This window comes from Somniosus microcephalus, chromosome 6 (assembly GCF_052327205.1).
Source record: "Somniosus microcephalus isolate GS21.2 chromosome 6, FLI_Smic_1.0, whole genome shotgun sequence".
In the NCBI taxonomy this organism is placed as follows: Eukaryota; Metazoa; Chordata; class Chondrichthyes; order Squaliformes; family Somniosidae; genus Somniosus; species Somniosus microcephalus.
In genome coordinates this window covers 185,012,109-185,083,305 of record NC_140992.1, presented here as the reverse complement: position 1 = coordinate 185,083,305, position 71,197 = coordinate 185,012,109, and positions in this window count along the sequence as shown.

The following is a 71,197-nucleotide window of genomic DNA, read 5'->3' as shown; positions in this document are numbered from 1 at the left end:
AGGGGTCCTATCTGTAATTTATCCAGTTTCGGGAGAGAGGTTCTATCTGTAATTTATCCAGTGTTGGGGGAGGGTTTCTATCTGTAATTTGTCCAGTATCGGGGGAGTGGTTCTATCTGTAACTTAGCCAGTGTTGCGGAGGGGTTCTATCTGTAATTTATGCAGTGTTGGGGATGGGTTCTAGCTGTAATTTATCCAGTGTTGCGGAGGGGTTCCATCTGTAATTTACCCAGTGTCGGGGGAGGTGTTCTATCTGTAATTTATCCAGTGTTGGGGGAAGGGTTCTATCTGTAATTTATCCAGTGTCGGGGGAGGTGTTCTATCTGTAATTTATCCAGTGTTGCGGAGGGGTTCTATGTGTAATTTATTCAGTGTAGGGGACAGGTTCTAGCTGTAATTTATCCTGGTGTTGGGCGAGTGGTTCTATCTGTAATTTATCCAGTGTTGGGGATGGGTTCTATCTGTAATTTATCCAGTGTTGTGGAGGGGTTCTATCTGTAATTTATCCTGGTGTTGGGGGAGGGGTTCTATCTGTAATTTATCCGGTGTTGGGGAGGGGTTCGATCTGTAATTTATCCAGTGTTGGGGAGGGGTTCTACCTGTAATGCATCCAGTGCTTGGGAGGTGTCTATCTGTATTTTATCCAGTTTTGGGGAGGGGTTCGATCTGTAATATATCCAGTGTTGGGAAGGCGTTCTATCTGTAATTTATCCAGTGTTGGGGGAGGGGATGTATTTGTAATTGATCCAGTGTTGGGGAGGGGTTCTATCTGTAATTTATCCCGTGCTGGGGAGCGGTTCTATCTGTAGTTTATCCAGTGTTGGGGGAGGGGTTCTATCTGTAATTTATCCACTGTTGGGGAGCAGTTCTATCTGTAATTTATCCTGGTGTTGACAAGGGGTTCTATCTGTAATTTATCCAGTGTTGGGGAGGGGTTCTATCTGTAATTTATCCAGTGTCGGGGGAGGTGTTCTATCTGTAATTTATCCAGTGTTGCGGAGGGGTTCTATCTGTAATTTATCCAGTGTTGCGTACGGGTTCTATTTGTAATTTATCCAGTGTTGGGAAGGGGTTCGATCTGTAATTTATTCAGTGTTGGGGAGGGTTTCTATCTGTAATTTATCCAGTGTTGGGAAGGAGTTCTATGTGTAACGTATCCAGTGTTGGGGAGGGATTCTATCTGTAATTTATCCAGTGTTGGGGAGGGGTTTTTTCTGTAATTTATTCAGTGTTGGGAAGGGGTTCTATCTGTCATTTACCCAGTGTTGGGGAGGGGTTCTATTTGTAATTTATCCAGTGTTGGGGGAGGGGTTCTAGCTGTAATTTATCCAGTGTTGGGGGAGTGGTTCTAACTGTAATTTATCCAGTGTCGGGGGTGGGGTTCTATCTGTAATTTATCCAGTGTTGGGGAGGGGTTCTATCTGTAATTAATCCAGTGTTGGGGAGGGGTTCTATCTGTAATTTATCCAGTGTTGGGGAGGGTTCTATCTGTAATTTATCCAGTGTTGGGGGAGGGGTTCTATCTGTAATTTATCCAGTGTCGGGGGAAGGGGTTCTATCTGTAATTTATCCAGTGTTGGAGGAGGGGTTCTATCAGAAATTGATCCTGTGTTGGGGAGGGGTTCTATCTGTAATTAATCCTGGTGTTGGGGGAGGGGATCTACCAGAAATTGATCCAGTGTTGGGGAGAGGTTCTATCTAGAATTTATCCAGTGTTGGGGAGGGGTTCTTTCTGTAATTTATCCTGTGTTGGGGAGGGGTTCTATCTGTAATTTATCCAGTGTTGGAGATGGGTTCTATCTGTAATTTATCCTGGTGTTGGGGATGTGTTCTATATGTAATTTATCCAGTGTTGCGGAGGGGTTCTATCTGTAATTTATCCAGTGTTGGGGAGGGGTTCTATCTGTAATTTATCCAGTGTTGGGTAGGGGTTCTATCTGTAATTTATCCAGTGTTGGGGAGGTGCTCTATCTGTAATTTATCCAGTGTTGGGAAGGGATTCTATCTGTAATTTATCCAGTGTTGGAAGGGGTTCTATCTGTAATTTTTCCAGATTTGGGGAGGGGATCTATTTATAAGTTATCCAGTGTTGGCAAGGGATTCTATCTGTAATTTTTCCAGTGTTGGGGAGGGGTTCTATCTGTAATTGATCCAGTGTCGGGGGAGGGGTTCTCTCTGTAATTTATCCAGTGTTTGGGAGGGGTTCTATCCGTAATTTATCCAGTGTTGGGGAGGGGTTCTATCTGTAATTTATCCAGTGTTGGGGAGGGGTTCTATCTGTAATTTATGCAGTGTTGGGGAGGGGTTCTATGTGTCATTTTTCCTCGTGTTGGGGAGGGGTTCTATCTGTAATTAATCCTGGTGTTTGGGGAGGGGTTCTATCTGTAATTTATCCAGTGTTGGGGAGGGTTTCTATCTGTAATTTATCCAGTTTTGGGGAAGGGTTCTATCTGTAATTTATCCAGTGTTGGGGAGGGGTTCTATCTGTAATTTATCCAGTGTTGGGGGAGGGGTCCTATCTGTAATTTATCCAGTTTCGGGAGAGAGGTTTTATCTGTAATTTATCCAGTGTTGGGGGAGGGTTTCTATCTGTAATTTGTCCAGTGTCGGGGGAGTGGTTCTATCTGTAACTTAGCCAGTGTTGCGGAGGGGTTCTATCTGTAATTTATGCAGTGTTGGGGATGGGTTCTAGCTGTAATTTATCCAGTGTTGCGGAGGGGTTCTATCTGTAATTTATCCAGTGTTGGGGAGGAGTTCTGTCTGTAATTTATCCAGTTTCGGGAGAGAGATTCTATCTGTAATTTATCCAGTGTTGGGGGAGGGGTTCTATCTGTAATTTATCCAGTGTTGGGGGAGGGGTTCCATCTGTAATTTACCCAGTGTCGGGGGAGGTGTTCTATCTGTAATTTATCCAGTGTTGGGGGAAGGGTTCTATCTGTAATTTATCCAGTGTCGGGGGAGGTGTTCTATCTGTAATTTATCCAGTGTTGCGGAGGGGTTCTATGTGTAATTTATTCAGTGTAGGGGACAGGTTCTAGCTGTAATTTATCCTGGTGTTGGGCGAGTGGTTCTATCTGTAATTTATCCAGTGTTGGGGATGGGTTCTATCTGTAATTTATCCAGTGTTGTGGAGGGGTTCTATCTGTAATTTATCCTGGTGTTGGGGGAGGAGTTCTATCTGTAATTTATCCGGTGTTGGGGAAGGGTTCTATCTGTAATTTATCCAGTGTTGGGGAGGGGTTCTACCTGTAATGCATCCAGTGCTTGGGAGGTGTCTATCTGTATTTTATCCAGTTTTGGGGAGGGGTTCGATCTGTAATATATCCAGTGTTGGGAAGGGGTTCTATCTGTAATTTATCCAGTGTTGGGGGAGGGGATGTATTTGTAATTGATCCAGTGTTGGGGAGGGGTTCTATCTGTAATTTATCCCGTGCTGGGGAGCGGTTCTATCTGTAGTTTATCCAGTGTTGGGGGAGGGGTTCTATCTGCAATTTATCCACTGTTGGGGAGCAGTTCTATCTGTAATTTATCCTGGTGTTGACAAGGGGTTCTATCTGTAATTTATCCAGTGTTGGGGAGGGGTTCTATCTGTAATTTATCCAGTGTCGGGGGAGGTGTTCTATCTGTAATTTATCCAGTGTTGCGGAGGGGTTCTATCTGTAATTTATCCAGTGTTGCGTACGGCTTCTATTTGTAATTTATCCAGTGTTGGGAAGGGGTTCGATCTGTAATTTATTCAGTGTTGGGGAGGGTTTCTATCTGTAATTTATCCAGTGTTGGGAAGGAGTTCTATGTGTAACGTATCCAGTGTTGGGGAGGGGTTCTATCTGTAATTTATCCAGTGTTGGGGAGGGGTTCTATCTGTAATTTATTCAGTGTTGGGAAGGGGTTCTATCTGTAATTTATCCAGTGTTGGGGGAAGGGTTCTATCTGTAATTTATCCAGTGTCGGGGGAGGTGTTCTATCTGTAATTTATCCAGTGTTGCGGAGGGGTTCTATGTGTAATTTATTCAGTGTAGGGGACAGGTTCTAGCTGTAATTTATCCTGGTGTTGGGCGAGTGGTTCTATCTGTAATTTATCCAGTGTTGGGGATGGGTTCTATCTATAATTTATCCAGTGTTGTGGAGGGGTTCTATCTGTAATTTATCCTGGTGTTGGGGGAGGAGTTCTATCTGTAATTTATCCGGTGTTGGGGAGGGGTTCTATCTGTAATTTATCCAGTGTTGGGGAGGGGTTCTACCTGTAATGCATCCAGTGCTTGGGAGGTGTCTATCTGTATTTTATCCAGTTTTGGGGAGGGGTTCGATCTGTAATATATCCAGTGTTGGGAAGGGGTTCTATCTGTAATTTATCCAGTGTTGGGGGAGGGGATGTATTTGTAATTGATCCAGTGTTGGGGAGGGGTTCTATCTGTAATTTATCCCGTGCTGGGGAGCGGTTCTATCTGTAGTTTATCCAGTGTTGGGGGAGGGGTTCTATCTGTAATTTATCCACTGTTGGGGAGCAGTTCTATCTGTAATTTATCCTGGTGTTGACAAGGGGTTCTATCTGTAATTTATCCAGTGTTGGGGAGGGGTTCTATCTGTAATTTATCCAGTGTCGGGGGAGGTGTTCTATCTGTAATTTATCCAGTGTTGCGGAGGGGTTCTATCTGTAATTTATCCAGTGTTGCGTACGGGTTCTATTTGTAATTTATCCAGTGTTGGGAAGGGGTTCGATCTGTAATTTATTCAGTGTTGGGGAGGGTTTCTATCTGTAATTTATCCAGTGTTGGGAAGGAGTTCTATGTGTAACGTATCCAGTGTTGGGGAGGGGTTCTATCTGTAATTTATCCAGTGTTGGGGAGGGGTTCTATCTGTAATTTATTCAGTGTTGGGAAGGGGTTCTATCTGTCATTTACCCAGTGTTGGGGAGGGGTTCTATTTGTAATTTATCCAGTGTTGGGGGAGGTGTTCTAGCTGTAATTTATCCTGTGTTGGGGGAGTGGTTCTAACTGTAATTTATCCAGTGTCGGGGGTGGGGTTCTATCTGTAATTTATCCAGTGTTGGGGAGGGGTTCTATCTGTAATTAATCCAGTGTTGGGGAGGGGTTCTATCTGTAATTTATCCAGTGTTGGGGAGGGTTCTATCTGTAATTTATCCAGTGTTGGGGAGTGGATCTATCTGTAATTTATCCAGTGTTGGGGGAGGGGTTCTATCTGTAATTTATCCAGTGTCGGGGGAGGGGTTCTCTCTGTAATTTATCCAGTGTTGGGAAGGGGTTCTATCTGTAATTTATCCAGTGTTGGAGGAGGGGTTCTATCAGAAATTGATCCTGTGTTGGGGAGGGGTTCTATCTGTAATTAATCCTGGTGTTGGGGGAGGGGTTCTACCAGAAATTGATCCAGTGTTGGGGAGAGGTTCTATCTAGAATTTATCCAGTGTTGGGGAGGGGTTCTATCTGTAATTTATCCTGTGTTGGGGAGGGGTTCTATCTGTAATTTATCCAGTGTTGGAGATGGGTTCTATCTGTAATTTATCCTGGTGTTGGGGAGGTGTTCTATGTGTAATTTATCCAGTGTTGCGGAGGGGTTCTATCTGTAATTTATCCAGTGTTGGGGAGGGGTTCTATCTGTAATTTATCCAGTGTTGGGTAGGGGTTCTATCTGTAATTTATCCAGTGTTGGGGAGGTGTTCTATCTGTAATTTATCCAGTGTTGGGAAGGGATTCTATCTGTAATTTATCCAGTGTTGGAAGGGGTTCTATCTGTAATTTTTCCAGATTTGGGGAGGGGATCTATTTATAAGTTATCCAGTGTTGGCAAGGGATTCTATCTGTAATTTATCCAGTGTTGGGGTGGGGTTCTATCTGTAATTGATCCAGTGTCGGGGGAGGGGTTCTCTCTGTAATTTATCCAATGTTGGGGAGGGGTTCTATCCGTAATTTATCCAGTGTTGGGGAGGGGTTCTATCTGTAATTTATCCAGTGTTGGGGAGGGGTTCTATCTGTAATTTATGCAGTGTTGGGGAGGGGTTCTATGTGTCATTTTTCCTCGTGTTGGGGAGGGGTTCTATCTGTAATTAATCCTGGTGTTTGGGGAGGGGTTCTATCTGTAATTTATCCAGTGTTGGGGAGGGGTTCTATCTGTAATTTATCCAGTTTTGGGGAAGGGTTCTATCTGTAATTTATCCAGTGTTGGGGAGGGGTTCTATCTGTAATTTATCCAGTGTTGGGAGAGGGGTCCTATCTGTAATTTATCCAGTTTCGGGAGAGAGGTTCTATCTGTAATTTATCCAGTGTTGGGGGAGGGTTTCTATCTGTAATTTTTCCAGTGTCGGGGGAGTGGTTCTATCTGTAACTTAGCCAGTGTTGCGGAGGGGTTCTATCTGTAATTTATGCAGTGTTGGGGATGGGTTCTAGCTGTAATTTATCCAGTGTTGCGGAGGGGTTCCATCTGTAATTTACCCAGTGTCGGGGGAGGTGTTCTATCTGTAATTTATCCAGTGTTGGGGGAAGGGTTCTATCTGTAATTTATCCAGTGTCGGGGGAGGTGTTCTATCTGTAATTTATCCAGTGTTGCGGAGGGGTTCTATGTGTAATTTATTCAGTGTAGGGGACAGGTTCTAGCTGTAATTTATCCTGGTGTTGGGCGAGTGGTTCTATCTGTAATTTATCCAGTGTTGGGGATGGGTTCTATCTGTAATTTATCCAGTGTTGTGGAGGGGTTCTATCTGTAATTTATCCTGGTGTTGGGGGAGGGGTTCTACCAGAAATTGATCCAGTGTTGGGGAGGGGTTCTATCTGTATTTTATCCTGGTGTTGGGGAGGGGTTCTATTTGTAATTTATCCAGTGTTGGGGGAGGGGTTCTAGCTGTAATTTATCCAGTGTTGGGGGAGTAGTTCTAACTGTAATTTATCCAGTGTCGGGGGTGGGGTTCTATCTGTAATTTATCCAGTGTTTGGGAGGGGTTCTATCTGTAATTAATCCAGTGTTGGGGAGGGGTTCTATCTGTAATTTATCCAGTGTTGGGGAGGGTTCTATGTGTAATTTATCCAGTGTTGGGGAGTGGATCTATCTGTTATTTATCCAGTGTTGGGGAGTTGTTCTATCTGTAATTTTCCCAGTTTTGGGGAAGGGTTCTATCTGTAATTTATCCAGTGTTGGGGGAGGGGTTCCTTCTGTATTTTTTCCAGTGTTGGGGAGGGTTTCTATATGTAATTTATCCCGTGTTGGGGGAGGGATTCTTTCTGTAATTTATCCAGTGTTGGGGAGGGGTTCTATCTTTAATTTATCCAGTGTTGGGGGAGTGGTTCTAACTGTAATTTATCCAGTGTCGGGGGTGGGGTTCTATCTGTAATTTATCCGGTGTTGGGGAGGGGTTGAATCTGTAATTTATACAGTGTTGGGGGAGGGGTTCTATGTGTAATTTATCCAGTGTTGGGGGAGGGGTTCTATCTGTAATTTATCCAGTGTTGGGGGAGGGGTTCCATCTGTAATTTACCCAGTGTCGGGGGAGGTGTTCTATCTGTAATTTATCCAGTGTTGGGGGAAGGGTTCTATCTGTAATTTATCCAGTGTCGGGGGAGGTGTTCTATCTGTAATTTATCCAGTGTTGCGGAGGGGTTCTATGTGTAATTTATTCAGTGTAGGGGACAGGTTCTAGCTGTAATTTATCCTGGTGTTGGGCGAGTGGTTCTATCTGTAATTTATCCAGTGTTGGGGATGGGTTCTATCTGTAATTTATCCAGTGTTGTGGAGGGGTTCTATCTGTAATTTATCCTGGTGTTGGGGGAGGGGTTCTATCTGTAATTTATCCGGTGTTGGGGAGGGGTTCTATCTGTAATTTATCCAGTGTTGGGGAGGGGTTCTACCTGTAATGCATCCAGTGCTTGGGAGGTGTCTATCTGTATTTTATCCAGTTTTGGGGAGGGGTTCGATCTGTAATATATCCAGTGTTGGGAAGGGGTTCTATCTGTAATTTATCCAGTGTTGGGGGAGGGGATGTATTTGTAATTGATCCAGTGTTGGGGAGGGGTTCTATCTGTAATTTATCCCGTGCTGGGGAGCGGTTCTATCTGTAGTTTATCCAGTGTTGGGGGAGGGGTTCTATCTGTAATTTATCCGCTGTTGGGGAGCAGTTCTATCTGTAATTTATCCTGGTGTTGACAAGGGGTTCTATCTGTAATTTATCCAGTGTTGGGGAGGGGTTCTATCTGTAATTTATCCAGTGTCGGGGGAGGTGTTCTATCTGTAATTTATCCAGTGTTGCGGAGGGGTTCTATCTGTAATTTATCCAGTGTTGCGTACGGGTTCTATTTGTAATTTATCCAGTGTTGGGAAGGGGTTCGATCTGTAATTTATTCAGTGTTGGGGAGGGTTTCTATCTGTAATTTATCCAGTGTTGGGAAGGAGTTCTATGTGTAACGTATCCAGTGTTGGGGAGGGGTTCTATCTGTAATTTATCCAGTGTTGGGGAGGGGTTCTATCTGTAATTTATTCAGTGTTGGGAAGGGGTTCTATCTGTCATTTACCCAGTGTTGGGGAGGGGTTCTATTTGTAATTTATCCAGTGTTGGGGGAGGGGTTCTAGCTGTAATTTATCCAGTGTTGGGGGAGTGGTTCTAACTGTAATTTATCCAGTGTCGGGGGTGGGGTTCTATCTGTAATTTATCCAGTGTTGGGGAGGGGTTCTATCTGTAATTTATCCAGTGTTGGGGAGGGTTCTATCTGTAATTTATCCAGTGTTGGGGAGTGGATCTATCTGTTATTTATCCAGTGTTGGGGAGTTGTTCTATCTGTAATTTTCCCAGTTTTGGGGAAGGGATCTATCTGTAATTTATCCAGTGTTGGGGGAGGGGTTCTATCTGTAATTTATCCAGTGTCGGGGGAGGGGTTCTCTCTGTAATTTATCCAGTGTTGGGAAGGGGTTCTATCTGTAATTTATCCAGTGTTGGAGGAGGGGTTCTATCAGAAATTGATCCTGTGTTGGGGAGGGGTTCTATCTGTAATTAATCCTGGTGTTGGGGGAGGGGTTCTACCAGAAATTGATCCAGTGTTGGGGAGAGGTTCTATCTAGAATTTATCCAGTGTTGGGGAGGGGTTCTATCTGTAATTTATCCTGTGTTGGGGAGGGGTTCTATCTGTAATTTATCCAGTGTTGGAGATGGGTTCTATCTGTAATTTATCCTGGTGTTGGGGAGGTGTTCTATATGTAATTTATCCAGTGTTGCGGAGGGGTTCTATCTGTAATTTATCCAGTGTTGGGGAGGGGTTCTATCTGTAATTTATCCAGTGTTGGGTAGGGGTTCTATCTGTAATTTATCCAGTGTTGGGGAGGTGTTCTATCTGTAATTTATCCAGTGTTGGGAAGGGATTCTATCTGTAATTTATCCAGTGTTGGAAGGGGTTCTATCTGTAATTTTTCCAGATTTGGGGAGGGGATCTATTTATAAGTTATCCAGTGTTGGCAAGGGATTCTATCTGTAATTTATCCAGTGTTGGGGTGGGATTCTATCTGTAATTGATCCAGTGTCGGGGGAGGGGTTCTCTCTGTAATTTATCCAGTGTTGGGGAGGGGTTCTATCTGTAATTTATCCAGTGTTGGGGAGGGGTTCTATCTGTAATTTATTCAGTGTTGGGAAGGGGTTCTATCTGTAATTTATCCAGTGTTGGGGGAAGGGTTCTATCTGTAATTTATCCAGTGTCGGGGGAGGTGTTCTATCTGTAATTTATCCAGTGTTGCGGAGGGGTTCTATGTGTAATTTATTCAGTGTAGGGGACAGGTTCTAGCTGTAATTTATCCTGGTGTTGGGCGAGTGGTTCTATCTGTAATTTATCCAGTGTTGGGGATGGGTTCTATCTGTAATTTATCCAGTGTTGTGGAGGGGTTCTATCTGTAATTTATCCTGGTGTTGGGGGAGGAGTTCTATCTGTAATTTATCCGGTGTTGGGGAGGGGTTCTATCTGTAATTTATCCAGTGTTGGGGAGGGGTTCTACCTGTAATGCATCCAGTGCTTGGGAGGTGTCTATCTGTATTTTATCCAGTTTTGGGGAGGCGTTCGATCTGTAATATATCCAGTGTTGGGAAGGGGTTCTATCTGTAATTTATCCAGTGTTGGGGGAGGGGATGTATTTGTAATTGATCCAGTGTTGGGGAGGGGTTCTATCTGTAATTTATCCCGTGCTGGGGAGCGGTTCTATCTGTAGTTTATCCAGTGTTGGGGGAGGGGTTCTATCTGTAATTTATCCACTGTTGGGGAGCAGTTCTATCTGTAATTTATCCTGGTGTTGACAAGGGGTTCTATCTGTAATTTATCCAGTGTTGGGGAGGGGTTCTATCTGTAATTTTTCCAGTGTCGGGGGAGGTGTTCTATCTGTAATTTATCCAGTGTTGCGGAGGGGTTCTATCTGTAATTTATCCAGTGTTGCGTACGGGTTCTATTTGTAATTTATCCAGTGTTGGGAAGGGGTTCTATCTGTAATTTATCCAGTGTTGGGGAGGGGTTCTACCTGTAATGCATCCAGTGCTTGGGAGGTGTCTATCTGTATTTTATCCAGTTTTGGGGAGGGTTTCGATCTGTAATATATCCAGTGTTGGGAAGGGGTTCTATCTGTAATTTATCCAGTGTTGGGGGAGGGGATGTATTTGTAATTGATCCAGTGTTGGGGAGGGGTTCTATCTGTAATTTATCCCGTGCTGGGGAGCGGTTCTATCTGTAATTTATCCAGTGTCGGGGGAGGTGTTCTATCTGTAATTTATCCAGTGTTGCGGAGGGGTTCTATCTGTAATTTATCCAGTGTTGCGTACGGGTTCTATTTGTAATTTATCCAGTGTTGGGAAGGGGTTCGATCTGTAATTTATTCAGTGTTGGGGAGGGTTTCTATCTGTAATTTATCCAGTGTTGGGAAGGAGTTCTATGTGTAACGTATCCAGTGTTGGGGAGGGGTTCTATCTGTAATTTATCCAGTGTTGGGGAGGGGTTCTATCTGTAATTTATTCAGTGTTGGGAAGGGGTTCTATCTGTCATTTACCCAGTGTTGGGGAGGGGTTCTATTTGTAATTTATCCAGTGTTGGGGGAGGGGTTCTAGCTGTAATTTATCCAGTGTTGGGGGAGTGGTTCTAACTGTAATTTATCCAGTGTCGGGGGTGGGGTTCTATCTGTAATTTATCCAGTGTTGGGGAGGGGTTCTATCTGTAATTAATCCAGTGTTGGGGAGGGGTTCTATCTGTAATTTATCCAGTGTTGGGGAGGGTTCTATCTGTAATTTATCCAGTGTTGGGGAGTGGATCTATCTGTTATTTATCCAGTGTTGGGGAGTTGTTCTATCTGTAATTTTCCCAGTTTTGGGGAAGGGATCTATCTGTAATTTATCCAGTGTTGGGGGAGGGGTTCTATCTGTAATTTATCCAGCGTCGGGGGAGGGGTTCTCTCTGTAATTTATCCAGTGTTGGGAAGGGGTTCTATCTGTAATTTATCCAGTGTTGGAGGAGGTGTTCTATCAGAAATTGATCCTGTGTTGGGGAGGGGTTCTATCTGTAATTAATCCTGGTGTTGGGGGAGGGGTTCTACCAGAAATTGATCCAGTGTTGGGGAGAGGTTCTATCTAGAATTTATCCAGTGTTGGGGAGGGGTTCTATCTGTAATTTATCCTGTGTTGGGGAGGGGTTCTATCTGTAATTTATCCAGTGTTGGAGATGGGTTCTATCTGTAATTTATCCTGGTGTTGGGGAGGTGTTCTATATGTAATTTATCCAGTGTTGCGGAGGGGTTCTATCTGTAATTTATCCAGTGTTGGGGAGGGGTTCTATCTGTAATTTATCCAGTGTTGGGGAGGGGTTCTATCTGTAATTTATCCAGTGTTGGGTAGGGGTTCTATCTGTAATTTATCCAGTGTTGGGGAGGTGTTCTATCTGTAATTTATCCAGTGTTGGGAAGGGATTCTATCTGTAATTTATCCAGTGTTGGAAGGGGTTCTATCTGTAATTTTTCCAGATTTGGGGAGGGGATCTATTTATAAGTTATCCAGTGTTGGCAAGGGATTCTATCTGTAATTTATCCAGTGTTGGGGTGGGGTTCTATCTGTAATTGATCCAGTGTCGGGGGAGGGGTTCTCTCTGTAATTTATCCAGTGTTGGGGAGGGGTTCTATCCGTAATTTATCCAGTGTTGGGGGAGGGGTTCTATCTGTAATTTATCCAGTGTTGGGGGAGGGGTTCCATCTGTAATTTACCCAGTGTCGGGGGAGGTGTTCTATCTGTAATTTATCCAGTGTTGGGGGAAGGGTTCTATCTGTAATTTATCCAGTGTCGGGGGAGGTGTTCTATCTGTAATTTATCCAGTGTTGCGGAGGGGTTCTATGTGTAATTTATTCAGTGTAGGGGACAGGTTCTAGCTGTAATTTATCCTGGTGTTGGGCGAGTGGTTCTATCTGTAATTTATCCAGTGTTGGGGATGGGTTCTATCTGTAATTTATCCAGTGTTGTGGAGGGGTTCTATCTGTAATTTATCCTGGTGTTGGGGGAGGGGTTCTATCTGTAATTTATCCGGTGTTGGGGAGGGGTTCTATCTGTAATTTATCCAGTGTTGGGGAAGGGTTCTACCTGTAATGCATCCAGTGCTTGGGAGGTGTCTATCTGTATTTTATCCAGTTTTGGGGAGGGGTTCGATCTGTAATATATCCAGTGTTGGGAAGGGGTTCTATCTGTAATTTATCCAGTGTTGGGGGAGGGGATGTATTTGTAATTGATCCAGTGTTGGGGAGGGGTTCTATCTGTAATTTATCCCGTGCTGGGGAGCGGTTCTATCTGTAGTTTATCCAGTGTTGGGGGAGGGGTTCTATCTGTAATTTATCCGCTGTTGGGGAGCAGTTCTATCTGTAATTTATCCTGGTGTTGACAAGGGGTTCTATCTGTAATTTATCCAGTGTTGGGGAGGGGTTCTATCTGTAATTTATCCAGTGTCGGGGGAGGTGTTCTATCTGTAATTTATCCAGTGTTGCGGAGGGGTTCTATCTGTAATTTATCCAGTGTTGCGTACGGGTTCTATTTGTAATTTATCCAGTGTTGGGAAGGGGTTCGATCTGTAATTTATTCAGTGTTGGGGAGGGTTTCTATCTGTAATTTATCCAGTGTTGGGAAGGAGTTCTATGTGTAACGTATCCAGTGTTGGGGAGGGGTTCTATCTGTAATTTATCCAGTGTTGGGGAGGGGTTCTATCTGTAATTTATTCAGTGTTGGGAAGGGGTTCTATCTGCCATTTACCCAGTGTTGGGGAGGGGTTCTATTTGTAATTTATCCAGTGTTGGGGGAGGGGTTCTAGCTGTAATTTATCCAGTGTTGGGGGAGTGGTTCTAACTGTAATTTATCCAGTGTCGGGGGTGGGGTTCTATCTGTAATTTATCCAGTGTTGGGGAGGGGTTCTATCTGTAATTAATCCAGTGTTGGGGAGGGGTTCTATCTGTAATTTATCCAGTGTTGGGGAGGGTTCTATCTGTAATTTATCCAGTGTTGGGGAGTGGATCTATCTGTTATTTATCCAGTGTTGGGGAGTTGTTCTATCTGTAATTTTCCCAGTTTTGGGGAAGGGATCTATCTGTAATTTACCCAGTGTTGGGGGAGGGGTTCTATCTGTAATTTATCCAGTGTCGGGGGAGGGGTTCTCTCTGTAATTTATCCAGTGTTGGGAAGGGGTTCTATCTGTAATTTATCCAGTGTTGGAGGAGGGGTTCTATCAGAAATTGATCCTGTGTTGGGGAGGGGTTCTTTCTGTAATTAATCCTGGTGTTGGGGGAGGGGTTCTACCAGAAATTGATCCAGTGTTGGGGAGAGGTTCTATCTAGAATTTATCCAGTGTTGGGGAGGGGTTCTATCTGTAATTTATCCTGTGTTGGGGAGGGGTTCTATCTGTAATTTATCCAGTGTTGGAGATGGGTTCTATCTGTAATTTATCCTGGTGTTGGGGAGGTGTTCTATATGTAATTTATCCAGTGTTGCGGAGGGGTTCTATCTGTAATTTATCCAGTGTTGGGGAGGGGTTCTATCTGTAATTTATCCAGTGTTGGCAAGGGATTCTATCTGTAATTTATCCAGTGTTGGAGAGGGGTTCTATCTGTAATTTATCCAGTGTTGGGAAGGGATTCTATCTGTAATTTATCCAGTGTTGGAAGGGGTTCTATCTGTAATTTTTCCAGATTTGGGGAGGGGATCTATTTATAAGTTATCCAGTGTTGGCAAGGGATTCTATCTGTAATTTATCCAGTGTTGGGGTGGGGTTCTATCTGTAATTGATCCAGTGTCGGGGGAGGGGTTCTCTCTGTAATTTATCCAGTGTTGGGGAGGGGTTCTATCCGTAATTTATCCAGTGTTGGGGAGGGGTTCTATCTGTAATTTATCCAGTGTTGGGGAGGGGTTCTATGTGTCATTTTCCCTCGTGTTGGGGAGGGGTTCTATCTGTAATTAATCCTGGTGTTTGGGGAGGGGTTCTATCTGTAATTTATCCAGTGTTGGGGAGGGGTTCTATCTGTAATTTATCCAGTTTTGGGGAAGGGTTCTATCTGTAATTTATCCAGTGTTGGGGAGGGGTTCTATCTGTAATTTATCCAGTGTTGGGGGAGGGGTCCTATCTGTAATTTATCCAGTTTCGGGAGAGAGGTTCTATCTGTAATTTATCCAGTGTTGGGGGAGGGTTTCTATCTGTAATTTGTCCAGTGTCGGGGGAGTGGTTCTATCTGTAACTTAGCCAGTGTTGCGGAGGGGTTCTATCTGTAATTTATGCAGTGTTGGGGATGGGTTCTAGCTGTAATTTATCCAGTGTTGCGGAGGGGTTCCATCTGTAATTTATCCAGTGTTGGGGAGGGGTTCTATCTGAATTTATGCAGTGTTGGGGAGGGGTTCTGTCTGTAATTTATCCAGTGTTGGGGGAGTGGTTCTAACTGTAATTTATCCAGTGTCGGGGGAGGGGTTCTACCTGTAATTAATCCAGTGTTGGGGAGGGCTTCAATCTGTAATTTATCCAGTGTTGGGGGAGGGTTTCTATCTGTAATTTATTCAGTATCGGGGGAGGGGTTCCTTCTGTAATTTTTCCAGTGTTGGGGAGGGGTTCTATATGTAATTTATCTCGTGTTGGGGGAGGGGTTCTATCTGTAATTTATTCAGTGTTGGGAAGGGGTTCTATCTGTCATTTACCCAGTGTTGGGGAGGGGTTCTATTTGTAATTTATCCAGTGTTGGGGGAGGGGTTCTAGCTGTAATTTATCCAGTGTTGGGGGAGTGGTTCTAACTGTAATTTATCCAGTGTCGGGGGTGGGGTTCTATCTGTAATTTATCCAGTGTTTGGGAGGGGTTCTATCTGTAATTAATCCAGTGTTGGGGAGGGGTTCTATCTGTAATTTATCCAGTGTTGGGGAGGGTTCTATGTGTAATTTATCCAGTGTTGGGGAGTGGATCTATCTGTTATTTATCCAGTGTTGGGGAGTTGTTCTATCTGTAATTTTCCCAGTTTTGGGGAAGGGTTCTATCTGTAATTTATCCAGTGTTGGGGGAGGGGTTCCTTCTGTATTTTTTCCAGTGTTGGGGAGGGGTTCTATATGTAATTTATCCCGTGTTGGGGGAGGGGTTCTTTCTGTAATTTATCCAGTGTTGGGGAGGGGTTCTATCTGTAATTTATCCAGTGTTGGGGAGGGGTTCTATCTGTAATTTATCCAGTGTTGGGAAGGGGTTCTATCTGTCATTTACCCAGTGTTGGGGAGGGGTTCTATTTGTAATTTATCCAGTGTTGGGGGAGGGGTTCTATCTTTAATTTATCCAGTGTTGGGGGAGTGGTTCTAACTGTAATTTATCCAGTGTCGGGGGTGGGGTTCTATCTGTAATTTATGCAGTGTTGGGGAGGGGTTCTATCTGTAATTAATCCAGTGTTGGGGAGGGGTTCTATCTGTAATTTATCCAGTGTTGGGGAGGGTTCTATCTGTAATTTATCCAGTGTTGGGGAGGGGTTGAATCTGTAATTTATACAGTGTTGGGGGAGGGGTTCTATGTGTAATTTATCCAGTGTTGGGGGAGGGGTTCTATCTGTAATTTATCCAGTGTTGGGGGAGGGGTTCCATCTGTAATTTACCCAGTGTCGGGGGAGGTGTTCTATCTGTAATTTATCCAGTGTTGGGGGAAGGGTTCTATCTGTAATTTATCCAGTGTCGGGGGAGGTGTTCTATCTGTAATTTATCCAGTGTTGCGGAGGGGTTCTATGTGTAATTTATTCAGTGTAGGGGACAGGTTCTAGCTGTAATTTATCCTGGTGTTGGGGAGGGGTTCTATCTGAAATTTATCCAGTGTTGGGGAGGGGTTCTATCTGAATTTATGCAGTGTTGGGGAGGGGTTCTGTCTGTAATGTTTCCTCGTGTTGGGGAGGGGTTCTATCTGTAATTAATCCTGTGTTGGGGAGGGGTTCTATCTGTAATTAATCCTGGTGTTGGGGGAGGGGTTCTACCAGAAATTGATCCAGTGTTGGGGAGAGGTTCTATCTATAATTTATCCAGTGTTGGGGAGGGGCTCTATCTGTAATTTATCCAGTGTTGGGAAGGGGTTCGATCTGTAATTTATCCAGTGTTGGGGAGGGTTTCTATCTGTAATTTATCCAGTGTTGGGAAGGAGTTCTATGTGTAACGTATCCAGTGTTGGGGAGGGGTTCTATCTGTAATTTATCCAGTGTTGGGGAGGGGTTCTATCTGTAATTTATTCAGTGTTGGGAAGGGGTTCTATCTGTCATTTACCCAGTGTTGGGGAGGGGTTCTATTTGTAATTTATCCAGTGTTGGGGGAGGGGTTCTAGCTGTAATTTATCCAGTGTTGGGGGAGTGGTTCTAACTGTAATTTATCCAGTGTCGGGGGTGGGGTTCTATCTGTAATTTATCCAGTGTTTGGGAGTGGTTCTATCTGTAATTAATCCAGTGTTGGGGAGGGGTTCTATCTGTAATTTATCCAGTGTTGGGGAGGGTTCTATGTGTAATTTATCCAGTGTTGGGGAGTGGATCTATCTGTTATTTATCCAGTGTTGGGGAGTTGTTCTATCTGTAATTTTCCCAGTTTTGGGGAAGGGTTCTATCTGTAATTTATCCAGTGTTGGGGGAGGGGTTCCTTCTGTATTTTTTCCAGTGTTGGGGAGGGGTTCTATATGTAATTTATCCCGTGTTGGGGGAGGGGTTCTTTCTGTAATTTATCCAGTGTTGGGGAGGGGTTCTATCTGTAATTTATCCAGTGTTGGGGAGGGGTTCTATCTGTAATTTATCCAGTGTTGGGAAGGGGTTCTATCTGTCATTTACCCAGTGTTGGGGAGGGGTTCTATTTGTAATTTATCCAGTGTTGGGGGAGGGGTTCTATCTGTAATTTATCTAGTGTTGGGGGAGGGGTTCTATCTGTAATTATCCAGTGTTGGGGGAGAGGTTACACCTGTAATTTATCCAGTGTTGGGGATGGGTTCTATCTGTAATTTATCCAGTGTTGGGGAGGGGTTCTATATGTAATTTATCCTGGTGTTGCGGAGTGGTTCTATCTGTAATTTATCCAGTGTTGGGGAGGGGTTCTTTCTGTAATTTATCTAGTGTTGGGGAGGGGTTCTATCTGTAATTTATCCAGTGTTGGGGTGGGATTCTATCTGTTATTTTTCCAGTGTTGGGGAGGGGTTCTAACTGTAATTTATCCAGTTTTGGGGAGGGGTTCTATTTGTTATTTATCCAGTGTTGTGGAGGGGTTCTATCTGTAATTTATCCAGTGTTGGGGAGGGGCTCTATCTGTAATTTATCCAGTGTTGGGTGAGGGGTCTATCTGTAATTGATCCAGTGTTGCGGAGGGGTTCTATTTGTAATTTATCCAGTGTTGCGGAGGGGTTCTATCTGTAATTTACCTAGTGTTGGGGAGGGGTTCTATCTGTAATTTATCCAGTGTTGGGGAGGGGTCTATCTTTAATTTATCCAGTGTTGGGGAGGTGGTTCTATCTGTAATTTATCCTGGTGTTGGGGGAGGGGTTCTACCTGTAACTTATCCAGTGTTGGGGAGGGTGTCTATCTGTAATTTATCCAGTGTTGTGGGGGGAGGGGGTTCTATCTGTAATTTATCCAGTGTTGGGGAGGGGTCTATCTGTAATTTATCCGGTGTTGGGGGAGGGTTTCTATCTCTAATTTATCCTTGTGTTGGGGGAGGGGTTCTATCTGTAATTTATCCAGTGTTGGGGAAGCGTTCTATCTGTAAATTATCCTGGTGTTGCGGAGGGGTTCTAGCTGTCATTTATCCAGTGTTGGGGAAGTGTTCTATCTCTAATTTATCCAGTGTTGGGAAGGGGTTCTATCTGTAATTTATACAGTGTTGGGGGAAGGTTTCAATCTGTAATTTACCCAGTGTTGGGGAGGGATTCTATCTGTAATTTATCCAGTGTTGGGGAGGTGTTCTATCTGTAATTTATCCAGTGTTGGGGAAGGGTTCTATCTCTAATTTATCCACTGTTGGGGAGGGCTTCTATCTGTAATTTATCCAGTGTTTGGGAGGGTGTCTATGTAATTTATCCAGTGTTGGGGAGGGGATCTATCTGTAATTTATCCAGTGTTGGGGGACCGTTCAATCTGTAATTGATCCAGTGTTGGGGAACGGTTCTATTTCTAATTTATCCTGGTGTTGGGGGAGGGGTTCTATCTGTAGTTTATCCAGTGTTGGGGAGGGGTCCTATCGGTAAATTATCCAGTGTTGGGGAGGAGTTCTATCTGTAATTTATCCAGTGTCGGGGGAGGGATTCTCTCTGTAATCTATCCTGGTGCTGGGGGAGGGGTTCTATCTGTAATTTATCCAGTGTTGTGGAGGGGTTCTACCTGTATATTATCCAGTGTTGGGGAGGTGTTCTATCTGTAGTTTATCCAGTGTTGGGGAGAGATTCTATCTGTAATTTATCCATTGTTGGGCTAAGGGTTCTATCTGTAATTTATCCAGTGTTGAGGAATGGTACTATCTGTATTGTATCCAGTGTTGGGGACGGGTTCTATCTGTAATGTATCCTGTATTGGCAAGGGGTTCTATTTGTAATTTATCCGGTGTTGAGGAGGGGTTCCATCTGTAGTATATGTACCTTTAAGAGCCCCTGTGTACTGTAATACCGGTAGTGACCACTCGGGTATATAAGCCTGTATAGCGTCTTGTATCTTTTGGTTCACCTCCAGACTTTGTTCAGTAAACACCTGTTAAACCAACTCCTGCATTCCGTGTCTCCATTAACACACGAATACAACACTATCGTAATTTATCCAGTGTCGGTGAGTGGTTCTATCTCTAATTTATCCGGTGTTGATGAGGGGTTCTATCTGTAATTTTGCCTGGTGTTGGGGAGGGTTCTATCTGTAATTTATCCAGTGTTGGTGGAGTGGTTCTATCTGTAATTTATCCAGTGTTGGGGAGGGGCTCTATCTGTAATTTATCCAGTTTTGGGTGAGGGGTTCTAACTGTAATTTATCCAGTGTTGCGGAGGGGTACTATTTGTAATTTATCCAGTGTTGTGGAGGGGTTCTATCTGTAATTTATCCAGTTTTGGATGAGGGGTTCTAATTGTAATTTATCCAGTGTTGTGCAGGGGTTCCATCTGAAAATTATCCAGTGTTGGGGAGGGGTCTATCTGTAATTTATCCAGTGTTGCGGAGGGGTTCTAATTGTAATTTATCCAGTGTTGCGGAGGGGTTCTATCTGTAATTTACCCATTGTTGGGGAGGGGTTCTATTTGTAATTTATCCAGTGTTGGGGAGGGGTTCTATCTGTAATTTATCCAGTGTTGGGGGAGTGGTTCTATCTGTAATTTATCCTGGTGTTGGGGAAGGGGTTCTATCTGTAATTTATCCAGTGTTGGGGAAGCGTTCTATCTGTAATTTATCCTGGTGTTGCGGAGGGGTTCTATCTGTAATTTATCCAGTGTTGGGGAGGCGTTCTATCTGTAATTTATCGAGTGTTGGGGGAGGGGTTCTATCTGTAATTTATCCAGTGTTGGGGAGGGGTTCTATCTGTAATTATCCAGTGTTGGGGGAGAGGTTACACCTGTAATTTATCCAGTGTTGTGGAGGGGTTCTATATGTGATATATCCAGTGTTGGGGATGGGTTCTATCTGTAATTTATCCAGTGTTGGGGAGGGGTTCTATCTGTAATTTATCCAGTGTTGGGGGAGGGGTTCTATCTGTAATTTATCCAGTGTTGGGGAGGGGTTCTATCTGTAATTTATCCAGTGTTGGGGAGGGGTTCTATCTGTAATTTATCCAGTGTTGGGGAGGTGTTCTATCTGTAATTTTCCAGTGTTGGGGAGGGGTTCTATCTGTAATTTATTCAGTGTTGGGGGAGGGTTTCTACCTGTAATTTATCCTGGTGTTGCGGAGGGGTTCTATTTGTAATTTATCCAGTGTTGGGGAGGGGTTCTTTCTGTAATTTATCTAGTGTTGGGGGAGGTTTTCTATCTGTAATTTATCCAGTGTTGGGGTGGGGTTCTATCTGTAATTTATCCAGTGTTGGGGAGGGGCTCTATCTGTAATGTATCCAGTGTTGGTGAGGGATTCTATCTGTTATTTTTCCAGTGTTGGGGAGGGGTTCTAACTGTAATTTATCCAGTGTTGGGGAGGGGTTCTATCTGTAATTTATCCTGGTGTTGGGGGAGAGATTCTATTTGTAATTTGTCCAGTGTTGCGGAGGGGTTCTATCTGTAATTTACCTAGTGTTGGGGAGGGGTTCTATCTGTAATTTATCCAGTGTTGGGGAGGGGTCTATCTGTAATTTATCCAGTGTTGGGGAGGTGGTTCTATCTGTAATTTATCCTGGTGTTGGGGGAGGGGTTCTATCTGTAATTTATCCAGTGTTGGGGAGGGGGTCTATCTGTAATTTATCCAGTGTTGTGGGGGGGGGGGTTCTACCTGTAATTTATCCAGTGTTGGGGAGGGGTCTATCTGTAATTTATCCAGTGTTGGGGGAGGGGTTCTATCTGTAATTTATCCTTGTGTTGGGGGAGAGGTTCTATCTGTAATTTATCCAGTGTTGGGGAAGCGTTCTATCTGTAATTTATCCTGGTGTTGCGGAGGGATTCTATCTGTAATTTATCCAGTGTTGGGGAGGGGCTCTATCTGTAATTTATCCAGTGTTGGGGAGGGGTTCTATCTGTAATTTATCCAGTGTTGGGGAGGGGTTCTATCTGTAATTTATCCAGTGTTGGGGAGGTGTTCTATCTGTAATTTTCCAGTGTTGGGGAGGGGTTCTATCTGTAATTTATCCAGTGTTGAGGAGGGGTTCCATCTGTAATTTATCCAGTGTTGGGAAGTGGTTCTATCTGTAATTTATCCAGTGTTGGGGGTGGGGTTCTATTTCTAATTTATCCAGTGTTGGGGAGGGGATCTATGTGTAATTTATCCAGTGTTGGTGGTGGGGCTCTATTTGTAATTTATCCAATGTTGGGGAGGGGTTCTATCTGTAGTTTATCCAGTTTTTGGGAGGGGGTCTATCTGTAATTTACCCAGTGTTAGGGAGGGGTTCTATCTGTATTTATCCAGTGTTGGGGAGGGGTTCTATCTGTAATTTATCCAGTGTTGGGGAGGGGTTCTATCTGTAATTTATACAGTGTTGGGGAGGGGTTATATCTGTAATTTATCCAGTGTTGGAGGAGGGGTTCTGTCTGTAATTTATCCTGGTGTTTGGGGAGGGGCTCTATCTGTAATTTTTCCTGGTGTTGTGGAGGGTTTATATCTGTAATTTATCCAGTGTTGGGGAGGAGTTCTATCTCTAATTTATCCTCGTGTTGGGGAGTGGTTCTCTCTGTAATTTATCCGGTGTTGGGGTGGTGTCTCTCTGTAATTTATCCAGTGTTGGGGGAGTGGTTCTATCTGTAATATATCCAGTGTTGGGGTGGTGTCTATCTGTAACTTATCCAGTGTTGGGGGAGTGGTTCTACCTGTCATTTATCCACTGTTGCGGAGGGGCTCTATCTGTAATTTATCCAGTGTTGGGGGATGGGTTCTAACTGTAATTTATCAAGTGTTGAGAGAGGGGTACTACCTGAAATTTATCCAGTGTTGGGGAGGGGCTCTATCTGTAACTTATCCTGCTGTTGGGGAGGTGTTCTATCTGTAAATTTTCCAGTGTTGGGGAGTAGTTCTATCTGTAATTTATCCAGTGTTGAGGAGGGGTTCCAACTGTAATTTATCCAGTGTTGGGGAGGGGTTCCATTTGTAATTTATCCAGTGTTGGGGAGGGGTTCTATCTGTAATTTATCCAGTGTTGGGGAGGGGTTCTAGCTGTAATTTATCCAGTGTTGGGGTGGGGTCTATCTGTAATTTATCCAGTGTTGGGGAGGGACTCTATCTGTAATTTATCCGGTGTTGGGGAGAAGTTCTTTCCCTAATTTATCCAGTGTTGGGGAGGGGATCGATGTGTAATTTATCCAGTGTTGGGGAGGGGTTCTCTCTGTAATTTATCCAGTGTTGGGGAGGGGTTCTATCTGTAATTTATCCAGTGTTGGGGGAGGGGTTCTAACTGTAATTTATCCGGTGTTGGGGAGGTGTTCTATCTGTAATTTTTCCAGTGTTGTGGAGGGGTTCTATCTCTAATTTATCCAGTGTTAGGGAGGGGTTCAATCTGTAATTTATCCAGTGTTCGGGAGGGGTTCTATCTGTAATTTATCCAGTTTTGTGGAGGTGTTCTGGCCTAGAAATTCGGTAGGCTTAGCGCCGCATTTGAGCCGCTAGAGGGCCTAGCGCCGGAGTTATGGCCAGTTGAGAAATTCCCTGGGGCCCTAAATCGGCGTTGCACTGGTAGCGCTGCGCCGGCACCGATGACATCATCGGTGTGCGCAGCGTCCCAGTTGCCGTGGTAACCCGGCCCCAAGCCGAAATTCAGTTGCGCCCGCCTCGCCCGTGGCAGGCGCAACTAAGACTCTGGCAACAGAGTCTTCCCCCAGTGTGCGCCGGCGCATAAAGGTGGAGCGGCGGCCGGCCGCGTTCCCGACGGCCGCCTGCCTGCACCTCCCTTCCCGGACTCCTGCATTCCCCCCCCGAGGCCGTGATCAGTGTCTCATGCGAGCCCGGCACTTCCCCGAGGTGCCGGGCTCAGATGTCGGGTCAATCCGCCGGACAGTTGTCGGCTGCAGGCAGCTCCTCCTTAACAGGAGGAGGAGGCCTGCAGTTCCCCCGCCTGCCGCACCGCATCGGGTGCCGCAGCGGGGGATTAGCGCCGGGAAACCCAAGTTCATGCCCGTTTTGAGGCGCTAAAGGAGGGTTTTAGCGCCCGCTGCCGTCTGGGCCCGGCGGACCCGAATTTTCATCGGGCGCTGCCGCATTACCGCTGGCGCAAACCTTCTGGCGCTACAGCCCTGGCAAGACCAGAACCCAATTTCTAGGCCTCTATCTTTAATTTATCCAGTGTTGGGGAGGGTTTCTATCTGTAATTTATCCAGTGTTGGGGAGGGGCTCTATCTGTAATTTATCCAGTGTTGGGGAGGGGATCTATCTGTAATATATCCAGTGTTGGGGGACCGTTCTATCTGTAATTTATCCAGTTGTTGGGGAGGGGTTCTATCTGTAATTGATCCAGTGTTGGGGAGCGATTCTATTTCTAATTTATCCTGGTGTTGGGGGAGGTGTGCTACCTGTAATTTATCCTGGTGTTGGGGGAGGGGTTCTATCTGTAGTTTATCCAGTGTTGGGGGAGGGGTTCTGTTAAGTATGTGTATTGTATTGAACAATTAACACAAAGACTTAAACGTATAACTCAAACAGGCCTTTACTGGTTGGAGGTAGGGACTGCACATAGGTCTTTACTTCATGCCCACAGGCGGGAACTGAGGGGAGATCAGTACCCACAGTACTATTTATACCCCTATGGCCAGGAGTGGTACTGCGTATCACTACGCCCAACAAGTAGTGCAGTCCTGTCCATAGGTTCAAAGTAGCACACATATTACATACACAACATTCCTCCCTTCCTAGCTTTACAGTCATCTCCCCATTTAACATAACGTAATAACATATATACATATATAACTTCAGGTTTACATAACAGAATAACATCGATACATAGATAACTTCATGTCAAAACAGATCACAGATTCAGTCTCTGCGGAAAACAGTTCACAGATTCAATCTCTGTGGTGGAGTCGGTTCACGTTGCTGGAGTGACTCATTCAATAGTCCTTCCATGGATTTAACAGTTTGAACTTCCGAACTGAATTGGCTCCGTTCGGAGGGACCACGTGTGTGATCTGGTAGAGGTGATAATGGTTCAGATGGGTCATCTTCTGTTTTTACTTTTCCTTTTCTGCTTCTTGGAGACTCTCTGGGCTCCATTGTCAGCTGCCACAGCTGCCAGCTGCATGCGCAGTTCCTCCTTCTCTTCCTCCTGTTTCCGTCGTAGAGCCAGCTTCTCCCGATGTTCCGTAGACTTTTGGTGCTCCTCCATGATTTCTGCACTTTGGGAGTCGAAGTTACAAGCTGGGCAGGACAGGACATCGTAATATTCGGTGTCGTCCACCAGGTCATAGTAATATTCGGTGTCGTCCTGAGCTAGACCAGTGAGAGGGTCGTCTATTTCCTCCATACCCAGCTGGACGTTAGCCAGCTCTTGTTCCAAATCCAGACATCTTTCCTGAAGAGACTTCTTCATGTGTACCTCTGCATCCAGCTTTTTCTGGGCTTTCAGCAAGTCGTTTACTAGTGACCTCATTTGTGATTTTAATACTTCAACTTCCTTTGGAGATTGATTGATCGGACTATGCAATCCCTCTACCGGAGCAGCTGTTTCAGCGGTCTGTTGTTCTACGTTGACGTGAGTCAGCGTACTTTTGGCATCCAAGGGCTGCTCTGTTGCAGTCATCTCAGTCTGTGTTGCCACCTCAGCTCTTCCAATAACCTTTGAGAGCTCCGAACCCCTTTCATTTGAATATTGAAGTTCGTGTTCAAGTTTTTCCCATTTCAGAGTCCTGTCCTTCAGCATATGCAGGAGTTGGCTGACCGTTAACTCCTCTGACATCAGACGTTTTGTGTGCTCCTGTTCCATTTTCTCCATCAGCTGCTTCTGTTGTCTTTCCAGATTCTCCAACTCTATATCAAAGAACTCTTTCGTTGCATTCAACTCTTGCTCACAACGGCGAAGCATTTGTTCTAATTGCTGTTGTAGTTTGAAATGGAGTTGAGTTCGAACCCGGTGTCCCTCAGAAATGGGCACATCAGTAGACTTGCCAGACTCAGAATCCACAGTTAAACTATGTTGTTGTTGCTCAGTGGAATTCTGTGCTGAAACTTTGTCTTTTGCACCTGAGTTGGGCTTACCATCATCCGTTCCAGAGTCTGGGCCGACTATCTTCACCGAGTTCTCACTCGTTATTGTTTGTAGGAAATGCCAGTCCATATTCATTTTCCTAATCCACTCCCGTCCTAGTAGTGGAGGACCTCCTTCAGATATCACATATAAGTCCATTATTTGACTGTCTTCGCCCTTGTGGACCACTGCAACCTCTATTTTCCCGATGGGGTACACTCTTTGCCCCGTGTATGTTTCCAATATAATCCCCGTATCCTGTAGGGGAATATGTTGGAATAACTTTCCGTAATCTTTCTTATTTATGACCGTCAATGCCGATCCAGTGTCCAATTCCAGTTTTACTTGGACTCCTTCTATCTGAAGAGTGACCCAAATTGTCTGGAGGTCTGCACCCTTACCAGCGTTGAGTACTCTTAAGCTAGCCAGTTCATTACTGCTAGCGTCTGAATCGGACTCCTGTTCGGTCACCTTGTGTACCTTTGCGTATTTTCCTTGCGGTGACTTCTTGTTGCTGGTCTTCTTCCCTGACCTGCATACTCTAGCTATATGTCCAAGCCTACCACAAGTTCTACATTCTTGGTTTTTAAACCAACACTGGTTCTGATCATGCGTTGTCTTTCCACAACGATAACATTTGCCAGAACTCACACCCAATTTGTGTGCACTGAGCTCCGGTGACCGTAGCTGCATTACTGCCGTGCCTCTCGCTGCGGCTTCGTGTGCTGCTGCCATAGTGACCGCCTTCTCAAGCGTCAGCTCATTCTCCTCGAGCAGTCGCTTTTGTGTATCCTGTTTAAATAAACCACACACAAATTTGTCTCGTAGTGCATCTGTCAATCCCGTTCCAAACTGGCAATATTTCGCTAATTTACGCAATTCCAGCAAATATTCAGCATTGCTTTCATGCTGTAGCTGCCTTCTGTCGTAAAATTTAAATCGTTCCGCTAGCATCAGCGGCGTGGGGTTTAGATGATCTTTCAGGACAGTAACAATCTCATCGAACGTCTTATCCGCCGGTTCATCTGGTGATAACAGGTGTTTCAATTGCCCGTACGTCTTCGCACCCATTAAATTTAATAATGTTAGAGCTTTATCTTGGTCACGAATTTTATTGGCCTTACAATAATTTTTTACTCTTTCAACATATATGGCCCAATCTTCGAGGTCACTATCAAAGGTGCTAATATTCCCGTGTTTAGGCATTGTAGATTTGCAATTTCTCAGATTTTATTTTCTTTACTTGTTATCAAAGATGGCGGCTTCCCGCTCTTGCCGTCGTCCTCCGCCCACAAAATGGCGGTTTTCCCGCGCTTGGCGGTCTTCACCCGTCCCCCGACGCCGTCTCCCTTCAGCCCTCGAGTGCGGCCCTTATCTTCGCCTCGATCGATAGCCCGCGCTGTGCACCGCGACTCTCGCACCTTGAGCTTCTGCAGCCGCCGCGCCTTTCAGTCCGAGTGCGGCTCTTATCTTTGGTCCCGATCGCTGGCCCGGCTGCGCCCCTCACTTCAAAGCGGCCCGGCCCTTATCTGCCGATCGCTATCGCCCTACCTCTCTCTCTTCCCCAGTCCTGTCTTTACTCCGGTTCACAAGCTGATGGAGGCTTCAGGGTCCTAATGCCTGTCACTTCCAGTCGCTGGAAGCTGTCAGGATTTCTGCTGCCCTTCAGTTTTGAGTGGGGTGTTGAGGATTGAAACCTCTCTTCAACGTCCTGTCTTTGGACGAAGCCGCCTGGAATAACTGCCGCAGGGTAAGAGCCTGACTCGTCGCCAGTGTTAAGTATGTGTATTGTATTGAACAATTAACACAAAGACTTAAACGTATAACTCAAACAGGCCTTTACTGGTTGGAGGTAGGGACTGCACATAGGTCTTTACTTCATGCCCACAGGCGGGAACTGAGGGGAGATCAGTACCCACAGTACTATTTATACCCCTATGGCCAGGAGTGGTACTGCGTATCACTACGCCCAACAAGTAGTGCAGTCCTGTCCATAGGTTCAAAGTAGCACACATATTACATACACAACAGGTTCTATCTGTAATTTATCCAGTGTTGGGGAGAGGTTCTATCTGTAATTTATCCAGTGTCGGTGCAGCGGTTCTATCTCTAATTTATCCAGTGTCGGTGCAGGGATTCTATCTCTAATTTATCCAGTTGTTGGGGAGGGGTTCTATCTGTAATTGATCCAGTGTTGGGGAGCAGTTCTATTTCTAATTTATCCTGGTGTTGGGGGAGGTGTGCTACCTGTAATTTATCCTGGTGTTGGGGGAGGGGTTCTATCTGTAGTTTATCCAGTGTTGGGGAGGGGTTCTATCGGTAAATTATCCAGTGTTGGGGAGGGGTTCTATCTGTAATTTATCCAGTGTCGGGGGAGGGATTCTCTCTGTAATTTATCCTGGTGCTGGGGGAGGGGTTCTATCTGTAATTTATCCAGTGTTGTGGAGGGGTTCTACCTGTATATTATCCAGTGTTGGGGAGGTGTTCTATCTGTAGTTTATCCAGTGTTGGGGAGAGATTCTATCTGTAATTTATCCATTGTTGGGCTAAGGGTTCTATCTGTAATTTATCCAGTGTTGAGGAATGGTACTATCTGTATTGTATCCAGTGTTGGGGACGGGTTCTATCTGTAATGTATCCAGTATTGGCAAGGGGTTCTATTTGTAATTTATCCGGTGTTGAGGAGGGGTTCCATCTGTCGTATATGTACCTTTAAGAGCCCCTGTGTACTGTAATACCGGTAGTGACCACTCGGGTATATAAGCCTGTATAGCGTCTTGTATCTTTTAGTTCTCCTCCAGACTTTGTTCAGTAAACACCTGTTAAACCAACTCCTGCATTCCGTGTCTCCATTAACACACGGATACAACACTATCGTAATTTATCCAGTGTTGGTGAGTGGTTCTATCTCTAATTTATCCAGTGTTGTGGAGGGGTTCTATCTGTAATTTATCCAGTTTTGGATGAGGGGTTCTAATTGTAATTTATCCAGTGTTGTGCAGGGGTTCCATCTGTAAATTATCCAGTGTTGGGGAGGGGTCTATCTGTAATTCATCCAGTGTTGCGGAGGGGTTCTATTTGTAATTTATCCAGTGTTGGGGAGGGGTTCTATCTGTAATTTATCCAGTGTTGGGGAGGGGTCTATCTGTAATTCATCCAGTTTTGGGGGAGTGGTTCTATCTGCAATTTATCCTGGTGTTGGGGAAGGGGTTCTATCTGTAATTTATCCAGTGTTGGGGAAGCGTTCTATCTGTAATTTATCCTGGTGTTGCGGAGGGGTTCTATCTGTAATTTATCCAGTGTTGGGGAGGTGTTCTATCTGTAATTTATCTAGTGTTGGGGGAGGGGTTCTATCTGTAATTTATCCAGTGTTGGGGAGGGGTTCTATCTGTAATTATCCAGTGTTGGGGGAGAGGTTACACCTGTAATTTATCCAGTGTTGTGGATGGGTTCTATCTGTGATTTATCCAGTGTTGGGGATGGGTTCTATCTGTAATTTATCCAGTGTTGGGGAGGGGTTCTACCTGTAATTTATCCAGTGTTGGGGAGGTGTTCTATCTGTAATTTTCCAGTGTTGGGGAGGGGTTCCATCTGTAATTTATCCAGTGTTGGGGGAGGGTTTCTACCTGTAATTTATCCTGGTGTTGGGGAGGGTTTCTATATGTAATTTATCCTGGTGTTGCGGAGGGGTTCTGATGTAAGAAAAAGGAGACTTACCATCAAGTAACTTTAAAGTAAGCTTTAAGTAACTTATAAACACACTATATACACAAGAGAGGTCTTTACCATGCCTCTGGTAGAAGCCTCTTACAATACTGAACAGACCAGTATTTATACCAGTCCAACAGGAAGTGACATAGACAGGAAGTGAGGTATGTACACAGTTCATAGTTCATAGTTCATAGTTCACAGGAAGTGATGACATAACTTCCCGGATGTTATCATTTTTATCACATTCTTCCCTCCTGCAGGATTAGGAGGCTGTGGTCTACCTTTTGGTCCGCAGCCGCCGAACAAGGAAGAGTCGCACCCGTTTGGATTCCCATCGTAGAGGGTCGCTGGTCCGCTTACATGCGGTTGGCCATTGGTCAGAGTCTGTGTGGCCTGGATTGCCCTGTGAAGGGTCGGGGTGATCATGGCTTCGAGTACGAGCCCCAATAGGTTCAAAGTCGGACTGCCTCTGTTCAGAGGGAGGTGCAGAGCTGGTCTGTGGCGGATCAGTACTTTCATGCGCGGTACTGGGAGGGTCGCAACCTTGAGCACGGGGTTCTACCGGCACCAAGCTAGTTGGTGTCCGATCAGGATCCTGGAGAGGGGTACCCAATAGGTCCCAAGAGTTTCCTGGTGAAATGCCATCACCCGATGTCCCACTAGGTCCTGGTGGGCAGGGAGCCAGATCCCGTAATGATACGGTAGATTCTCGGCCGTCGGAATATCGTATGTTTGCATAGGTGGGGTTGGCATTGGTTAGTTCGACCTCATCTACAAGAGGGTCATTTTTAGACGTCCGAACGTATCTTCGGAGTAATACAGGTCCAGGAGTAGTTAGCCATGATGGGAGTGATGTCCCATGAGATGAGCGACGCTGGAATCCAAAGAACCGCTCATGAGGTGTAGTATTTGTGGCTGTAGAAAGCAGGGACCGTATAGAGTGCAATGCATCCGGAAGCACTGTTTCCCATTGCTGGTCTGGTAGGCCCCGAGATCTTAAAGCGAGACGTACGGAATTCCAGATGATACTGTTATACCTCTCTACCTGCCCATTTCCGATGGGATGGTATGGTGTTGTTTTGCTTGTAGCAATTCCCCGTTCTGAGAGGTAGTCCTTGAGTTCCCTTGACATAAAGGATGGACCCCGATCTGAGTGAATATAAGCCGGCATGCCACAGAGAGAAAATACCTGCTCAAGGCAGCAGATTACTGTGGACGCCAGCATATTGGAGCAGGGGAAGGCAAACGGAAAACGTGAATATTCGTCGATCATGGTGAGCAAATATGTGTTCCGAGTTGAAGAGGGCACTGGGCCCTTAAAATCGATGCTAAGTCGTTGCATCGGTTGGGTTGCATGTATGAGTATACCATCTGAGGGGCGGAAGAACTGAGGTTTTAATTCCGCACAAAGCCGGCATTCTGAGCATATTTTCTTTACATCTCCAGTGGAAAAAGGGAGATTCCGTGATCGTACGAAATGTAGCATGCGCGTAACGCCAGGATGACACAAACCATTGTGGACATCCATGAGAGTGGAGGATGACATAGTGGAGCAGAATGCCCGTGTGAGGGTGTCCGGGGCCACATTCTCCTTGCCAGGCCGATAGAGAATGGTATAACCAAAAGAGGCCAGTTCCATCCTCCAAAGTTGTATTTTATTATTCTTAATTTTGGTTCGTTTTCGATTATCGAGCATGAAGGCGACTGATCGTTGGTCCGTGATCAATGTAAAGTGCTGGCGAGCTAGAAAATGGTTCCACTTCCGTACTGCCTCTATGATGGCTGTGGCTTCTTTCTCAACCGGAGGATAATGTAGCTCGGCACCTTGTAAGGTCCTGGACATAAATGCTACAGGACGACCTTCCTGATTCAGAGTAGCCGAGATCGCCACCTCCGAGGCATCACATTCAACCACGAAAGGGAGATTCTCATCAATGGAGTGAAGAGCCGCTTTCTCCAACTGTTTTTTGAGAAGGTTAAAGGCTGCAACAGCCGCTGTTCCCAGTGGAAATGATCTAGCATGCAGCAAGGGTTGGATTTCGTCCGAAAAATGAGGAATCCATTTAGCGTAGTATGCAAACAGACCGAGAGCCCGACGTAAAGAAGCCGGATTCTTAGGTGACGGGAGCTCTTGGAGCGGGCGAAGTCTTTCTGGGTCTGGCTTAATGATACCATTGCCTACGCAGTAGCCAAGGATGTTGATGGTCGGTTGCGACTCAACAGATTTGGATTCATTCAGGGTCAAATTACGGCGATGGAGGGCATCCCGAAATTTTTGGAGGTTGGAGTCGTGTTCCTGTTGATCGTGACCTGCAATGGTAATGTTATCAAGATAGGGAAAAGTGTCCCTTAGGTTTTCCTGCTTAACCAGGCCATCCATTGCCCGTTGAAAGACAGCCACTCCATTAGTAACCCCGAATGGGAGGCGACGAAATTGGTACAGCCGTCCATTAGCCTCAAAGGCTGTGTACTGCTTATCTGAGACCTTCAAGGGTAACTGATGATAGGCACTTTTTAAATCGTAAGTTGAGAACACTTTGTATTCGGCCAGTTTATTAACCATATCATCAATGCGTGGCAATGGGTAGGCGTCCAAGTCGGTATATTGATTGATGGTTTGCGAATAATCGATGCATAGTCGCTGTTTGTGAGGTTTTAGAGGGTTCTTGACAATGACGACTTGAGCCCGCCAGGGCGACGAACATGGTTCAATGATATCCTCTGCTAGAAGTCGAGAGATTTCAGCCGCAATAAAAGATTGGTCTTCCTGATTAAAGCGCCGCGATTTCGTTATTATCGGTTGGCATTGAGGCGGAATACTGGCAAATAATGAGGGTTCATTAAGTGAAGCTGCTGATAATGCACAAAATGGTAATTTAGATGGTATATTAGAAATAGTAAGTCCGGGTTTGGATCCACCAAACTCAATGGTGAGTTTCTTATGCTGTTTTTGGAAGTCCAGCCCTAAGAGGAGATCACTACATAAGTCTTTGAGCACCGAAAGTCGGGTGGAGGGATACATACGACCATGAAGTGTCATATCAACAACACAAAAGCCGGAGATTCTGGTATTAAGTGATGACTGGGCCATCGCAATTGCCTGGTCCGATGGGAAGACATGTAGTTTCAATTTCGCAACAATCTGTTCCTTAATGAAACTATCAGTACTTCCTGAGTCAATTAAGGCATCTAAGGTATGCCCTTTAATTGAAATTTTTGTGGCTGCCTGAGACAGGTTCTGTGGGCAAGCAGCTGTAATTGGTGTCGTTGCACAGAGAGTGGCTAAAACTCTCGGTGTGCTTCTTCGGGAGAGAGCTCGAGAGGAAGCTTGATAGGTCCTAGCTGGAGCATCTTGATAGGCCCTAATTGGGGCAGTTCGGTAGGCCTTAGCTGGATTGGCCCTCGTAGAGGCCCTTGATAGGCAAACTTTAGCAAAGTGTCCTTTTTTCCCGCAATAACTGCAGATTGCATTGCGAGCAGGGCAGGTTTTCCTAGGGTGAAAAGCATCTCCACAAAAGAAGCATTCCTTCCTAGATTGCCAAGAGGCTGCTAAAGTGGGGTCGTCCTCCTCTTCTTCATCAGAATTATCAGAATTAGATTCCCCCATGATAGGGTTCACCTGAGACCGCTTGAATTGTCTGGTTGCAGCTACAGCAGCAGATCGAGATCTGGGCAGCTGATAGAGGTCTGCATTTCTCTTTGCCAAATCCAGTGAACAAGCTAGGTCAAAAGCTTTTTGTAGCTCAAGTGTTTTACTTTCTAGTAGACGCTGGCGTATAAATGGAGAGGCAATCCCGCAGATGAAAGCATCACGAATCATTTCTTGGCGGTACAGCTCAGCTGAGGCTGCCTGAAAGTTACAATCTACGCTGAGCCTGCGAAGTTCTTGCAGGAATTCGTCAATTGATTCCCCTGGCCCTTGTCGGGCTGTGGCCAGTAGATGTCTAGCATAGACCTCATTTGGGGTCTTCGCATACAGTTTCTTAAGTGCCCGAATCACCTCTTCGTAACTATCCCAGTCATCAACATATTCGAACACTTTTGGGGTCACATAATTGACAAGTATCTTCAATTTAGCAGGAGCATCCACTTTACATTCATCCAGAAAATTCTCAAAAGTACGATACCAATGCTTCCATACCCTGCCAGCTGCTGGTGTATTCGGGTCCAAGTCCAGACGAATAGGTCTAAGGATTTTCTCCATGATGGGTGGTTCCCTGGATCCTTAACTTCCGAGTTTGTCTGAAGGTCTAGTATTTGTCAGTGTAAATACTAAGTTACTTAAATTGATGTAAGAAAAAGGAGACTTACCATCAAGTAACTTTAAAGTAAGCTTTAAGTAACTTATAAACACACTATATACACAAGAGAGGTCTTTACCATGCCTCTGGTAGAAGCCTCTTACAATACTGAACAGACCAGTATTTATACCAGTCCAACAGGAAGTGACATAGACAGGAAGTGAGGTATGTACACAGTTCATAGTTCATAGTTCACAGGAAGTGATGACATAACTTCCCGGATGTTATCATTTTTATCACAGGTTCTATCTGTAATTTATCCAGTGTTGCGGAGGGGCTCTATCTGTAATTTATCCAGTGTTGGGGAGGGGTTCTATTTGTAATTTATCCAGTGTTGGGGAGGGGTCTATCTGTAATTGATCCAGTGTTGGGGAGGGGTTCTATCTGTAATTTATCCAGTGTTGGGGAGGGATCTATCTGTAATTTATCCAGTGTTGGGGAGGGGTTCTATCTGTAATTTATCCAGTGTTGGGGGAGTGGTTCTATCTGTAATTTATCCTGGTGTTGGGGGAGGGGTTCTATCTGTAATTTATCCAGTGTTGGGGAGGGGGTCTATCTGTAATTTATCCAGTGTTGTGGGGGGGGTTCTATCTGTAATTTATCCAGTGTTGGGGAGGGGTCTATCTGTAATTTATCCAGTGTTGGGGGAGGGGTTCTATCTGTAATTTATCCTTGTGTTGTGGGAGGGGTTCTATCTGTAATTTATCCAGTGTTGGGGAAGCGTTCTATCTGTAATTTATCCTGGTGTTGCGGAGGGGTTCTAGCTGTCATTTATCAAGTGTTGGGGAGGGGTTCTATCTGTAATTTATCCAGTGTTGGGGGAGGGGTTCTATCTGTAATTTATCCTGGTGTTGGGGGAGGGTTTCTACCTGTAATTTATCCAGTGTTGGGGAAGCGTTCTATCTGTAATTTATCCTGGTGTTGCGGAGGGATTCTATCTGTAATTTATCCAGTGTTGGGGAGGGGCTCTATCTGTAATTTATCCAGTGTTGGGGAGGGGTTCTATCTGTAATTTATCCAGTGTTGGGGAGGTGTTCTATCTGTAATTTTCCAGTGTTGGGGAGGGGTTCTATCTGTAATTTATCCTGGTGTCGGGGAGGGGTTCTGTCTGTAATTTATCCAGTGTTGGGGGAGGGTTTAAAGCTGTAATTTATCCAATGTTGGGGAAGGGTTCTATCTGTAATTTATCCAGTGTTGGGGGAGGAGTTCTATCTGTAATTTATCCAGTGTTAGGGAGAGTTTCTACCTGTAATTTATCCAGGTGTTGTGGGAGAGGTTCTGCCTGTAATTTATCCTGGTGTTGGGGGAGTTGTTCTATCGTCTATGTTGGTTGTGTTTGTCATCTTTGCCTGCCTGTGGAAGGGTTACTGTTGTCAGCCATCATCCTCCTCCTGGAAGGTGGTCTTCAGCAGGGTGGATGGGGGTGGGAGTTTGCGAGGCACAGGCCGCAGCCTGCTCTGTACTTCCAGTTTCCAGGTGAATGCTGAACATCACTCGTTCAGATTGGACTGTGTCCCATGGTTAGTTCACCCATATGGTTGTCGTGGTGGGAGGGGCTTCACTCCATTACACTGGATGGGGGTGGGGGAGGTGGAATTCAGCTACATGTGAGGCCTGTGCCAGCCATCCCGCCCCTTTGGTGTTTATTACTTATTTCACTCTCACATTTTGTATCCAATAGCAAAAAGCAAGGTTTCTTTGTGAGGACCCGAAGCTTTGGCGGGTGACGGGGGGCAAGGGAGACCGAGAGGTTTAAAGCAGTCTTGAAACTTCGGCCAAATTAGCTATGAGCCGCTCATGCAGCACTTGGCTGAATCTTTACCCTGAGGTAGGAAGGCCCGCAGAGTGTAGGCCTCAATTTAAAAGGTCAACTGTCTCTGGAACAGTATTCCTTCACAGCAAGCGAGGGCACGAACTGCACAGGCCTTGCTGTATGAGTGAAACCTGATCTCTCTCACTCGCCCCATTCCATATCTTCAGAGAACACGGCCATAAACCTCTGTGTTTGGAATCCAGCGGCCATGACCCCTACCTCCAGTACAGAGTTCTCCAATAGGAAGCCATCTGTCATTAATGTTCTGTGGTTACAAGAGCACGTTTGAAAACAGGAAGTAAAGTAGTCAGCTTATTATCCGACATCCTGCTTTTCCTCACTTCAAAGGCGTAGTGTACAGTTTTGTTTTGGGGGGGCGGGGGAGGGATAATTTACTGCTTTGGGATTGGGTACCTGTTTATCAGTTACACATTCAGACTGCAGGCCGTGGAGTTTTGCTGAGGCTTGAGGGGTGGCCTTGCAAATCATTTCACGGTCCATTATACTCCCGAGACACAATGGATAAACAACTGCTTGGATTATCGGCAGGGTCGATTGGCTGAGTAGAGATTGAAGTAATTATGGGGCCTAGGAGGCCCAAGGTGTTCACAATGGCTTTTGAATGAGACGTTAAACCGAGGCCCCGTCTGCTCTCTCAGGTGGATGTAAAAGATCCCATGGCACTATTCGAAGAAGAGCAGGGGAGTTCACCCTTGGCCAACTTTTGAAGAAAAAGACAGACTTGCATTTCTATAGCACTTTTCACGACCTCAAGACGTCCCAAAGCACTTTACAGTCAATGAAAAACACTTGAGGTGTAGTCACTGTTGTAATGTAGGAAACGCAGCAGACAATTTTGCGCACAGCAAGGTCCCACAAACAGCAATGTGATAATGACCAGATCATCAGTCTTTAATTGTTTTTGAGGGATAAATATTGGCCAGGACACCAGGTATAACTCCCCTGCTCTTATTCGAATAGTGCCATGGGATCTTTTACATCCATCCGAGAAAGCAGACGGGGCCTCGATTTAACATGTCATCCGAAAGACGGCACTTCCGACAGTGCAGCACTCCCTCAGTACTGTACTGGGAGTGTCAACCTGGATTATATGTTGAAGTCTCTGGAGTGGGACTTGAAGCCACAACCTTCTGGATCAAAGGTGAGAGTGTTACCCACTGAGCCACAGCTGATTTACCCTTTAACAAACATCACTGAAACAGATAATTTGGTCATTCTGTTTGTGGGATTTTGCTGTGCGCAAATTGGCTTCCACATTTCCCTCATTACAACAGTGACTACACGATAAATGCAAATCTTTCTTTCCCTGCTCTGGGGTGAGTTCGCTGATCTCAACTGGGGGCAGCAATTAAGACCCATCAATTGGCCTCAGCAAACCTGGGCTAGCGAGGGGTAAACCAGGCCACGTTCATACTCCTGACTGACTCTCGCTAGAATATGCACACACACGGATGGTGGGTGAAGACAGGACTGGGCTCCGCTATGGTGGAATAGCCTGCCAACACTCTCTGCCCGGCCTCACGCATTAAGAGTGAGCAGTCACAAGATTTACTGGAGGACAGTTGGCACCAGTGGACCGTGCCCCAGCAATGCTGGAGCAGCTTCGAGAAAGGAGACATGAAAGGGGGAAGAAATGAAAGTGTGGATGAATTTGGCGGATTAGAGAGAATGGAAGCCACTGTGCTGTCGCAGCACAGAGCCGGATGCTGGGAGGCAGGGCTTCAATTCCATCCTCTGAGTGAAAGGCAGCTTCTCAACCCATTAAACTGTAGCCCATCCTTGCAATTCCGTTTCCCAGCAACAGTCACTGCCCATCTCGCTGAGATGACATGTGGTAAACTCAGATAACCACCCCCACTCCCCCGACTGCAATGGAGCTGAACATCAGGCGCTGTGTATAAGGGTCGGCCAATCTGATACCGCCCGTTTTACGTCACCGCCCGAGACGAATTTCTCGACTGCAAAATCCGGGCTGAATGCTGACCCTAAAAAGACCCTGGTAAGCAACGCTTCAGGTCAAGTAAAGAACCGTTGGCTGCTTTTCATTCAAGCACAGTAGGTTAAGAGAAGATCTGCTAGAGATGTTCAAAATGGATGGTTTTTGAGAAGGTAAGTAGGGAAAAAGATTTATAAGAGTAGGGGGCTTGGGACTGTGTGGAAAGCCCGAGCAGAAATCCATGGCAGGTATGATGTGCTGATGGACTGCTGGTGTGCTGTAAGGCTCTATGGGCTAGAAATTCAGTTGAGCCACTTTTGGGGCGGTAAAGTCGGGCGGCCGCTGAAGTTTGCGCCCGGCGCAAAGTCGAGGCCACTTCGCCGATATTCAGTAACATCGCCCTAAGAGGTTGCTGCAGCGCTAAAACTGGCGATGCACGACTATCTTTAGGTGCTAAGCCGGCGGTGCTGAGCTATACCGCCGAGGCCGGGCGCAGCGCAGGTGCGGTGATTTCTTCATTGACGGCAGACACGCTGGCGCCGGCCAGCTCTTAACGGGGGAAGGGTCGATTTTTTTGGCTGCCACGCCCTGGACACTGCAGCCCTCCACCTAGGCCTGAACACTGCTGCTGCAACTCTTCACCGCCCAGGACGATGCAGAAGGCCCGGGAGAGAGCGCTGCGCTTCAGCGAGGGTGACCTGAGGCTGCTGGTTAGTGCAGTGGAGCGAAGACGCCATGTTTTGTTCCCTGACAGTGGCAAGAAGCCGGTGCCCAGCGTCTACCGCAAAGCCTGGAGGGAGGTCTCCAACAGGGTGACATCCAACAGTGTGGTTGCCAGGAATCCTGTACAATGCAGGAAAAAGTTCAACGACCTCACTCGGATTGTCAGGGTGAGTACCCTTTCCAGTGTCCTCCTCATCCTTGCATGTGCACTTCACATTATGGACAAAGGGACCTGAAAGCCCTAATGGCCAGGCCTCACCCAGCAGCTATGGACTGGCATGAACATCAATTGCACATTCTGCACTTTACACACTGTCCAAGCTATTCGACCATTGGAGGCAGTGCAGACAAGATCAGGGCTACACACTGTCCAAGCTATTCGACCATGGGAGGCAGTGCAGACAAGATCAGGGCTACACACTGTCCAAGCTATTCGACCATGGGAGGCAGTGCAGACAAGATCAGGGCTACACACTGTACTTAGAGGCCGTCCTTTCTCTTGCAGGCCAAGCTGGCTAACAACAGGCGTAGCCAGATTGGGACCGGTGGAGGCCGACCTCAGCACCAAGAGCTCACCGACCTAGACCAGCGCATGGAGCGCATTATGGGAGTCCGTGTGATTGGCCCCGTTGCCACTGGAGATGCCGACCCTGTTCTGGGCACCAATGGTAAGGACATCACCTTTTGGACCTCTCTCGTTCCACTTGCGCATCAGATCAACATCCTTTGCCACTGTCCGACCAATGCGGTGAATGGCACCACTCATGCCTCCCTCGCTGACGCCCTGTCCTCACTCTAAAGCTACTCTTGTGCCTTCCTGCTTTCAGATGGTGAGACGCCAGGTGAGGAGGCGGGCCTTGAAGCTGCCAGTGACAGCCCCTCAGAAGAGGAGGAGGAGGAAGAGGTAGCCGGCCCATCAGTGGCACCCTCAGCCGCGGCAGCCCATGGCGATGTAGGGGACACGTCTTCCCTGGAGGGGAGCCTGGGGGAAGGGTTACAGGAGAGTGAAGTTCCTGGGCCCAGCGGCCTGCAGCAACGCGGGAGGGGTGGGGAAGCTCGGCGGCCTTCTCCCCAGAGGGTGAGTGCGGCCTCCAGTCCTGCGACGGTCAGCGCAGAGGAGGTGCGCCTCCTAGAGGAAATGGCCGTCGACTCGGAGCGCAGGCACACGGAGCTCATGGGGGTAGTGGCATGGATGCCTGACTCCATACAGTCACTGGCTCGGAGTGTGGAGGAATTCGGGGCAGCACAGTCGGCGAGCTCCCAAGTGCTCACTCGTGCCGTCCAGGCCCAGGCCAGGGGTCTCCAGGAATTTGGGGCAGCACAGTCGGCGAGTACCCAAGTGCTCACTCGTGCCGTCCAGACACTGGCTTGGAGTGTGGAGGAATTCGGGGCAGCACAGTCGGCGAATACCCAAGTGCTCAGTCGTGCCGTCCAGCCACTGGCTGGTCTTATGCGGTCACAGACCAGGGCAGCACGGGCACTAACTGGTGCCACACTGGCTGCATCAGCCAGGCATCGCCAGGGCACCCGCCGCCCTGCAGCAGCCCAGCGGGCTGTCCTTCAGCAGTTTGCTGCGCATGCTGCAGTGCTGGCCCGGGCGACTGCCACTGTATCAGGCGACCAGCGAGCGCCTGCCATCAGCCAGCTTGCCCCCATTCCTGCAGCCGACACTGCCACTCCACCAGTGCAGCTGTCACCAGCTGCTGGACACACCGATGCCGCCCAGCCACAGCTGCAGCAGTCACCAGCCGGCCCCTCGAGGGCCAGAGCTCATGCAGGCCGACCCCCAAGGGCATCTGCCATCTCGCCATGTGCCCCTCAGGAACCTTCCCCCAGCCTTGCTGCAGCCACTGGGCTCCAATTGAGGAGGAGCAGCAGGGCGGGCAGGGGCCGCACAAGTATGCGCAAGGCATCGCCCTCGCGGGCCAAAAAGTAGAAGGTGTGGGCAAATGTGTTGTTTTTATGAAGGCCGAGGATGTTGTGTTTGTTTTTATGAAGGCCGAGTATGTTGTGTTTGTTTTTATGAAGGCCGAGGATGTTGTGTTTGTTTTTATGAAGGCCGAGGATGTTGTGTTTGTTTTTATGAAGGCCGAGGTTGTTGTGTTTGTTTTTATGAAGGCCGAGGATGTTGTGTTTGTTTTTATGAAGGCCGAGGATGACGGTCTTTTTTGTTTCACTGTCCTGTTAATCCTCTCCAGGTTGTGGGAGCGAGTTATGTGTTTGACTGTTTTTGGTTTTTTTTTTCTGTTTCTGTTTGTCATGTGGGAAGGGCACAGAGTTTGTGGAATAAACAATTTTCTTTAATCAGATTGTCCATGTTTGAACTTTGAAGTTTTTGTTGCCTTGACCGGCTGAGGGCTTGCGGAGCGGCTGCATTCATGTTCTTTCATTGGCACAAGCCATTCCCTGAGAGGGGGCCAAGAACCTACGTTCAGTAAGCCGCCGACGGGCGGCCCTTGGACCTTGTGCCTCCCTCCTGTGCTGGTCCTCCTCCTCCTGCTCCTCCTCCTGGGGTGGTGCTCCAATCTGTGGTGGCAATGCCTGAGTCCTGCGGATAGCCAGGTTGTGCAGCATGCAGCAAACGACCACGAAATGGGAGACTCGCTCCAGCGAATACTGCAGGGCTCCGCCGGAATGATCCAGGCAGCGGAACCGTTGCTTCAGGACACCGATTGTTTGTTCGATGATGTTCCTGGTCGCTTGGTGGCTCTCGTTGTATGCCTCTTCAGCAGGGGTCCTGGGCGCGCGGAGCGGGGTCATGAGCCAGGTACACAAAGGATAGCCTTTGTCCCCGATAAGCCATCCTCGTGGCTGAGGCTGTGCCTGGAACATGTCAGCCACAGTAGTCTGTCGCAGGATGAAGGCATCGTGGCTGCTGCCTGGAAAGCGGGCATTGACAGCTAGGATGAGCTGCCTGTGGTCACACACCAGCTGTACATTGAGGGAATGGTAGCCCTTCCGGTTGTGGTAATCCTCGGCATTCTCCACAGGTGCCCGCAAAGCCACATGCGTGCAGTCAATGGTGCCCTGCACCATGGGGAAGCGCGCTATTCTTCCAAATCCCATTGCACGCTGTTGCTGCTTGTCCAGGGTCATGGGGAAGGAGATGAACTGACGTCTCCTTCTGAAAAGGGCATTGGTCACCTGGTGGATGCAGCAATGCACGGCAAACTGGGAGATGTTAGCAATGTCCCCAGCAGCGGATTGGAAGGAGCCGGTGGCATAGAAGTTGAGAGCCACCGTCACCTTCACTGCCACCGACAGAGACGTCCTGCACCTCAGCTGTGGCTGCAGATCTCTCCGAAGCAGCTGGCAGATCTCTGTGACCACCTCCCTTCGGAATCGCAGCCTCCTAACACACTGGTCGTCAGACATGTTGAGATAGGAGAACTGCTGGCGGTAGACCCTGGGTGGGTAAGGCCTCCCTTGGCGACGCCTGTTGCCCCCTCTCCATCTAGCCAGGGCTCGCACACTCTCACGGCGTCTGTGAGCCCTTTGGATGTAATTGTGAAAGCCTGCGTTGACACCCATTGCAGCCCCCGTAATATGCTGGCAAACAATGAGATATGAATGAAGGCAAAGACAATTGCAAAGCTGTGGCCTGAAGCCAGAAGTACCTGTCCTAGTGTTGGGCCAAAGCAGTAAGCTCTCTACCTTGGTCTCTCTCCAAAGCTCCGTATCACAAGAATGAGTGCTGCAAAATGGCAGCCTTTTATAGTGCAGGTGAAGTGCCCTTTAATTTGCGCTCCCCGCGGCCCGCATCGGCTGAGCACCGTTCCACTTAACAGTCGCGAGGGCCGCCAGGCGCACAATGGGCCGGCGCGACTGAAGTTCCGGTTGGGGGCGCACAAAGGGCGTTGCACGAGGAAATGACGTCATGATCTGCGTGCGCAGCTGAGCGCGCGCAAAGACTTTGCGCTGGCGCAAAATGTCTACTGAAGTTGGGGCGAGGCGCAGATCGCGCTGCGCCTGGGCGCTAAGCGCCTAGCGCTCGACATCTACTCCTCCTAAGGCGCTAACGGCTGGCGCAACCAAGTGAATTTCTAGCCCTGTGATTCTAGTGGCAAATGTTGCGGAGCCGTATTTTCGGATTTTAAAAAAAGGAGTACTAGTTTTTGATACAGACCAACAGGAAGGGCAGACTTGCTAACTGTAACTACACGGTATAAATGCTCATCGCTGCCCAAGACAAGACTGGGCTCGGCTATGATGTCGTCGTGGTGGAATAGCCAGATAACACGCACTGCCCGGCCTCGTGCATTAAGAGTGAGCAGTCGCGAGATCCTTGAAGTTGAATATTATCCATCTGCCTTATTAAACTGAACCCAACTAAGGCTGTGCAAATGTAGTAGAATCCCAATCCATTATTCCCATACCAAAAAGACACACCCTGAGAAGTGCTGCTGTCAACTGTGCTAACAGATGTAGAAACTGTACTTGAAGTGGTCCCAGTTATCCTGGGAAATGTTCCTGGACCTTATGTAATTTCCAAGCTGTCGCCACAGAATCAACTGTCCATTGGTACCACCTGCAAATCTGACTGACTGGCATTGAGTTTCTGAATCTGTGGTCCATGTGAATCAGCAATGTTAGGGATCCCAAAACCGGTGAGTGGGGCAGCTCACTCGACACGCTCCCCACCACTCCAGCAGGACGCTCCTCACAGGCACCCGCTGCTTTCAGCCTGCCTGCCCATTTCTGATCCATTCCCTGGGTTTTACCCTGAATCCCCAACAAGGGGTGTCCTGTCATTATTTTTTGGGGAGTTTACCAAGTTGCAAAGCTTTCCACGACCTACTTACATAAAAGTACATAGAATTTACAGCACAGAAACAGGCCACTTGGCCCAACTGGTCTATGCCGGTGTCTCATCTTCATCTCACCTCTATCAACATATCCTTCTATTCCTTTCTCCCTCATGTACTTATCTAGCTTCCCCTTAAATGCATCTATAGTATTCGCCTCAACTACTCCCTGTGGTAGCGAGTTCCACATTCTCACCACTTTCTGAGTAAGTAGTTTTTCCTGAATTCCTTAATGGATTTATTAGTGACTATCTTATAATTATGGCCCCTAGTTTTGAATTCCGCTACAAGTGGAAACATCTTATCTATGTCTACCCTATCAAACCCTTGATACGCTTATCAATTACTCCATAAAAGGCGATGAATTAGGAAAGTAATGAAAAGGTTTTTATTAACTAAAGAACAGAGCATGCCTCTCGTGGACGACTGGTTCCAAGAAGGAAGAGGGTTGCCGGGCAGCCACCTTTATACCAGGTCATGTAGGCGGAGCCAGCTGAGGCATGCATTGGTACACAGTGAGTAGCAAGAGGTAACAATGTGCAATAACGATAACAGTAGTGAACAACAATGAAAACAATAACAGTGGTTTACCACAACCCTTTCATAATCTTAATGACCTTTATCAGGTCACACCTCCCCCCCTCTTTTCTAGAACAAGGTGCCCCAGCCTGTTCAATCTTTCCTGATAGGTATAACTCTCAGTTCTGGTATCACCCTTGTAAGTCACATTTGCATCCTGTCCAGTGCCTCTAACACGGAGACCAGAACTGTGCAGGGTACTCCAAGTGTGGTCTGGGATGTCATTGTGCCAACAAAATCAAGGTGCTTGGCCAGGCACGATCGTCCCGTTCTCAGTCCACGGATCAGCTGCTGTTAACCGGGTTATTGTTGTACCGATGAGCCTCAAGTTTGCTCCTGAGAATCAATTCCATTATTTTACACAGAATTGAAGTTAAGATGAATGGATTTGTACTTGCCTGTGCTTATCTTGTCACTCTTTTTGAAAACGAGCACCATGTTAGCCTGTTTTGAATCTGCCAAGGCCTCACCAGTGTTGGTCAACTTCCTCGCAATGACCAGTAATATTTCACAAAACGCCTCCCTTGTCTCTCTGAGTGGTCTGAGTTGAATACCATTGATCCCGGGGGATTTATTTGTTCTGAACCCTTTTCGGCTATCTAGGACTTCCATCTTATTTCTATTGAAGTCGTTCCTCTCAGCATTTTCATGACATGGATCATGTCCCCACCCAATCTTCTTCACTTAGATAATAAAACCACCAATTCCCCTTCTGTTTCACAGTTAACGTGCTCAGGCCAGGTCACATGCTGCTGGTTTCAGGCCGAACCCCTGACTTTCCCCTTGTGATTGGAACCAGCACTTGGAGGTTGCCATGCCTGCTGGTTGAAGAGACCATCTGATGTAGAACTAAGCCACACTCCAGAAGGTCCCTGGTCGGTGGTGAGTTAACTGATCACAAGGGGACGGAGCTACAATCGGTCTTTCCTCCCAGTGTTAGGGAGAGGGAAAAGAATGAGGTAGGATTGCCCACTCCTGATTGAAATCCAGTAACTCCTGCTAAAAAGTGTATGCAGATATTGGGTGAGGATAGGATAAAGCGTGGCTGTGATGCACCCCTCGGTTAAATAGCCGGATGACACACATTGCCTAGACTCCCATATTTTGAACTGCCAGGTACCATAAGGCTGCTGGTGCTGTTGAACTATGCCCCCAATAAGGATTAGTAGATTAGGGGAGAGGAGGAGAATTTATTTTACGCAGCGAGTTGTTATGATCTGGAATATGTTGCCTGAAAGGGTGGTGGAAGCAGATTCAATAAATAACTTTCAAAAGGGAATTGGATAAATACTTCAAAAGGATAAATTTGCAGGACTGTGGGGAATGAGTGGGTGGACTGGGACTAAATTGGAGAGCTCTTTCAAAGAGCCGGCACAGGCACGGTGGCCGAATGGCCTCCTTCTGTGCTGTGTGATTTTTATGAATACTTTCAGAAGAGGAGAAAACTGTGGGGTGTGTGCGAAGGGTTTGACACCAATTCAATTCAATTCAATTTTATTTGCCATCTGTAACCAGTACAAGTACAATTACAATGGAATGCTTACTCCCCGTAGGGACACGTCCGCTATTCATACAGCGCCGTGTTCAGAAAGTCAATACAATGGCTTCCAGTGGCAGTGGGAGCACAATGTCCCTCAGCCGCTCCGTCCTCCTTCTCACTGTTGCTGGCTCCAAGTGGTGGCCTGCTTCTCCCGCTCACGATCCAACCTCTGGCCGCCATGCCCGGCTCCCCTCCTCCCAGTCGGACTGCGAGCTTCCCGCCATGGAGCTGCCGGCCGACGTGCTGCAGCGGGTCATCGTGGCTGCTGCTGCTGCTCGTTGCGCTGCGCTGCCTCCGCCTGACTCGCCGAACAGATCGTCGGGATATGAATGCTCCAGTCACCGCGGCCTCCTCCTCACCGTCGCCGGCTTCACGGTCCAACGGCCCGGGGCCTGCTTCTCCCTCTCACGGTTCGGCCTTTGGCCGCCATGCTCAGCTCCCCTCCTCCCAGTCGGAATGCCTTCCCGCCGAGGAGCTGCCGGCCGACGTGCTCCAGCGGGTCGTCGTGGCTGCTGCTGCTGCTCGCCGCGCTGCGCTGCCTCTGCCCGACTCGCCGAACACTTCGCTCCGGTTGCGGGAGCGAGCGGCGAGAGCTGGCCACTCGAAGCAGGGAGAGCGCACTCAGCACCGGACCGTCTCGGCCGCCATCTTGACTAACAGTGTGGGTAAAGGGAGGAAAAACGATTTTTTGGGCAAAATGGGGTTGATTTTCAACTTGCCGCTCGGGTGTAAAGCTGCCGTTGTAGATCGGAATCAACGGAAATGACAATCGGGCGTTTTTATAATGGGCAGGAAATCCCCACCGCCAGTTTTCACCTGGGCAACATGGTGAAAATCGACCCCCCCTTTGGTTTTTTTTGCGGCGCTAAGAGGAACGACTTTGAGATTTGGTGATTGAGGCAAGTCGATGGGCACTGGGGATGTCCCAGTAGATTAAAAACTGGCTAACACGGTGCCCATTTTCAAAAAGGACGCTGCAAAGCAAACTCAGGCACAATAATGGAATTGATTATCCAGAGTAAACTCCAGTATTACCTGTCCAATAAATAACCTGCTGTGTGATAATAAACTGTGTATGACAAACAGAGGGCAGGAAAGCATTGCCAAACACTTTTGTTGCTCAAACGGTGTCCCTTTAATGCGCCCAAAATATTTTGGTATCATGGCAACGGTTGGAAGATCTGGCAGTCAGGTGAGGCCTTGTTGTCGAAGTGAGGCTAAATATTTGGGCAACCTTTGACTTCATCTTTGAGGCAAGTGGGCAACAGATGAGAAATTAACTTGTAAACATTGCTTCCCTTTAAATACTAATGCGCAGTTAGATAACAGAAAGTAAGGTCATTAGATACGGCCTAGATAGGCTGGTACAATTTGAAAGGCCTTTCACAATGGATTTCCCAGGCTGTAATTCAAAACAGTCATAACAGAAATAAATTAAAGGGGTGCTTGCTCCAGGAAATAGCGTGTGCCGAAGCTCCTGTCCTCCCCTTCCCGTTTGAACATAGGAGGGCTTCTAATTACCACAGGGAATTCCATGTACACCGGAAAACCCTCCTTAAAATATTCTCTGTGTAGAGACGCCAGCCTCCCCACCCACCTCTAATAGCTTCAGTCCCTGTGCATTCTGGGGGCAATGCCTGCAGGTGGTCCAAAAAGGTATTGTGGGTAGGAATGTGTCTTGGGCAGCTGCACAAAAGGAGCGGTTCCGCACATTCCGCCCGTTCTACGCCCCGCCCGATATTCCATTGGCCTCGGTAGAGCCCGAACATCGGGCGGGACGTATAACCTCCGCCCAAAGCAAACATCTACCCCAGGGATTCTCCACTCCCCTCCTTTCTTAGAGGCGTCGACTCCCTGCTGCGGTGCGACCCCAGAGCTGCCAGTGGCTCTCTATATGCCAACCCTGACCAGCAACTCTTCAAGTGTGAGCCTCGACAATGAGGGATGGCGGGCTCTTTGGCCACAGAGGCATCGCAGTCAAGGCTGACCCAGCCCACGCCCAATGTCCAGCAGGAATCACTGGATGGCAATCACTAGCAATAACCGGGGCTGATTTTCCCCCACCTTAGCCTGGGCAGGAGGCATTGCGTCGAGTTGGCAAGCTCCGTTAATGCCCCAGCTAAGATCAGCGCATGTCAGGGATCAAATCCAGCACTTTCTCGGTCTGTATGGGCTCAGTACCACATTCATCAACCGAGCCACCACGGACTCCTCTGGGAATCTCTCCCTGTATAGATTAACTATAGATAGCAATTATGCTACAGGTATTTATTATTTAACAGAACTCACCACAATTGCAATTGCCATGTTTAGCTTTGGACCTCACATGGTAAGGTGCTTAGAGCTACACAGGAACATTATGGCAAAAGATTCATCAGGAATGGGAAGCATTGAGTGAGGGAGGAGAGGAGAGAAAGAAAATGTGTTGCCTAATTCCTCACTCATCTCCAGTATCCAACCTCTCCCTGTCACAACCTTTTCAGCAGTAGCACTCTTGCCTCTGAGTCAGGGTCTTGAGTCACACTCCAGAAACGTGAGCACAAAATCAAGGTCGACACTCCACTGCTGCACTGAGGGAGTGCTGCACTGTCGGAGGTATCACATGAAACATCAAACCGAGGTCACGTCTGCCCTCTCACTTGGATGTAAAAGATTCTGGCCTAGAAATTCAGTCTGGCCACTTCTGGGGCGGTAAAGTCGGGCGGTCGCTAAAGTTAGCGCCCGCTGGAAAGTGTAGGCCACTTCGCCGAAATTCAGTAGATTTGGCCAAGAGTTTGGGCGAGCGCTGAAACTGGCGTTGCACTGCTATCTTCAGGCGCTAAGCCGGCGATGCGGACTGATAACGCCGAGGCCAGGCGCAGCGCAGGTGCGGTCATGTTTTGATTGACAGCAGACACCCTGACGCCGGCCAGCTCTTAAAGGGGGAAGGGTCGACTTTGACTGCTGCCACGCCCTGCATAGTGGAGCCCTGCAGCTAGGCCTCAACACTGCTGGTGGACCCAAATAGCGCCTGAAGCCATGGAGAAGGCCCGTGAATGAGCGCAGCGCTTCTCAGAGCATGCTTTGAGGGTGCTGGTTAATGGTGTGGAAAAGAAAAGAGAGATCTTGTGCCCGGACAGTGGCAAGAAGGCTCCCAGGAGGCAGTACAGGAGAGCCTGGAAGAAAATCGCCCACAGGGTGTCATCCACCAGCGATGTCCCCAGGAGTGCAAACTCAGCATGGTTTCATGAAGGGGAAGTCATGTTTAACAAATTTGCTTGAGTTTTTTGAGGAAGTAACATACAGGGTGGATAAAGGGGAACCAGTGGACGTAGTGTATTTAGACTTCCAAAAGGCATTTGACAAGGTGCCACACAAAAGATTATTGCTCAAGATAAAAAATCACGGGATTGGGGGTAATATTCTGGCGTGGGTGGAGGATTGGCTCTCTAACAGAAAGCAGAGAGTTGGGATAAATGGTTCGTTCTCAGATTGGCAACCAGTAACTAGTGGTGTTCCGCAGGGGTCAGTGCTGGATCCCCAACTCTTTACAATCTATATTAACGATTTGGAGGAGAGGACCGAGTGTAACATATCAAAGTTTGCAGATGATACAAAGATGGGACGGAAAGTAGTGAGTGAGGAGGACATAAAAAACCTGCAAAGGGACATAGACAGGCTAAGTAAGTGGGCAGAGATTTGGCAGATGGAATACAATACTGGAAAGTGTGAAGTTATGCACTTTGGCAGGAAAAATCATAGAGCAAGTTATTATCTTAATGGCAAGAAACTGGAAAGTACTGTAGTACAAAGGGATCTGGGGGTCCTGGTGCACGAAACTCAAAAAGTTAGTATGCAGGTGCAGCAAGTGATCAAGAAGGCCAATGGAATGTTGGCTTTTATTGCTAGGGGGTTGGAATATAAAAACAGGGAGGTATTGCTGCAGTTGTACAAGGTATTGGTGAGGCCGCACCTGGAATACTGCATACAGTTTTGGTGTCCATACTTAAGAAAAGACATACTTGCTCTCGAGTCAGTACAAAGAAGGTTCACTCGGTTAATCCCGGGGATGAGGGGGTGGTCATATGAGGAGAGGTTGAGTAGATTGGGACTCTACTCATTGGAGTTCAGAAGAATGAGAGGCGATCTTATTGAAACATATAAGATTGTGAAGGGGCTTGATCGGGTGGATGCGGTGAGGATGTTCCCAATGATGGGTGAAACTAGAACTAGGGGGCATAATCTTAAAATAAGGGGCTGCTCATTCAAAACTGAGATGAGGAGAAACTTCTTCACTCAGAGGGTGGTAGGTTTGTGGAATTTGCTGCCCCAGAAAGCTGTGGAAGCTACATCATTAAATAAATTTAAAACAGAAATAGATAGTTTCCTAGAAGTAAAGGGAATAAAGGGTTACGGGGAGCGGGCAGGAAATTGGACATGAGTCTGGGTTCGGAATGGTCATGGCCCTGTGGGTAGTGGAGCGGGCCCAGGGGCCGTGTAGCCTTGTTCTGCTCCTACTGTGTTCTAATTCTGTTAGATTTCAGGAGATGGTTTTATTCCTGTTCCTGGCTGGGGTGGAGATCGCCTTTACAGAAGGTAAGTACTGTAGAAAATATAGGGACAGAGTGATCTCCTGGAAGAATTTCGATCGCCTAGATGGGTCGGAGAGGAATTTCCCAGATTTTTTTCTCCCAAATTGGCCATTGGGTCTTTATCTGGTTTTTCGCCTCTCCCGGGAGATCACATGGGTTCGGGTGGATGCAGAGTGATAGAAGATTTGAGGTTAGGATCAGATCAGCCATGATCTTATTGAATGGTGGAGCAGGCCCGAGGGGCCGATTGGCCTACTCCTGCTCCTATTTCTTTCTTATGTTCTTATGACCAATGCCACAAGAAGTACAACGACCTCACTCGGATGGTGAAGGTGAGTACCCTTTCCAGTGTCCTCCTCATCCTTGCATGTGCACCTCACATTATGGGCAAAGGGACCTCAAAGGCCTAATGGGCAGCCCTCCTCCCGCAGCTATGGCACTGGCATGATCATCAATAGCACTTTCTGCACTTAACACACTGGTCAAGCTATTCGACCATGGGAGGCAGTGCACACAGCAACAGGGCACCACACTGGTCAAGCTATTCGACCATGGGAGGCAGTGCACACAGCAACAGGGCACCACACTGGCCATGCTATTCGACCATGGGAGGCAGTGCACACAGCAACAGGGCACCACACTGGCCAAGCTATTCGACCATGGGAGGCAGTGCACACAGCAACAGGGCACCACACTGGCCAAGCTATTCGACCATGGGAGGCAGTGCACACAGCAACAGGGCACCACACTGGCCAAGCTATTCGACCATGGGAGGCAGTGCACACAGCAACAGGGCACCACACTGTACTTAGAGGCCGTCCTTTCTCTTGCAGGCCAAGCTGGCGCGGAATTTGAGGAGCCAGTCTGCCACCGGGGGAGGCCGTCCCCAGTACCAGGCGCTCAGTGAGCTGGAGGAGAGCGTGGCTCGACTCATGCGTGGCCGGGTGACTGGCCCTGTTGCCATTGGAGATGCGGACCCTGTACTGGGACCCACTGGTAAGGACATGACCGGTTGGACCTCTCTCGTTGCCCTTGCGCTTCAGATCTACATCCTTTCCCACTGTCCGACCAATGCGCATAATGCCACCACTCATGCCTCCCTCGCTGACGCCCTGTCCTCACTCTAAAGCTACTCTTGTGCCTTCCTGCTTTCAGCTGGTGAGGAGGAGGTGGTCCCTGAAGCTCAGAGTGCCAGGCCCTTGGAGGAGGAGGACGACGAGGACCAGGAGGAAGGCGGCACATCGGGGGAACCCTCATCCGCGCCAGGGGATGGCAATGGAGGGGAGACGTCTGGCCTGGAGGAGAGGCAGGGGGGAAGTGTTGCAGGGGGGTGTAGCTCCTGGGCCCAGTGGGGTCGAGGCACGCGGGAAGGGTCGGGCAGCACGGCGGCCTTCTCCCCAGAGGGGGGAAGTGTTGCAGGGGAGGGCAGTTCCTGGGCCCAGTGGGGTCGAGGCACGCGGGAAGGGTCGGGCAGATCGGCGGCCTTCTCCCCAGAGGGAGAGTCCGCCCTCCAGTCCGGAGACGGTCCTCGCCCAGGAGGTGCGCCTCCTTGATGAAATGTCCGCGGCATCGGAGCGGCGCCACAAGGAGTTCATGGGGGTTGTGGGACAGTTGCTTCAGGCCATTGAGTCCCTGGCTCATAGTGTGGTCGCTTTCAGGGAATCACTGGCCAGGGGGGTCGAGCAACTCGCGGCAGCACACGATAGGGGTGTCCAGCAACTCGCGGCAGCGCAGGACAGGGGTGTCCAGCAACTCGCGGCAGCGCAGGACGCGAGTCGCGAGTCCATGAGTGGTGCCGTCCAGACACTGGCAGATCTGATGCAGGCACATACCAGGGCAGTTCGGGCACTCACTTCTGCCACACTCGCTGTGGCGCGGAAGCATCGCCAGGGCACCCGCCGCCCTGCTGCAGCACAGCGGTCTGGCCTCCACCAGATTGCTGCGCTTGCTGCACTGCCAGCCCGGCCGAGTGCCAGTGTCTCTGGCGAACAGCGCGCGCCTGGCATCAGCCAGCTTGCCCCCATTGGTGCAGCCGACACTGCCACTCCCCCAGCCAAGGTGCGACGAGCTGCTGCTGAGACTGATGCTGGGCAGCCACAGCTGCAGCAGTCAGCAGCCGGCCCCTCCCGGGCCGGGCCTCGTCTAGGCCGACCCCCAAGGGCATCTGCCATCACGCATTGTGGCCCTCCTGAGCCTTCCCCCAGCCTTGCCACACCCACAGGGCCCAGGTTGAGGCGGAGCAGCAGGTCGGGCAGGGGCCGGAGAAGCCTGCATAAGGACTCGCCCTCTCGGCACACCCAGTAGAGTGTGGTGATAGCGTTTTTTTTTATATGGGGGTGTTTGTGTTCTGGGGGGGGCTTATTTTGGTAAGGCCGAAGATGAAGGCATTTTTTGTTTTTATGGGGGTGTTTGTGTTGTGGAGGGGGGGGCTTATTTTTGTAAGGCCGATGATGAAGGCCAATTGGATGGGCAAGTTTTGTTATTCCTCCCCATGTTGTGGGAGTGACAGATGTTTTTGACTGTTTTTTGGGGGTCTCGTCTGTTTTTCTGTTTCATGTGGGAAGGGCCCTGAGTTTGTAAAATAAAGCTTTTTATTTATTCAGCATGTCCAGGTGTCATGTTTCAAGTGGTTGTTGCGTTAACCGGCTGAGGGCTTGCGGAGCGGCTGCATTCAGGTGCGTTCATTGCCACAGGCCATTCCCTGACAGGGGGCCTAGAAGTGTCGTTCAATAAGCCGCCGGCGGACGGCCCTTGGACCTTGTGGCTCCCTCCTGGGCTGGTACTCCTCCTCCTCCTCCTCCTCCTCATGGTCCTCCTGCTTGTCCTCCTGAGGTGGTGGTGCAACGTCAGGTGGCAGTGCCTGAGTCCTGCGGATGGCCAGGTTGTGCAGCATGCAGCACACGACGACGAACTGGGAGACTCTATCCGGCGAATACTGTAGAGATCCGCCGGAACGATCCAGGCAGCGGAACCGTTGCTTGAGGACGCCAATCGTTTGCTCTATGATGTTCCTTGTGGCTTGATGGCTTTCGTTGTATGCCTCCTCCGCTGGGGTCCTGGGTGCGCGGAGCGGCGTCATGAGCCATGTACACAAAGGGTAGCCCTTGTCCCCAATAAGCCATCCCCTTGGTGGAGGCTGTGCCTCGAACATGTCAGCCACAGTAGTCTGGCGCAGGATAAATGCATCGTGGCTGCTTCCTGGAAAGCGGGCATTGACAGCTAGGATGCGCTGCCTGTGGTCACACACCAGCTGTACATTGAGGGAATGGTAGCCCTTCCGGTTGCGGTAATCCTCGGCATTGTCGATAGGTGCCCGCATAGCTACATGCGTGCAGTCAATGGCGCCCTGCACCATGGGGAAGTCCACGATCCTGCCAAATCCGACTGCACGCTGCTCCTGCCTCTCTAGGGTCATGGGGAAGGAGATGAATTGGTGTCTCCTTGCGAAAAGCGCATCGGTGACCTGCCGGATGCAGCGAAGTGCGGCGAACTGGGAGATGTTCGCTATGTCCCCAGCAGCGGCTTGGAAGGAGCCGCTTGCATAAAAGTTCAGAGCCACCGTGACCTTCACTTCCACCAAGAGAGACGTCCTGCACATCAGCTGCGGACGCAGATCTCTGTGAAGCAGCTGGCAGATCTCTGCAACCACCTCCCTTCTGAAGCGCAGCCTCTTAACACAATGCGCCGCAGTCATGGTGAGATAGGACACCTGCTGCCGGTATTGCCTGAGTGGGTAAGGCCTATGTTGCCGACGCCTGATGGCCCCTCTGCGTCTAGGCATGGCTGGCCCTCTCACACAGCGTCCGCGAGCCCTTCGCACATAATGCTGCAACTGAGGGTTGGAACCCCATACAGCCCGCATAATAAACTTGCAAACAGTGAAATCACAATGATTCAAATGTCAAAGCTCTGGCCAGAAGCCAAAAATACCTCTCCTATGTTGTCCCAAATCAGTAAGCTCTGTTCCTTGGTCTCTGTCCAGAAATCCAAAGCAGTAAAGTCATTGCAGCAAAATGGCTGGGCTTTATAGGTCAGTGTAAGTGCCCTTTAATTAGTGCTCCCCGAGGCCCACAGGGCCTCTGTTGCGTTCCACTTCACAGTTCTTAACAGCGCCACGCCCACATTGGGCGGGCGCCACTGAATTTCCGGCTTGGGGCGCACAAACAGCGTTGCACGACGAAATGACGTCATAAGCTGCGCGCGCAGCTGAGCGAGCGCAAACACTTTGCGCCGGCGCTAAATGTCTACTGAATTTGGGCGTAGGCGCAGATTGGCCTGCGCCCGGGCGCTAAGTGCCTACCGCTGGAAATATACCCCTCTTATGGCGTTAACGGCTGGCGAACGCAACTGAATTTCTAGGCCTCTCTTCTCCCTTCTGAGCTTCAAATACACCATCATGCCTGAATCTTCACCGTGCTGAAATCAAGACTTGTTGTGCTCTCTCCAACTGGATCTCAATCCTTCCCAGGATCCCATAACTGTGCAGCTCCTTCCCTCCTTCAATCTTTGATTCCTCCTGTAATCTCCAGGCTTTTAAAGGCATAGCTTGCTGTCAGCTATTGACTACTTCACTGACCCATCTTCTCGCCCTTGGGCGTGTCCCACACTCTGGTCCCACGCCCTTCACTGAGGTGATGGGTTTCAGTATGATTTGTCACTGTGCTGTGCTGTTGGGGTCGGATGCAAATGAAGAAACAGCTTCCCTGCCACAGCACTTTCCCTCTCACAGTCTCCCCACCATGCCAAGAAAAGTGGCAACCTCCAAACATTTGTTTTGCGATCGGGTACAATGCAGTGCAGAGGGAGGCTGTCTGTTCTACAGCCAGTATTGCCTTTTGGCTAAGATGGTTCAAATCAGAAGTACTTCAAGTGGAGGTAGGTATTGCATAGAATTATTAAGGCCAGAGTAACCTCCTGGACTAATTTCGATCACCGAAGGGGAGCCGGAGAGGAATTTCCCAGATATTTCCACCCCCCCCCCCCCCGGCCCTCCAAATTGGTCTGGGTTTTTTAATGTTTTTTCGCCTTTCCCAGGAGATCACATGGTTTTGGGTGGGGTGGAGAGTGTATATATTGTGATACACAAGGTATCGTAAATTGTTTGGGACAGGTTGGGTGGACCAGAGGGTGTTTTCCTGTCAGCCGTTATTCGTATGTTCATAAGTGGAGATACTTGTCAAGCGGTTGGCAACGGCTGGTGAAGAGGTGTTCTGGCTGACCTAGTTTCTGGGATGGCCTGTGCTAACTCTGCTGTGGCCACCATCTTTCCTGCAGATGTACTATCTGTTGCCATGTAAACTTCCTTAACATTTATAGATATGATCAGATGCAGTCAGCACCAGTGGGGGAGAGGGAGGAGATCAGGAGGGGAGGTCATGACTCTCCCAATCATTCTGAAGTCGGTCCATGCGGTTTTGGAGGATCAAATCCATATCGCACCCCTGTCACCCGTCCTTGGCCCCCAGGTTCAGCCTGCAAGTCTGTGTGGTTTCTAGCTCATTCCCCTTCCTGCTAAGCAGGCCAAATCTCGAATCCGACCCCTCTCCCCTCTCTAGTCGGCCAAACTCGGCTCCGCCACTGGTCACCCCTTGGGTCCACTGTCTGTAAACTTGGCAGAACCTCCGCCACAGCGGCTGGACCTGGGTGAGAGCAGCGAGGAGCGGCGGCCGTTTAAAAGCGGCGGCAGCGAGGCGAGGCTTACCAATTCAGCAGCGGGGGAGAGAGGTAAAAAGTAATCAAAGTGTGACGTCACCAGGAAGCAGGTAAGTGATTGGTTGGTGAGTATTTCTCTCTTTTTTAAACTTTAACTCTGGTTTATAGTTTCTAAGGCCTTTGGTGTAGCGGGGACTGTTGGTAAACCATTTAGCTGAAGTGTAATTAGTGGGATTGATTAATTAATTGAATTTAAATTAAATCAATGGGTAAGTCATGGCAGGACAGCCTGGCCATGTGATATGCTCCTCCTGCGATATGTGGGAACTCAGGGACACTTCCTGTATCCCTGACAACTACATGTGCAGGATGTGCATCCAGCTGCAGCTACTGACAGACCACATTGCGGCACTGGAGCTGCGATTGGATGCATACTGGAGCGTTCACAATGCTCAGGACATCGTGACTAGCATGTTTACGGAGTTGGACACACTGCAGGTAGAGGTTGGACAGGAAGAAAGGGAATGGGTGACCACCAGGCAGAGTAATAGGCGCAGGCAGGTAGTGCAGGGGTCCCCTGTGGCCATCCCCCTCTCCAACAGATACACCACTTTGAGTACTGTTGCGAGGGATGGCTTATCAGAGGAAGGCAGCAGCAGCCAACTTCCTGGCACCAGGGGGGACTCTGCTGCACAGAATGGGAGGAAAAAGAGGGGTAGAGCTATAGTAATAGGGGATTCTATTGTAAGGGGAATAGATAGGTGTTTCTGCGGCTGCAAATGAGACTCCAGGATGGTGTGTTGCCTCCCTGGTGCAAGGGTCAAGGATGTCTCCGAGCGGCTGCAGAACATCTTGGAAGGGGAGGGTGAACAGTCAGTTGTCGTGGTGCATATAGGCACCAACGATATAGGTAAAAAGCAGGATGAGGTCCTAAAAGCGGAATATAGGGAGTTAGGAGGTAAATTAAAAAACAGGACCTCAAAGGTAGTAATCTCAGGATTGCTTCCAGTGCCACATGCTAGTCAGAGTAGAAATAGAAGGATACTTCAGATGAATACATGGCTAGAGGAATGGTGCCAGGGGGAGGGATTCAAGTTCCTTGGACATTGGAACCGGTTCAGGGGGAGGTGGGACCAGTTTAAACCGGACGGTTTGCACCTGGGCAGGGCTGGAACCGATGTCCTAGGGGGAGTGTTTGCTAGTGCTGTGGGGGAGGGTTTAAACTAAAATGGCAGGGGGTTGGGAACCTGAGCAGGGAGACAGAGGAAAGGGAAACAAGGATAAAAGCAAAAGACAGGAAGGAGAATAACAAAAGTGGCAGTCAGAGAAATCAACGGTTTAAATCAAACATGGCCACAGTAAATAATAATTCTAATAGGTCTAAGAGCGTTAAAAAAACAAGCCTGAAGGCTTTGTGTCTTAATGCGAGGAGCATTTGTAATAAGGTGGATGAATTGGCTGCGCAAATAGAGGTAAATGAATATGATTTGGTTGGGATTACAGAAACGTGGCTCAAGGATGGCCAAGACTGGGAACTCAACATCCAGGGGTATTCGATATTCAGGAAAGATAGACAAAAAGGAAAGGGGGGTGGGGTAGCATTACTGGTTAAAGAAGGGATTAACACAATTGTAATGAAGGATATTAGCTCTGATGATGTGGAATCTGTATGGGTAGAATTGAGAAATACTAAGGGGAAAAAAGCGTTAGTGGGAGTGGTATATAGACCTCCAAACAGTAAGGCAGAGGTTGGGGATGGCATTAAAAGGGAAATTAAAGTAGCGTGCAATAAGGGCACAGCAGTCACCATATAGATTGGGCTAACCAAATTAGTAACAATACTGTGGAGGAGGAATTCCTGGAGTGTTTACGGGATGGTTTCCTGGACCAATATGTCGAGGAACCAACCAGAGATCAGGCCATCTTAGACTGGGTATTATGTAATGAGAAAGGATTAACTAGCAATCTTGTTGTACAAGGCCCCTTGGGTCGGAGCGATCATAATATGATCGAATTCTTCATTAAGATGGAGAATGAAGTAATTGACTCAGAGACTAGGGTCCTCAATTTAAATAAAGGAAACTATGATGGTCTGAGGAGCGAGTTGGGTAGGATTGATTGGGGAATGGCACTCAAAGGGTTGACGGTGGATAGGCAATGGCAAACATTCAAAGACTGAATGGATGAGCTACAGAATTTGTTCATCCCAGTTTGGCATAACAATAAAACAAAAAAGGTGACTCAACCGTGGCTAACAAGGGAAATTATGAATAGCATAAGATCCAAGGAGAGGACATATAAATTGGCCAGAAAAAGCAGTAATCCTGAGGATTGGGAGCAGTTTAGGATTCAACAAAGGAGGACAAAGGGATTAATTAAGAAAGGGAAAATAGAATATGAGAGTAAGCTTGCAGGGAACATAAAACTGACTGTAAAAGCTTTTATAGATATGTGAAGAGAAAAAGATTGGTGAAGTCAAGCGTAGGTCCCTTGCAGTCAGAATCAGGGGAATTTATAATGGAGAACAAAGAAATGGCAGACCAACTAAATACATATTTTGGTTCTGCCTTCACAAAGGAAGTCACAAATAACCTCCCAGAGATGCCGGGGAACATAGGTTCTGATGAAAGGGTGGAACTGAAAGAAATCAGTATTTGCAGGGAAATGGTGTTAGGAAAATTGATGGGACTGAAAGCCGATAAATCCCCAGGGCCTGATAATCTACATCCCAGGGTACTTAAGGAAGTGGCCCCAGAGATAGTAGATGCATTGCTGGTCATCTTCCAGAACTCGATAGACTCTGGAACAGTACCCATGGATTGGAGGGTAGCTAATGTTACCCCACTATTCAAAAAAGGTGGTAGAGAAAAAGCGGGGAATTATAGACCGGTAAGCCTGACATCGGTAGTGGGGAAAATGCTAGAGTCCATTATCTATAAATATAAAAGGATAGTGGTGTCTGTCTGTCTGTCTGTCTGTCTGTCCGCTATACACTCAAAAGTTATAGAGCATACCTACACATATGTTATATCAAAAGAAAGCTTATGATTAGGGGAGCGTGATAGGCATATTTACTTTTTGGTCAGACCAAAATTGTTCAGATAGTATACAAAAAACGTTCAAAAAAGGGACAACCCCGCTCATTAGCGTTGAGTGACATGATGGTTGACCAATCTGTGTGTCACGGGGGCATTTCATTACATGTGTGGGCAGGGCATCCTACAGGGGATAGTGTTGAGTGATGTGATGGTTGACCAATCATACAGGGGATAGCGTTGAGTGATGTGATGGTTGACCAATCCTACAGTTGAGTGACCTGATGGTTGACCAATCGGTGCATCACGGGGGGCATTTCATTGCGTGTGTGGGCGGGCCTAATCCTTCTGAGCTGAGGTGCGTGGTGGCCATCTTGATTCCTAACACCTGCCGGGCCTCAAGCTAAAAAAATGGTAATGGAGATTAAATGATATGAAATATAGATTTCCAGCAAAAAAAAAGTTGGTTTTAAAAGAAAAAAAAATCCATTTGCAAAGGGGACTCAGGCTTTCCCCCCCTCGGTGGTGGATGAGCTGCCTGTAGGCCTCAGGCCTCGAAGCCTTGGCCTCTCCTCGCCAGCCACGCCCGAGCTAGGCACCGCCCGTCCCGCTGGGCCCGATTCCAAACCAGCGGCCCGCGATCGCCGCCATCTTGGTAAAGGCTGTCGGGACGGAGCAGAGCGTAGCCATCACCGCCATCTTGGTAAAGGCGGGCGTGGCGGGAGACAGCGAGCGCTTAAACGACGGCGACGGCCTGGAGCGGGACCTGAGCTAAGGTGAGTCAGGCTGGGCCTCACGCGTTAGGCCGCACACGGGCCGGCCCTGAGGCGCTGATCCGCACACGGGGGCTTCGGGTCACCACGTCCGGGCTCTGAGAAAAGGGAGAGAGCGAGGGGGAGGGAGGGAGAGAGAGGGAAATCAGGGAGAGACAGGGGGAGGGAGAGGAGAGACGGGGGGAGGGAGAGGAGAGGGGGTGGGAGGGAGGGGGAGGGAGAGGAGGGGGGAGGGAGAGGAGAGGGGGAGGGAGGGGGGGAGGAGGGAGGGGGAGGGAGGGAGAGGAGATGGGGAGGGAGGGTGAGGAGAGGGTGAGGGAGGGAGAGGAGAGGGGCAGGGAGGGTGAGGAGAGGGGGAGGGAGGAGGAGAGGAGAGGGGGAGGGAGGGAGAGACAGGGGGGAGGGAGAGAAAGAGGGGGAGGGAGGGAAAGAGTGAGGAGGTGGGAGAGGGAGGGAGAGCTCGCCTTCTTCCTTCTTTCCTTCACAGGGGTCCATCGGGCCAGGCCTGAGGCACTCCTTCCCCCCTCTCTCTCCAGGCTAATCCCGAACTAAATCCAGCAGTCTCTCTCTCTCTCTTCCCCCCCGTCTCTCTCTTCTCCCCCAGTCTCTCTCTCTCTCTCTCTCTCTCTCTCTTCCCCCCATCTCTCTCTTCTCCCCAGTCTCTCTCTCTCTCCCCCCCAGTCTCTCTCTCTCTCTCTTCTCCCCCCCGTCTCTCTCTCTCTCTCTTCTCCCCCCCCCAGTATCTCTCTCTCTCTTCTCCCCCCCAGTCTCTCTCTCTCTCTCTCTTCTCCCCCCCAGTCTCTCTCTCTCTCTCTTCTCCCCCCCAGTCTCTCTCTCTCTCTTCTCCCCCCCAGTCTCTCTCTCTCTCTCTCTTCTCCCCCCCAGTCTCTCTCTCTCTCTTCTCCCCCCCAGTCTCTCTCTCTCTCTTGTCCCCCCCAGTCTCTCTCTCTTCTCCCCCCAGTCTCTCTCTCTCTTCTCCCCCAGTCTCTCTCTCTTCTCCCCCCAGTCTCTCTCTCTTTTCTCCCCCAGTCTCTCTCTCTCTTCTCCCCCCAGTCTCTCTCTCTCTTCTCCCCCCAGTCTCTCTCTCTCTTCTCCCCCCAGTCTCTCTCTCTCTCTCTCCCCCCAGTCTCTCTCTCTGTTCTCCCCCCAGTCTCTCTCTCTCTTCTCCCCCAGTCTCTCTCTCTCTTGTCCCCTCCAGTCTCTCACTCTCTTCTCCCCCAGTCTCTCTCTCTCTTCTCCCCCCAGTCTCTCTCTCTCTTCTCCCCCCCAGTCTCTCTCTCTCTTCTCCCCCCAGTCTCTCTCTCTCTTCTACCCCAGTCTCTCTCTCTCTTCTCCCCCCTCCCCCAGTCTCTCTCTCTCTTCTCCCCCAGTCTCTCTCTCTCTCTTCTCCCCCCAGTCTCTCTCTCTCTTCTCCCCAGTCTCTCTCTCTCTTCTCCCCCAGTCTCTCTCTCTCTTCTCCCCCAGTCTCTCTCTCTCTTCTCCCCCCAGTCTCTCTCTCTCTTCTCCCCCAGTCTCTCTCTCTCTTCTCCCCAGTCTCTCTCTCTCTTCTCCCCCCAGTCTCTCTCTCTCTTCTCCCCAGTCTCTCTCTCTCTTCTCCCCAGTCTCTCTCTCTCTTCTCCCCCCAGTCTCTCTCTCTCTGCTCCCCCAGTCCTCTCTCTCTCTTCTCCATCCAGTCTCTCTCTCTGTTCTCCCCCAGTCTCTCTCTCTCTTCTCCCCCCTCCCCCCAGTCTCTCTCTCTCTTCTCCCCCCAGTCTCTCTCTCTCTTCTCCCCCCAGTCTCTCTCTCTCTTCTCCCCCAGTCTCTCTCTCTCTTCTCCCAGTCTCTCTCTCTCTTCTCCCCCAGTCTCTCTCTCTCTGCTCCCCCAGTCTCTCTCTCTCTTCTCCATCCAGTCTCTCTCTCTGTTCTCCCCCAGTCTCTCTCTCTCTCTTCTCCCTCGTCTCTCTCTTCCCCCAGTCTCTCTCTGCCCCGTCTCTCTCTTCTCCCCCCAGTCTCTCTCTCTCTCCCCCGTCTCTCTCTCTTCTCCCACCAGTCTCTCTCTCTCTCTCCCAGTCTCTCTCTCTCTCCCCCAGTCTCTCCCTCTCTCCCCAGTCTCTCCCTCTCTCCCCCAGTCTCTCCTCTCTCCCCCAGTCTCTCCCTCTCTCCCCCAGTCTCTCCCTCTCTCCTCAGTCTCTCCCTCTCTCCCCAGTCTCTCTCGCTCTCCCCCAGTCTCTCTCTCTCCCCCAGTCTCTCTCTCTCTCTCTCCTTCCCCCTCTCTCTCCTTCCCCCTCTCTCTCTTCCCCCTCTCTCTCCTTCCACCTCTCTCTCTTTCCTTCCACCTCTCTCTCTCTCCTTCCACCTCTCTCTCTCTCTTTCCCCCTCTTTCTCTCTCCTTCCACCTCTCTCTCTTTCCTTCCACCTCTCTCTCTCTCCTTCCACCTCTCTCTCTCTCTTTCCCCCTCTTTCTCTCTCCGTCCCCCTCTCTCTTTCGCTCTCTCTCTCTCTCTCCTTCCCACACAGACAGACAGACACACAATCTCATTTATATATATAAAAATTATTTGTACTTTTTTCATAACAACATGCCCTCAAAAAAACCCTCGGCACCGCCGGGCACTCCAGCTGGTATATATATATATAAAAGGATTGATCTGTCTGTCTGTCTGTATGTCCTCTATACACTCAAAAGTTATAGAGCGTACCTACACATATGTAATATCAAAAGAAAGCTTATGATTATGGAAGTATCATAGGCGTATTTACGTTTTGGTCAGACAAAAATTGTTCGGACAGTATACAAAAAACATTCAAAAAACGGACAACTCCACTCATTAGCGTTGAGTGACGTGATGGTTGACCAATCATACAGGGGATAGCGTTGAATGACGTGATGGTTGACCAATCGTACAGTTGAGTGACCTGATGGTTGACCAATCGGTGCGTCACGGGGGGGGCGTTTCATCGCGTGTGTGGGCAGGCCTAATCCTTCTGAGCTGAGGTGAGTGGCGGCCATCTTGATTCCTAACTATTGATTATTTTTCCACTTTGTGTGTGCGTGATGGGATTTTGGAGCGAGTTGAGGTGGGGAAGGGTTTCCCTGGCAACGGGGGCCTGGGCCTGGGCCTCTCACAGCCTGTAGCCCCTCAGGAGGGCAGGGTGGGGGGGAAGAAGGTTTTCCCCGGCAACGGCCCGGCCTCTCTCACATTCTGTAGCCGCTCAGGAGGCGGGGGATATGGGAGGAGGAGGGTTACCCCGGCAACCGGGCCTGGGCCTCTCTCTCAGCCTGTAGCCGCTCAGGAGGAGGGTTGCCCTGGCAACCGGGCCCGGGCCCCTCTCACATTCTGCGGCGCCGGCTACCCGCCTCCAAGCTCTCTCTTCCCCATGCGGCCCGAAAGCCCGGGGAGAGGGAAGCATGCAGGTGAGCGGCGGCGTCTAACTCTCCCCCCCCCAGTCTCTCTCTCTCTCTTCCCCGCACGGCCCGAAAGCCCGGGGAGAGGTAAGCGAACAGGTGAGCGACGGCATCTCTCTCTCCCCCCCAGTCTCTCTCTCTCTCTTCTCCCCCCCAGTCTCTCTCTCTCTCCTCTCCCCCCAGTCTCTCTCTCTCTCCTCTCCCCCAGTCTCTCTCTCTCTCTCCTCCCCCCAGTCTCTCTCTCTCTCCTCCCCCCAGTCTCTCTCTCTCTCTCTCTTCTCCCCCCAGTCTCTCTCTCTCTTCTCCCCCCAGTCTCTCTCTCTCTTCTCCCCCAGTCTCTCTCTCTCTTCTCCCCCCAGTCTCTCTCTCTCTTCTCCCCCCAGTCTCTCTCTCTCTTCTCCCCCCAGTCTCTCTCTCTCTCACTCCCCTGTCTCTCTCTCTCTCTCCCCCCAGTCTCTCTCTCTCTCCCCCCCAGTCTCGCTCTCTCTCTCGCTCCCCCGTCTCTCTCTCTCCCCCCCAGTCTCTCTCTCTCTCTCTCCCCCAGTCTCTCTCTCTCCCCCAGTCTCTCTCTCTCTCTCTCTCTCCTTCCACCTCTCTCTCTGTCCTTCACCTCTCTCTCTCCAATTCCCCCTCTATCTCTCTACTTCCCCCTCTATCTCTCTACTTCCCCTCGCTCTCTCTCCTTCCCCCTCTCTCTTTCCCTATCTCTCTCTCTTTCGCTCTCTCTCTCTCTCTCTCCTTCCCACACAGACAGACAGACACACAAACTCATTTATATATATAAAAATAATTTGTACTTTTTTCATAACAACATGCCCTCAAAAAACCCTCGGCACCGCCGGGCTCTCCAGCTAGTCTATGTATCTATGGCCTAGAAATTCAGTGGTTTGCGCCAGCCGCTAGCACCTTAGGAGGAGGAGATGTGGGGTGCTAAGCGGCTAGCGCCTGGGCGCAGCGCGATCTGCGCCTCTCGCGAACTTCAGTTAAGATTTAGCGGTGGCGCAAAGCCTTTGCACGTGCTCAGCTGCGCGCACATATCCTGACGTCATTTCATGGTGCAACGCCCTTTGTGCGCCCCAAACCGGAAATTCAGTGGCGCCGGCCTATTGTGCGCCTGGCGTCCCTAGCGACTGGTAGAGGGAATGGTTCCCAGTCGCTGCGGGGCGCGGGGGGCGCTAATTAAAGGGCACTCCTCCTGCAGTATAAATGGCAGCCATTTTGCACCACTCCTTCTTTGTGAGAGATGATCTTTGGAGAGAGACAAAGGTAGAGAGGTTTAAGACATAAGAACATAAGAAATAGGAGCAGGAGTAGGCCAATCGGCCCCTCGAGCCTGCTCCGCCATTCAATAAGATCATGCTGATCTGATCCTAACTGCCAATCCACTATCACAGAACCATCTCCTGCATCTAACAGAATTAGACACACGAAATAGGAGCAGGATCAGGCTACACGGCCCCTGGCCCGCTCCGCTCCGCTACCCACAGGGCCATGACCGATCCGAACCTAGACTCATGTCCAAATTCCTGCCTGCTCCCCGTAACCCTTAATTCCCTTTACTTCTAGGAAACTGTCTATTTCTGTTTTAAATTTATGTAATGATGTAGCTTCTACAATTTTTTGGGGCAGCATATTCCATGGACCTACTACCCTCTGAGTGAAGTAGTTCCTCCTCATCTCAGTTTTGAAAGAGCAGCCCCTTATTCTAAGACTATGCCCTCTAGTTCTAGTTTCACCCATCATCGGGAACATCTTCCCAGCATCCACCCGATCCTACCCCTTCACAATCTTATATGTTTCAATATATATTTGGCTCAACACTTGCACAGGTACTTGTGGCTTCAGGCCACAGCTTTGCACTTGTCTTTAACTTCAGAGCCATAGCATTGATTGGAAACATATAATGGGGGCTGCAATGGGTGGAAACGTTGGGCTTCACCATTGCATTCAAAGGGCTCAGAGACGCCGTGAGAGAGTGCCAGTCATGGCCAGACGGAGAAGGGGCAACAGGCGTCGGCAAAGGAGGCCTTACCCACCCAGGGTATACCGCCAGCAGTTCTCATATCTGAACATGTCTGAGGAGCAGTGTGTTCGGAGGCTGCAATTCAGAAGGGCGGTGGTCACTGAGATCTGCCACCTGCTTTGCGGAGATCTGCAGCCACAGCTGAGGAGCAGGACGTCTCTGTCGGTGGCAGTGAAGGTGACGGTGTCTCTCAACTTCTATGCCACCGGCTCCTTCCAATCCGCTATTGGGGATATTTCCAACATCTCCCAGTTTGCGGTACATTGCTGCATCCGCCAGGTGATCAATGCCCTTTTCAGAAGGAGACGTCAGTTCATCTCCTTCTCCATGACCGTTGACAAGCAGCAACAGCGTGCAATGGGCTTTGCAGCATTAGTGGGCTTCCCCATGGTGCAGGGCGCCATTGACTGCACGCATGTGACTTTGTGGGCACCTCTAGAGAATGCCGAGGATTACCGCAACCGGAAGGGCTACCATTCGCTCAACGTGCAGTTGGTGTGTGACCACAGGCAGCTCATCCTAGCTGTCAATGCCCGCTTTCCAGGCAGCAGCCACGATGCCTTCATCCTGCGCCAGACTTCTGTGGCAGACATGTTCGAGGCCCAGCCTCACCCACGAGGATGGCTTCTCGGGGACAAAGGCTATCCTTTGTGCACCTGGCTGATGACCCCGCACCGTGCGCCCAGCACCCCTGCTGAAGAGGGATACAATGACAGCCATCAAGCAACCAGGAACATCATTGAGCAAACAATCGGCGTCCTGAAGCAACGGTTCCGCTGTCTGGATCATTCCGGAGGAGCCCTACAGTACTCGCCTGAGCGAGTCTCCCATTTCGTTGTCGTGTGCTGCATGCTGCACAACCTGGCTATCCGCAGGACTCAGCCACTGCCACCAGACATTGGAGGACCAACAGAGGAGGAGGAGGAGGAGGAGGAGGAGGAGGACCAGCACAGGAGGGAGGCAGAAAGTGCAAGGGTCGCCCGTCGGCGGCTTATTGCACGTCGGTTCTAGGTCCCCTCTCAGGGAATGGCTTGTGCCAATGGCAGAAGATTAATGTAGCTGCTCCACAAGCCCTCAGCCGAGCAGGGCAACCAGGACTTCCAAAAGAAAGCATGGACAGTGCGATTTAAGAAAACTTATTACTATGATACCTCTGTGCCCTTCCCACATAACAAACTAATGGAGAGAAACCCCCCCCAAAAACACAAATAGACCAGTATCGGCCTTTACAAGTGAAACAAAACATTTGGCCACACCTTCTACTTTTTCCCCTGCGAGGGTGATGCGTTTCGCATCCGTGACTGGCCCCTACCCGCCCTGCAGCTCCTCCTCAATGGGACCCCAGTGGCTGCAGCAAGGCTGGGGGAAGGCTGCTGAGGGTCAGATGGTGAGACGGCAGATGCCCTTGGGGGTCGGCCTGGACCAGCTCTGGGCCTGGAGGCGCCGGCTGCTGACTGCCCCAACTCTGCTTGGGCGGCAGCAGTCTGTCCAGCGGCTGGTGGCAGCTGCAATGGAGGAGTGACAGTTTTGCCTGCAGGAATGCTGCCAACCTGACAGATCACAGGTACTCCCTGGTCGGCTGATACATTGGCACTCGCATGGGCCAGCACTGCAGCATGCTCAGCAATCTGCTGAAGCACAGACTGCTGGGCTGCTGTGGCGCGGCGAGTGCCCTGGCGATGCCTGGCTGATCCAGCGAGGGTGGCAGCAGTTAGTGCCCGTGTGGCCCTGGTCTGTGTCTGTATGACACCAGCCAGTGAATGCACGGCACGACTGAGCACTTGGCTAGAAGCCGCCTGTGATGCAGCGAAGTCCTGCTGACTCCTCGCCTGTGCTGCCGCGAAGTCCTGCAGACTCCTGGCCTGTGCTGCACTGAATTGTTGCAGACTCCTGGCCTGTGCTGCCCCGAATTCCTGCACACTCCTTGACAGTGACTCTATGGAGTCAGGCATCCTTGCCACTGCATCCATGAGCTCAGTGTGCCTGCGCTCAGCCTGGGCGCCCATTTCCGCTAGAATCCGCACCTCCTCTGTGCTCACCGTAGCAGGACTGGAGGCTGCACTCACCCTCCGGGGAGAAGGCCGCCGAGCTTCCCCACCCCTCCCGCGTTGCTGCAGCCCGCTGGTCCCCGGAGCTTCACTATCCTCCGAACCTTCCCCCCCTGCTCCCCTCCAGGGAAGACGTGCCGCCATCATGGCCATGGGCTGCCTCGGCTGAGGGTGTCCCTGATGGTCTGGCTTCCTCTTCCTCCTCCTCTATGTCTGACTCGGACACAGTGCCAGCTTGAGGGGCCGCCTCCTCACCTGGCGAGTCACCATCTGAAAGCAGGGAGGCACAAGAGTTGCTTTAGAGTGAGGACAGGGCGGCAGCGAGGGAGGCATGAGTGCTGCTGTGCACTGCATTGGTCCGACAGTGGCAAAGGATGCTGTTCTGAGGCGCAAGTGGAAAGAGAGAGGTCAAAAAGGTGATGCCCTTACCATTGGGGCCCACAACAGGGTCGGCATCTCCACTGGTGACGGGGCCAATCAGCCGGCCTGACATAATGCGCTCCACACGCTGCTCCAGGTCGCAGAGCTGTTTGAGGTCAGGATGGCCTCCCCCGGTCTGACGCTGCTGCCTTCGGTTGTGCGCCAGCTTGCCCTGCAAGAGAAAGGACGGCCTCTAAGTACAGTGTGAAGCCCTGATCTTGTCTGCACTGCCTCCCATGGTGGACTAGCCCTGACAGTGTGAAGCCCTGATCTTGTCTGCACTGCCTCCCATGGTGGACTAGCCCTGACAGTGTGAAGACCTGATCTTGTCTGCACTGCCTCCCATGGTGGAATAGCCCTGACAGTGTTTAAAGTCCTGAATGTGGAAGCGATTTTCATGACAGTCCCATAGCTGCTGGATGAGGGCTGGGCATTAGGGCTTTCAGGTCCCTTTGCCCATAAACTGAGGTGCACATGCAGGGATGAGGAGGACACTGGAAAGGGTACTCACCCTGACAACCCGAGTGAGGTCGTTGAACTTTTTTCGGCATTGTACAGGAGTCCTGGCAACCACGCTGTTGGAGGTCACCCTGTTTGACACCTCCCTCCAGGCTTTCCGATAGGCGCTGGGCAGCGGCCTCCTGCCACCTTCAGGGAACAGAACATGGCGCCTGCGCTCCACTGCGCCAACCAGCACCCTCAGGTCACCCTCGCTGAAGCGCTGCGCTCTCCCCCTGGCCTTCTCCATTGTCCTGGGCGTTGAACAGATCAAGCAGCAGTGGTCAGGCCTTGCTTCAGGGCTGCAGTGTGCAGGGCGTGGCAGCCAAACAAATCCACCCTCCCCTTTAAGAGCTGACCGGCGCCAGAGTGTCTGCCTTCAATCAGCAACTCGCCGCACCTGCGCTGCGCCCGCCCTCAGGGGTATCGCCCCGGACCGCCGGCTTAGTGCCTAATGATAGTCGTGCATCGCCTGTTTTAGCACAGCAGCAACCTCTTGGGGCGATGCAACTGAATATCGGCGAAGGTGGCGCTAAGTTGCGCCGGGCGCAAACTTTAGCGGCCGCCCGGCTGTAGCGCCCCAAACGTGGCTATACTGAATTTCTAGGCCTATATATATAAAATAGCTCTTCTGTCTGTCTGTCTGTCTGTCTGTCCTTCTGTCTGTCTGTATGTACTCTATACACTCAAAAGTTATAGAACGTACCTACACATGTGTTATATCAAAAGAAAGCTTATGATTCCGGAATGGTCATAAGCGTATTTACTTCTTGGTCAGACAAAAATTGTTCAGACGGTATCCAAAAAACATTGAAAATTCCGCTCATTATCCGCTCATTAGCTTTGAGTGACGTGAAGGTTGACCAATCGTACAGTTGAGCGACCTGACGGTTGACCAATTGCTGCGTCACGGGGGCGGGTTCATTGCGTGTGCGGGCGGGCCTTCCTAGAGTTGAGTGACGTGCTGATTGACCAATCCTACAGTTCAGTGACCTGATGGTTGACCAATCGGTGCGTGTGTGGGCGGGCCTAATCCTTCTGAGCTGAGGTGAGTGGCCGCCATCTTGATTCCTAACTCTTCATTTCTTTTTCCCACTTTCTGCGTGTTTATTTTCAAATCTAGATTTCCAGCAAAAAAAAAGTTGCTTTTAAAACACAAAGGCCTAGAAATTCGGTTGGTAGCGCCAGCGATTAGCGCCTAAAGAGCCCGAGAATTGGGGCGTTACCCAATTTTCAGGCGTCGCAGTGAATATAGCGCCACCTCCCATATTGAGTATCCTTTTAGCGCCGATGCTAACTCTTTGCGCGCGCCCGCGGGCGCAGGCAGATCATGACGTCATTTCAGTGTGCAACGCCTTTTTGGTGCCCCGGACTGGATATTCGGTAGCGCCCGCAACCTTTCCTCCTGGCGCTATTAGTGACAGTTGGATGGAGCGTTCCCAGGACCTTCTCAGACTCAGGGGGCGCTATTTAAAGGGGACAGCACTAGTATAAAAGCTGCAGCCATTTGGGCTGGCCATTCTGATCATTGCTGGAGAGAGTGTTGATGACCTTCTGTTGGACAGTACTTTTCTCATTGAGCCTTTGGAGGCACTGGCACTGGCAGCTTGAGGGTTCGGCTCCCGAGCTGGTGATGCAGCATCTGAAAGCAGGGAGGTGGAAGAGTGGCTTTAGCAAAAGGACAGCTTGGCAGCAAGGGATGCCAGATTGCGGCAAGGCTATGACATGGGTCCACAGTGAGAAAGCATGCTGGCGGGGGGAACAAGTGGAAGGAGACAGTTGTAAAAGGTGAGAACTTTACCATCGCTGTCGACAATGGGGTCGGCAGCTGCAGTGGTTACAGGACCACTCAGACGTCCTCCAAGAATCTGGTGGACTCTCTCCTCGAGATCCGTGAGAGTGACCACTTGTGGAGGTCCTCCACCGGTGCGAAGCTGGTCTTTGCCAATCCTCGCCAGCTTGGACTGCAGGGGAAAGGAGGGGAAGTTATGTTACCTGATGCCCTGAGTGATCATCTCATGCCCCCCATGGTGCAAGAGCCCTTACATGATGCCTTGAGTCAAATGTGCATGTGCGTGCCCAGAAAGGGCCATGGGTGCTTACTGGCAGATGGCCAATGGGGCACAGGCCACCCTGTAGCCATAAAGTCAGGTGCAAATGAAGGGATGCAGAAGTTTGCAGAAACAACACCCACCCTCACGACCCGAGTGAGGTCGTTGAATTTCTTTCTGCATTGGACAGGGCTCCTGGTCACCATGCTGCTGGAGTTGACCCTCTGGCATACATCCCTCCAAGCTCGTCGGTAGTCCTTATGATTCGGCCTCCTGCCATTGTCTGGGTAGAGAACATCTCGCCGGCGCTCCACTGCGGCCACCAATTGCTCCAGAGCCTCATTGGTGAAGCGCTCTGCTCTCTGTCTCACCTTCTCCATCTGGTCCAAGTTTTTAGCGCCAGAGAAGGGCCTGCGCCGATTCTGAGGCCTGCAAGGCGCAGAGTGTGGATGCTGAAGCTGACTGACCCACCCCTTTAAGAGCTGGCCGGCACCTGGAAGTCTCGTGGTCATCGGTAATTGAGAGCACCTGCGCTGCGCCCATCCGCTCCGATATTGGGTTGCGCCGGAAGTTTAGCGCCTTCGGAGTCCCGTGTAACGCCTGAATTCGCGCCTCAATCACCTTTAGGGGCGATGCAACCCAATATCGCGCCATGTGGCGATAAGTTGCGTCTGGCTATAAACTTTGCACTGTGCCAATTCTAACGCCCCAAGCGGGGCTATACCCAATTTCTAGGCCAAATTGTTTTTAAAAAAAGTTAATTAATTTGTAAATCTTTTCTCTAACCTCATTAATTTTCCTACCTTTCACTGTTTTTCCAGGCCTCGAAGCCTCGGCCTCTGTTGCCCAGCCACGCCCGAGCTAGGCACCACCCGTCCCGCTCAACAAGCGGCCCGCGATCGCCGCCATCTTTCTAAAGGCTGGCCGGGCGGGTCTGAGCCGAGCGTAGCCACCGCCGCCATATTTGTAAAGGCTGGTGGGGCGGAACTGAGGCTGCGGCAGGACAACTCAATCTGCTTGGAAGTTGCTTGAACTTCATTCACGCTCGCGCTGCAGCCTCAGTGCAATCGCCAACAACAACAAGCCCCGGAGGCACGCGCATGGCGCACGTCCAACCAGGGCCGTTGACCCCGCCCCCGTGTTCAGTCGCGTCCCGAGAGCCCGGCCGGGCCTGAAGCGCTAGGCCGCGATTGGCCGGCCGGAGGAAGAAACGTGCTCCTGCTTTGATGGCTGTGAGTGGGGCAGCGTTTTCCGCCGCAGCCCCTCCTCCTCCTCACGCAGGGGGGGCTCGGGGCCGCTCTCCACCCGCTGCAGGCAGTGCCACTGTCCCGGGGCTCCCGGGCTCTGAGCGAGAGGTCAGGCCCAGGGCTCTGCTCTACCCGCCGCCCTCCTCCTTACCTGACCTCGGAGCGCCGCGCCATCAGACGGCCGGCTGCAAACGTGCTGCAAGTAGTTGGCGGCAGCGGTGAGTCTCCCCCCAGTCTCTCTCTCTCTCCTCCCCCAGTCTCTCTCTCTCTCTCTCTCCCTCTATCTCCCCTATCTCTCTCTCTCTCTCTCCCCCAGTCTCTCTCTCTCTCTCTCTCCCCCCCATCTCTCTCTCTCCCCCCCAGTCTCTCTCTCTCTCTCTCCCAGTCTCTCTCTCTCTCTCTCTCCCCCCCCAGTCTCTCTCTCTCTCTCTCTCTCTCTCTCTCCCCCAGTCTCTCTCTGTCCCTCCCCCAGTCTCTCGCTCTCTCCCCCAGTCTCTCGCTCTCTCTCCCCCAGTCTCTCGCTCTCTGTCCCCAGTCTCTCGCTCTCTGTCCCCCAGTCTCTCGCTCTCTCCCCCCAGTCTCTCGCTCTCTCCCCCCAGTCTCTCGCTCTCTCTCCCCCAGTCTCTCGCTCTCTCTCCCCCAGTCTCTCGCTCTCACTCCCCCAGTCTCTCTCTCTCTCTCTGTCCCCCAGTCTCTCTCTCTCTCCCCCCCAGTCTCTCGCTCTCTCTCCCCCAGTCTCTCGCTCTCTGTCTCCCCCAGTCTCTCTCTCTCTCTCTCCCTC